The following is a 51324-nucleotide window of genomic DNA, read 5'->3' as shown; positions in this document are numbered from 1 at the left end:
TCCAGGTTTACTGCCGGAAAGTTCGACCGTAAATCTGCACATAATAGAGCAGATGTAATACTCGAAAAAAAACATGAACTTTTAATCTCACTGAAAGTTAACAAAATACCGAGAAACTCGTTATACATAATCGATGGATAGGTGTTGAACTTGCGAAAAGGAATAATCCTAAACTTAGGCTGACAACAATCTAAATATTTCATCTATGTGTAAATAACGCAAAAATGACAGCAGTAGCCTAGAAAACAAAGACAAGCATTACACTTACGAGATGTGGCACATCGATCCTATTCATCAGTTCGATTGGTCGTTAACAATTGACTGTTACATTGAAACAACATCAAGTTTACGCACGTCTGGACAGAAAGAAGATGGAGACTCGGTTACACGATAATGGCCGACAATAATTAAAACAAAGAAAAGTCCAAAAAACTACTATTGCATTTCACAATGGGCATACCAGGTTTATCAAGATCAAATAAGCACTAATACAAGACACAGTGAAACAAAGACTTGATATGGACAATGAATGAACTGGATTTCTAGGCAATGAATTAGCTACACATCTTATGCTAATGCAGGAGTTCGTCACCACTAAATGAGACGCCGCATGCTGCACGCTAGCGGGCGGAAGTAGAGCTCGGCGGATGGTTCTGAGAGAAGGCAGAGCGCTGTGAACCCTAAACTCCAATAGTTCAACTCGCGCGACGCGACACTACTAGTCGGTGTTGTTTGGTCGTTTGAGGTTTGTTTGGTTATCATTCAGTTTATGTTTAGTATTGGTTTATTGGTCTGAATTAAATTGGAACAGTGCAGTCAGTCACTCAGTCACTACTAGTCGGTGTGTATAGAGGGTAGAGTCTGGTAGATTTATAGGACATGAAACTAGTAGATCTATTGATAGTGCTGTGCACTGTGCTATCAGCTACCTAACTGTTATGTGTCTCTTTAATGTTTAGAAGATCTGCATTCCTGGAGAGTTTTTGTATATTGAAGCCAGTTGAATGGTCAATATTTAGCTCATTACCTTGCTCCATATAGACTTTACAAAGCTAATGAATAGACTTATCAATAATTGTTTACCCAAAAATCCCTAAGTGGTAAAACACCATCTTGGCCTGTTGGCCATTATTGAAGGCAATAAGTGCCCCTTTTAGCTATCCATTATGATCCATATAATGCTATTGTTAGTAGGCTGATTGCAACATAAAAAATAACCTTTCAAAAAGACAAAAAGCTGAAAAAAATCAGAAAAATCAAATAAATAAAAATAAATAATGAAAAAAATAAAAAAATCCTTTATTTTTCATCAAAAAAAAAAAGTAAAAAAAAAATCACCAACCCTGATATTGAAAAAAGAGGGGGAAATTGAGGGAAATCAAAAAATGTTTGAAAATTTTACAAAAAATGCTCCCCCACCCACAAAAATTTGAATTTCAAAAAAGCTATGATAAAAAGCTACGATATGGTATTTACGCACCAAATGATATGTGTCTCAATGTTGTAGCTTCAAAATTGTAGGAGGAGATAGATTTCTACAGTACCCCCCTTTTTTGGCCATTTTCTAAGAATTCTATGTTTTCTTTCATTTTTTCGAAAAATTTACACGAATAAAAGCTGTCTATTTTTTAGTTTTACACACGTGTACCAAATTTCAAAGTGATCCGTCTGTAAATAGCCGAGATAAAATTTTGGCCAGACACTCCTCTTGAGTAACTTGGGACAAATGAGTTTTGTTGCATATGTTAAAATTGAAGCCTATTCATGAGCCTTGATTGCACTTTACAATTCCCTGTATCCCTCCAGTGTTACCACCATTGCAGTCAACACTAAAGATTAAAAACAACCTCAACCTCAGTGATTTATAACTAGCATCACATTTGATGATGGCGCCCATTACCAAGAAATACCGTGTTGTGTTGCACCAACTCTCCGGTGCTGCAGTCAGGAGTGACAGATGTCCTGAGCAGAGCCTCACGCAAGCGTCTCCTGGTGGCGGCAAAGTAAAGTCTGAAGGTAAGCCAGATTCCATGTGCCTCACTAATAGATAGTAGCAAAGTAGAGACTTTTTTTCTGAGTGAATTATGGCCTATTAGTAGAATAGTAAAGTATCATGGATGCCAGCATTATCATACATAGCTAATGAAAAAATTTAAAGTAGATCAGGGAATTATAAACGAAATAATTTCTAAAAAATCTCATTTGTCACCATGATTTTTGATCAATTGTTATTAAACACGGGAGGAACTATGTCAAATTATCTTTTAATTCTCAGTCATATTAATTTCTTATAAGTTTTAGCACAATATGTGATAACAATGTGTGGGAATATGCCACCTCATGAGTCTCACTCATCAGAGTGGTATTAATTTTTAACTAAAGCTCACATGACTCATTTATTTAACAAGCATTATATTTATTATAAGATATCTCGCTCCATAGCCCTGTGGTATCAGTGCATCAATGTATATATTTTCCAGCCTTAGAAAAGGTTGATCCTCCACCAGTCCTCAAAGTTCCTACTATCTACATTAAGGAGGAACCTGAGGATGAAACTGAAGAAGTATCCATCAAAGAGGAACCATTCTTATATGGAAATGAGGTAGGTAGAGCTGATGTGCAAATTGATGTTTAGCAAAGCATTTGAAATGACTGCACAGAATTTCAAGAGAAAAAATTGCAGAGTGCTATTTCCATAATCAAATCTTCAAGTTGGGCTGCAGGACATAAATCTTAACCTAGTTTTCAGTCTGAAATATTATGCACATATAACTTGGTATGAAGCATCCTCATTCCTGTCTCTTATACACATCTAGATGTGTATAAGAGACAGGATCTAATGACTTCGGAAACCTCAAACATTATAGCCTCTAAGGCCTAAGCCTAATAGGATATCATGTAGGTAGCTAATAGCCTACCATATTATCATATACACTATATCACAATCCTAAACATCTTCACCACCAGGATATCTGCGTGAATATTGCCATCATAAATGTCATCATAACAGCATTAAAAACACTCACTCTATCAATAAAATTCAGCATCCAACTCAAAAATAATATATTTTAGAACAAATTACTTGTTTTTCTGCCATGATTAAGTCTTTAAGATTAATGAGTAATGATGTTAAGCCATCATCATCTTGTCTGACAGCAAGCATGGAAAATATCTACCTTTACTTTAGGGGCCACGACTAAAGCTTTCCCACCATTTCCAGAACCATCAGATTTGCGCCAGAATGCGGCCAGATGAATTACTTCTTATCTAATTGTTAACAATATTNTCCGGTAACTGTTTACCCTGTCTCTTATACACATCTAGATGTGTATAAGAGACAGGCTCTCCAGTGGCCATAAGAAACTGCTTCAGTCACCCAGGTGTGAGGATGCATGTGAATGTAGGAAGCTTGACACAGGAATCAAGTGCAGAACATTTGATCTTCTGAGCCAACAGGACCAAGCTGTGTAGAGCACCTAACCCAAAGCACCCACTGCCACCAAGGAAGAGGGGCGTAGCTGTTCAATGTCCCTTGAAAGTGGCAGTCTCTTTGGATGGCGTGGATATAAAAGAGAACGCTAAAGGCTCATGCTTGTTTGGGTCTAACTGCTTCTTCAATGGAATCTCAGCAACCATTTTTTGTAGAGGCTGCATGAGGGACTGGAAGCCGTTGTTGTAAAAGTGGCAGTCATGCTCCTGGAGGTAACTGTGTTGCAGTTACACCCTGGCTTCCTGACTGACGGTTACTTTCTTTACTGACTATTTCCATTCAGCTGACACTCTGGTATAGTTGTAAAATAGATTGACAGTACTAGTAGTTCAGTAACCTTGCAAGACTGGCAATCAATTTGTTTAATTTAATTTTATATCTTATGCTGATGTCAGCATTTTTTATGCTCTTGATGGCAGATTTTACTGAATATCATTAGGTGATGCTAAACTAGCCCTGACGTAATGATGCAAGTATTAGATAAGTGATTCTACTTCTATATTTTTAGTGCATTTTCTCATTTATGGAAAAAATGCCCTATTGTGCTCATCATGTCCATCCGTCCGTCTGTCCGTGACTTCACGTTTGTGTCAACAAGAAAATGCGCTCTGTCACTCACTGCATTGAGTACTGAGTTATATTTTTTTTTGTTTTATTTCTCTGCTTTTCAAATTTCACTGCTTTAGGACTTATTCCTTTATTTCATTATCTTGTAGTTGAAGCAAAATATTCCCTGTTTCTATGGCGGCTGTAATACTACCCCTTAAACTGGGCAGCACAATCGATCTCAGCCAACAGATGGTCAGGAATGAGATTGTATCCAACCCTTGTAGCCAAGCAGTAGTCCTTCTGTGCTCACAACCAATACATTTGTTGCTGTCTGGATGACTGCATTAACCCGTTGCTAAAACAGGGTCTTTGTTTCTTGATTGTATTTGACTGTTCAAATCTTGTTTTTGCAACAGCTTAACCCTGTGTGTTAGCAGCTTAATACAGTGTACGCAGAAACTTAACCCAGTGGATGTAGCAACTTAACCTGGCGTACGCAGCAGCTTGACAGTGTAGGAGCATGACCCAGACTATTGAGGAGCTTGATGCGGAGTATGTATCAGCTAAATCAAACATTGCTTGGCCCAGACATTCTTCAAAGTAAGAGAAAATTGCCATCCTGGATTCCATCACATCAAATCTTGTGAGTTCTGTTGCTAATGTCATCAAAAAGAGTGTTGTATGCAAATAACTGTGGTTGTACTATTTAATGAATGGAAATTGACACATAGATATTCAGGCACAAGGAGTGTCTGTGAACATGGCTTATGGTCAGTTATATCTACAGTTTACTTGGACATAAAAAACTTGATATAAATTAACAGATTATTTGTTGGAGTTTACTTTTCACTCGTAATATAGATCCTGCATTTCTTATAACTAATAAATTATTCCATATGTTGCCTCAAGAATTTGGGAAGCACAACATAGGTGATCTAATGAGATTAAATAACTTAAATTTATGGAAATTTAAGAAATTTAGAACGATTCATAAAAGTTTTTAATGTTTGACTGAATGTCTTTGATCCTCATGAGTGAAAAATTACAACAGATCTGCTGGAGAATGGCATTGAATTTAAATAATTAACCTATATAGCATTAACTATAGTGAACACAGTGGATCAAACCCCTATCTTCCTCCTCAAATTTAGGGAAACCAATGTAACCAACAAAATAATTTAGATTGATTAGTGCTGCCTCTCTGGTTTGTTAATAACAGATTCTCAGCAACACAAGGATATGATGGTGAGTTTGCATAGATGTGGGAAGCTCTCTTTTAATTGCTCTGCAAGGAAGTAGGTAATACCTACTAGGGGTCCTTGCAAACCCCCTTTCCTGAGGTGCAAACACATGTCAGCAGTTAATGTGGGAGTATAACTCAGAGTAGTAATTGTTGGTTCACAGCATAGAAATGACTTGTGGACCTATCCGTGTATTCTTGTAATGGTACTGAATTAAGGGCACTCCTTAGGTTCATTAGGATTGATTATATTAAGCCTTTCTGACTAGGTTGAAGCTAGCAAACTGGAGAGAGTCAGCTGCGTTCATCGAGTAAACATCTCTAGTGTCTATCGCCCTTGATTCCGTAAAGTTAACCGGTAAATAATCACCCTTCACCCCTTCACCAAGAGAGGTGTGTTATCGACCATCAACTCGATTTTTGACCCACTGGGATTTGAAAGTCCAATTGTTCTTACAGGACGACTAATCCAACGCGCCATCATCTCGACGAAACCATGCATCGAGCAACCTCCTTCGAACGACTGGGACAATCCATTGCCACCAGATCACCTGGAATCTTGGAAAAACTGGAAAATGAACCTGATCGCATCCTCTGGGTTCGCAGTACCTCGCGGTTACTGCCCCCCTGAATTCGGCGAAGTAAAGAAGCGCGAACTGCACGCCTTCTCCGACGCTTCGAAGGATGCAATTGGCTTCGTGGTGTACTTGCGATCGTGCAACGATTCGAACGAAGTGCACGTCGCCTTCGTGTGTGCGAGCTCCAAGGTTGCCCCTCGCACTGCATTAAATATTCCTCGGCTTGAGCTCTGTGCCGCAATGGACGTTTCCATCGCGGTAAAACAACTTACCACGGAGCTGAACATTGACGACCAGGACATGTATTTATACACCGACAGCAAGATCGTCATTGGCTACGTCACCAACGAAACCAAGAATTTTTCGATTTACATCACTAGGAGAGTCAACATGCTACTGAAATGCTACTCTGCTCAGCACTGGAGCTACATAACAACAGAAGAAAATCCTGCAGACATGAAAATTAGGTAGCGGGAGGACAGGCAGGGCGTTGAAGGAAAACGAGCTCAGAAGACGGACGTGTCCAATGTCGAGGAGCCCCCTTGACGTTCGGGCCCTGAGTGAGGCGCACTGTGACGGATCTCACCACGCCATCGTGACTGCGTTGAGTTTCTTCAACAATTCCGATAGGCCATGAAGACCTCCTGCAACGTTTTTCTCTAATCAGAACGATATCCCCAGACTGGAGACCTTTCACGGCGCATTGCCACTTCTTCCGCAGCTGTAGTTCGTGAAGATAAATCTTGTGCCAGGAGCTCCAGAAGTAGTTCGCGAGAGCTTGAACTCTCCGCCATCTGCGGCTCCCATAGGCCATGAGATCGTCGAGACTAGCTAGCCAGCGGGTCCAGATGCGACGCTGCTCCTCTGGGAGAGGGTCGTCCCAGGCAAGACGCCTGGAGTCTGGGAGCTCGTCTGACTCAGACGAGATTCGGCGAAGGATCAGTCGGCCCCCCATAGTGACTGGGCTGACAAAGCCGATCGGATCGTATATAGAATTAACGACCGAGAGAATGCCGCGCTTTGTATACGGTCGATCTTGATAACGAAGCAGTCGCTGGTAGTATTCCAGCTCACACCTAGCGTGCGGTGAGTGGGACTCGTGGTGAATTCCACGTCTTGCGACGTTGCCCTTTCGCTGACAGGAAAGGCGGCGGACACTTCCGGAGAATTCGACACGATCTTGTGCAGCCAGATCCTGTAGCGTGCCAACAACCTTCTAGCGGTCGACAGGATTCCGATAGCCTCTGTCGGAGTGGCAGCAGTGCCTAAACCATCGTCGCAGTAGATCCATCCTGGATTCCATCACATCAAATCTTGAGAATTCTGTTGCTAATGTCATCAAAAAGAGTGTTGTATGCAAGTAACATGCTGGTTATATTATTCAATGAATGGAAATTAATACAAAGATATTAAGGCACAAGGAGTGTCTGTGAACACAGCTTATGGTCAGTTATCTCTACAATTTGCTTGGACATAAAAAATTTGATATTAATTAACAGATTATTTGTTGGAGTTTACTTTTCACACATGATATAGATTCTACATTTCTTATAACTTATAAATTATTTCATATGTTGCACCAAGAAGTTGGGAAGCACAAATTAGGTGATCTAATGAGATTAAATAACTTAACTTTATGGAAATTGCAGAAATTTAGAAAAATTCATCAAACATTTTAAGGTTTGACTGGATGTCTTTGATCCTCATGAGTGAAAAATTACAACAGATCTGCTCAAGAATGGCATTGAATTTAAATAATTAACCTATATAGCAACAATTATAGTGTTTAGTAAATTTAGGGAAACCGATGGAAACAAAAAAATAATTTAGATTGATTTGTGCTGCCTCACTGGTTTGCTAGTAAGGGATTCTCATCAACACAAGGATATGATGGTGAGTTTGCATGGATGTAGGAAGCTCTCTTTTAATTGCTCTGCAAGGAAGTAGGTAATACCTACTAGGGGTCCTTGCAAACCCCCTTTCCTGAGGTGCAAATGCATGTCATCAGTTATTGTGGGAGTACATCTCAGAGTAGTAATTGTTAGTTCGCAGCTTAGAAATGATTCGTGGACCTAACCATGTATTCCTGTAATGGTAGTGGATTAAGTGCACTCCTTAGGTTCATTAGGTTTGATTACCTTTAGCCTTTCTGACTGGGTTAAAGTTAGCAAACTGATATATGAGTGATTCAAGGTTAAGGTGAACCCCATACCTTGGTTTTGCATGCATCTCTTTTTCTTGTATTTTTCCCCTGTACTTTATATGTTTTTTCTTGTTGCGATTGTTTTTGATATTTATGAATAGAAATACAGTAAGAGGTTTAATAGAAAGCTAGAAGGCGTCCAAAGGTTGTAGGGGAGGTGGAGACCATCAGTAAGCCAGACTGGCCTGCTGGGCCCAACCCAGCATCTAAAACCTGGGCCTGGACTGGTCTATTGTACCAGGATCACAAAAAATGTAAGGCTACATATCATTTGAAATCTTGAGAAAGTTTGAAATTTTGCATGTAAATTTACTTAGAAAAATCTTGTCTGAGAAGCACAAAAGGATGCTGGTCCACATTCTATTGAATAGTTTGATCTAAAATTATACTTTTCTGCAACCCAAATACAGGGATCTTGTACCATTTGACTGGTCTGGGGTTTGCCAGACCTGACGTGGAATTTTTTAAAGAAAATATACATAAATTCAGTTTACATAATTCATGTTTACTGGACATTTCAAACAATTCTCTATTGATAAGTTTGATCGAAAATGCACTATTCTAAAGTCCTAATGTGCTAATGGGATAAAAAAATTTAAAAATTGTTATTCCAAGTATAAAGTTTTTTTAAGGTTTCAGAAAATTTACAATATAACATTTTTTAGGTCTCGGACAAATTTACGGCCGGACCCGCGGCCGGTCTCGCGGCCGGAAATGTTTTCTTAGTGTTTTTTTGGGTTTTCTAGGTTTTTTGTGTTTTTAATGGAACCTGTTCCTAACTGGACCTAACCTGCAAGGTTTTCGTTGAGGGGCTAGGTTTTTTTCTATGTTTGGAGTCCTGCGGCCGCATATAATTTATTCTATTTTTGGAGTCAGGCCATAAATTTGTCCGAGATGTAATTTTTTTCTAGATCGTGGTAGGGGGACCCATCTGGGTCTTGGTTTTAGTCCCTTGGTCTGTGTTTGGTTTTTGTCAGTACCTGCAATCTTTAGGCTAATCATGTTTTTAATTGATGTGATTTTCCACTTTGTCAAAAAGATGGCAAATCATTAAAAGGAAGAGTAACTGAAATTTAATTGTTGGCTCCCATGCATTGGGTCTTGCCTGATGTATGACAAAACCTTACATAGGTAATTGTCCCTTACTTTAAGGGGACCGGCCGGGTCCCTGAAAAACTTCTACATTCATCAACCAATCTTTCAGAAATTTCACATACATAAGTAAATGGTAAAATATGAAATAATTTACTCATATGAATTTTTCAAAAAATGATAGAAAATGTAAAATTAATAGAAAATGGCAAAAAGGGTGTACTAAAGAAATCTATCTCCTTGTACGATTTTCAAGCTACAACATTGAGAGACATTTCATTTGATTCTTAACAAAATTATAAAGCGGCTCTAGAGTCCCGATTTTCAATTTTCCCCATCGTTTCTTTTTTTATGTGTGTTTTTCCATTTTTGCACAATCTTCCCTCCCTAACCCCCCCCCGCCTCCCTCCACATATAAGTCAAACCATGCACAAATCTAAAAAGGGGTTCCTAGAGTAGCTAGGTATGGTTTTTACAAATCAAATGATATGTCATTTATTACTGTAGCTTGAATACTGTAGGAGTTATAAAGTTTTTAATACGTGTTGTTTTGGATATTTAAATTGTTCTGGGGAGCCAAATAAAGTAAAATTTATTGAAAAAAATATGCCCAAAAATTCTTGATATTGTAGCTCAAGCTTTCCATTGCCAATTATTTGCATTTAGGTTACCAGCACGCATCTTCAGACTTATTCTTGTTGAGTTTAATGCGAATAATAAGCTATAAAGGAGACTTTATTATATTTATATATTGTAAAATATTCATTTTATATAAGTTCAAAACTGCATTACTCAATAATTATTGCATGTACATTTGTGATATTTGCTTTCTTGAACCCACATCGTTTGTAGATTTCAAACAAGTGTAAACACTTTGCAATTAACTCAAATAATGATCCACAAATAGCATTTTAAAATAAAATTTGTAAATATTGTTAGAAAATGGTCATTTATAGAAGTTAAAAACTGCATCACGCAGAAATTATTGCATGTACATCCATGGTAGCAGCTTTGTTGAACGTGTCTTGTTGTATCTTTCAAACAAATGGTAACTCTTTGAAATTAATCAGAGTAAGGATATATGTATATACAGATTTGTTTCAAAGAAATCTTTATACGTATTGTTTAAAAATGTTCATTTTATATATTTTTAAAATTGCTTTACACAAATACTAGAGCACGCACATGCATGCGGTTTGTTGTGTTAGATGCGCCTTTTCAGCAGCTATGAATGAGCCAAGAAAATGGAAAAGCCAAAATTTTGCATTTTTCACCTGGCCGGTCCCCTTAATTAATAAATGAAAATGTAAAAACATAACTGATTAAACTAAGCGCTTTTTGGATTGTCTTAGGGGAGGAGGGGACCATCAGTCAAACCATTGTTTTGAAAACCCTCATGCAGCAAACAACCTCAGCACACTAAGTTGCCAGCCTCATTATAATGCGACATTATTATGCGAGCTTCCATAACACTTGGCACTCAAACCAGGACCAATCTTTCTCCCATGAACCATTTGTAGAAACTTCCTACCTGTATTGCATTTTTTCCTTCAATTTCCCCTTAGTAGGTCATTAAGCAAACTAAGACATGTGGAGCAAATTTGGTTCAAGTCAGCTGTTGGCATGATACTTGCTTGATACCTCCTGCCTGTACTTAACCCAACTAAGCCATCCTCCATGGTTTAGAAAAAAACTTTGGAAATTCACTCTCCAATTATAATTTTTTATGTCGGGCAACCGCCTGACAGTGCATCCCATTGTACACATCTTACCCTAGCACTTTTATGTGTCCATATACCAGGGTTGGCATTGATTAAATCAAAATGATTAAATCATGTGATTAAATCATGCGATTAAATCACTTGATTTTTTATAAAAAATTATGATTTTTTTATTTTTTCGATTTTTTGATTTTTTCAATTTTTTATAATTTTTTTTTATTTTTTCATATATTTAAATATATTGAGTGTCAGTCTTTAATTTATTTTTAGGTATTGTTATTCATGGTTTAGTACAAATGTACTGTGAATGACAAATTGCTATATAAACTTGTTGCCTTTAATGTGTATTAGATTCTAATAAATTGAATGTTTTTGGTACAGAGGCATCAAGTGTTGCAATACATAGGTACATTGTACATAGCTAGCAGCTACTCTAATTCTTCTAAGGCTATAAGTAGTCTTACTCTATGTGACTATTTGTTATATATTGATTACAATATACAATTTGAATGTGTTAGCTAGCTTATACAGGGTGGGGCAGAACTGATAGAGCAGTTTTGAGGCTAAATAAAAGAGTAATGGAGGTACATATAGAAGAAAGTTTATTTTCCTCAAGATTAGCATAACATACCATTTAAAATACTTAGGTTTTGAAAACAATATCAGGAAGATGGTGTCTGTTAGCTGCAACAAATCGTAAGAGTCATTCTCAGAATTTTCCTACAGCACATTTTGTGTTGCTTTTCTTTTGCTTGCTGTCACGCTCAGCCATTGCGTCCACTGACTTTTCAAAAGCAAAAATAAGTGGTCTGACCTCCATGCCAAGAGTTCCAAAACTACACAAGCTCTCATGCCCAACGGTCATCCTTGCGGTTGTCCTGTGGCTTTAAGTCTACCCTGCGTGGACTTGATGTTTTTTCTTGTCGCAATTGTTTTTGATTATTTATGAATAAAAACACGGTAAAAGGTTGAATAGAAAGCTGGTGTACGAAGGTTGTAGTGGAGGTGGAGACCATCAGTAAGCCAGACCGGCCTGCTGGGCTCTACCAAGCAACTAAAACCTGGGCCTGGACTAGTCTTTTGTACCACGATCACAAAAAACATAAAGCTACATATAATCTGAAATCTTGAGAAAATGTGAAATTTTTCATGTAAATTTACTGAGAAAAATCTCATCTGAGAAGCACAAAAGAATGCTGGTCCACATTCGATTGAATAGTTTTATTTAAAATATACTTATCTGCAACCTAAATACGGTCAAATGATCTCTTGGACCGTTTGACTGGTCTGGGGTCCGCTGGACCTGACTTGAAATTTACATAAATTCAGATGATATATTTCATGTTTTCTGGACATTTCAGATAATTCTCTATTGATAAGTTTGATTGGAAATGCCCTATTCTGAAGTCCTGATGTGCTAATGGGATAAAAAAATTTAAAATTTGTTATTCAAAATTTTACGTTTTTTTAGGTTTCAAATAATTTACAATGTATACCTTTTTTCTAGATTGTGGTAGGAGGACCCATCTGGGCCTGGATTTTAGTCCCTTGGTCTGGGTCCAGATTTTTAGTCAGTACTTGCACTCTTTAGGATAATCATATTTCTAATTGATGTGTGATTTTCCACTTTGGCAAAAGATGGCAAATCATTAAAAGGAAGAGTAACTAAAATTTAAAAGTTGACTCTCATGCATAGGTCTTGCCTGATGCATGACAAAACCTTACACTGTAATTGTTTCTTGATTCAATTATTAAATGAAAATGTAAAAACACAACAGATTAAACTAAGCAGTGGTTTTGGATGGTTTTAGGACAGGAGGGGACCATCAGACAAAGCATTGTTTTGAAAACCCTCATGCAGCAAACAACCTCAGTCACACTAAGTTGACGGCCTCATTATAATGTGACTTTATCATGTGAGCTTCTGTAACATTTGGCGCTCAAACCGGGACCTATCTTTCTCCCACCAACCATTTGTAGAAACTTCCTTGTATTGCATTTTTCCTTCAATTTCCCCTTAGTAGGTCATTAAGTAAACTAAGACATGTGGAGCGAATTTGGTTCAAGTCAGCTGTTGGCATGATACTTGCTTGATACCTCCTGTCTGTACTGAACCCAACTAAGCCATCCTCTATAGTTTAGAAAAAACTTGGGAAATTCACTCTCCCATTATGATTTTTTTATGTTGGGTAACCGCCTGACAGTGCATTCCATTGTACACATCTTACCCTAGCACTTCTATTTGTCCATATACTGAAGGTGAGTTGAACTCACTAGACTCCTGCGTTTGGTATTTTTTTTATCCAAGACAAGACAAGTTGTGAACCTCTGTTCTGGTTCACAATAAAAACTGGGACAATTTTCAGCCTTCAGTAGGAATTCCGGGATGATACCGAGACAAGACGAGACATCCCAGTTAAAATAGGTAGCTTAAAATTTTCCGGAATTTATAGCCATTTTAACGAGAATCAATGAGACGAATCAATTATTGATGTGGTGTAAACTTTGACTTACCATCATACATTTACATAATAACTTTATACGTATCCTTTTACTATTCTGATTAGAGCTCGGCAATTGAAATGATTTTGCTTAATTGTCCCTTACTTTAATTAATAAATGAAAATGTAAAAACACAACAGATTAAACTAAGCAGTGGTTTTGGATGGTTTTAGGGGAGGAGGGGACCATCAGTCAAACCATTGTATTGAAAACCCTCATGCAGCAAACAACCTCAGTCACACTAAGTCTCCAGCCCCATTATCATGTGAGCTTCTGTAACATTTGGCACTCAAACCAGGACCTATCTTCCTCCCACCAACCATTTGTAGAAATTTCCTTGTATTGCATTTTTTCATTCAATTTCCCCTTGATAGGCCATTAAGCAAACTAAGACATGTGGAGCAAATTTGGTTCAAGTCAGCTGTTGGCATGATACTTGCTTGATACCTCCTGCCGGTTCTGAACCCAACTAAGCCCTCCTCCATGGTCTAGAAAAAAAAACCTTGGAATTTGGAAATTCACTTTCCAATTATTATTTTTTTATGGCGGGCAACCGCCTGATAGCCCATCCCATTGTACACATCTTACCTTAGCACTTCTATGTGTCCATATACTGAAGGTGAGTTTAACTCACCTTCAATAGATCCATATAAACTGTGAACATCAAGTAGTACTTTATTGTGGTTGGTAAAACTATGGATTAAGTGACAAATTTCAGATGCATGCATGAAAAAGCAAGTCCTATCATATTTAATTACATATGCAGTCACTTTTTTTTGTTGCATAGTTACTTCTAGGCTATTTTTTATGTGGGTGACTAATGACCTTCGTGGTAATGGCAACTTTGAAAGTTAGTGCATGATTGTATGCCTGATTTCTGATAGATAAGTTTCAGTATGGTATTTCTATTGCCATCAATAGATTGCTGATCCACCAGAACCATTTTATTACATTACGCAACTCCCTGTACAAGCCCGGTACTCGTTTATTAAAAATAATTGGATGAATGCTTGAGTTGGCCATGAGCTGAGCTTACTCAAAGAACCTGTCCTGCTTGGGACTCTAACCTGAGACACTTTCTGCGACTGCAGCTCCTCTTCCTTTATGCAAACAATGCTCCTGATATGTGTTCATGTAAATCAACAAGAATTTGTACTATCACAATTATTTCGAGATTTTCTATTTTTTTATAAATACCATCATCAATTGTAGCCAAGTTATCTGCATCAAAGATTGCTGATGCATCTAGCAAGCAATTGTGTGTTTAAGTAAATTGGGACAAATGAATTTTATTGCATATGTTAAAATGAAAGCCTACTTTTGAGCCTTGATTGCACTTTACAATTCCCTGTATCCTTCCAGTGTTACTGCCATTGCAGTCAACAATAAAGATTAAACAACCTCAACCTCAGTGATTTATAACTAGCATCACATTTGGTGATGGCATCCATTACCAAAGAATGCAGTGTTGTGCAGCACCAACTCTCCGATGCTGCAGTCAGGAGTGGCAGATGTCCTGAGCAGAGCCTCACTCAAGCATCTCCTGGGGGCAGCAAAGTAAACTCTGAAGGTAAGCCAGATTCCCTGTGCCGCTCTAATAAATAGTAGCAAAGTAGAGACTTTTTTTTCTGCAGGAATTATGAACTAGAAATTTAAAAGCGAAGAAAACACCACAAAAATTTAGCATATCTCTTTTGAAAACGTTTCGGAGACCAGCTCCATCGTCAGTTCGATAAATCTAGAACACAGATAAATGCAGAAAATTAGTTTGGAGTTAATAAAAAAAACACAAACATCCCTGAGCAGAGCCTCACTCAAGCATCTCCTGGTGGCAGCAAAGTAAACTCTGAAGGTAAGCCAGATTCCCTGTGCCTCACTAATAAATAGTAGCAAAGTAGAGACTTTTTTTTCTGCGTGAATTAAGAACTATTAGTAGAATAGTAAAGTATCATGGATACCAGCATTATCATACATAGCTAATGGAAAAAATTTAAAGTAGATCAGGGAATTACAAACGAAATTATTTCTAAAAAATTTTATTTGTCACCATGATTTTTGATCAATTGTTATATTAAACAGGGGAGTGACTGAGGCTATGTCAAATTATCATATTTAATTCTCAGTCATATTAATTTCTTATAAGTTTTAGCACAATATGTGATAACATTGTGTGGGAATATGCCACCTCATGAGTCTCACTCATCAGAGTGGTATTAATTTTTAACTAAAGCTCACATGACTCATTTATTTAGCAAGCATTATATTTATTATAAGATATCTCGCTCCATAGCCCTGTGGTACCAGTGCACTAATGTACATATTTCCCAGCCTTAGAAAAGGTTGATCCTCCACCAGTCCTCAAAGTTCCTGCTATCTACATTAAGGAGGAACCTGAGGATGAAACTGAAGATGTATCCATGGTTCATCCTCCATCAGTCCTCAAAGTTCCTGGTATCTACATGAAGGAGGAACCTGAGGATGAAACTGAAGAAGTATCCATCAAAGAGGAACCATTCTTATATGGAAATGAGGCAGGTGGAGTTTATGTGCAAATTAATGTTAAGCAAACATATAAAATTCCTGCAGGGAATTTCATGAAAAAAATTTGCAGAGTGCTATTCCCATAATCAAATCTTCAATTTATGGATCAGGACATTAAACTTAACCTAGTATTGAGTCTGAAAATATTATGCAAGTATAACTTGGTATGAAGCACCCTCATCCTGATTCAATAATTGGTAAGCAGTTAAGGAAATTTTGATTCTTAATTACTCACTCTTTTTAAATTTGCTTCTCTGAATGCAAATCTGCTTTTTTTCTCATAGGTGTCTTCTTTCTTGCTTGTTAACAAATAAATAAGTATAGAGCAGAGAATTATAAAGAATAGTACAGGAGAACATTCATGTCAATTGATTACGTTCTTAACTCAAGCCATGCAAATATAAAAGTTTGTAACCCATTTATGAATGCCAATTTGGTCCAACATAACCTCATTGAAAGTGTGCACTTTCGTCCTAAATTTCCAATTGTGTTTGTATTTCCATTTTAATATGAAAGCTGGCATATGGAATATTTGCATTGTGAGGCATTGATAAGAAAAGTCATTTTACAGCCAGTAATAGCAGATTATAGCCATTAATTTGTGAAGCTGTTGAGAAATTAGGAGAATTATATGAGTAGTGCTATATTATATCCTTTTTTAAAAATGCCAGCGACATCAATATTGTCCTCGACTTCTCCCAGATAGTCACATGAGTCACACACTATATCTTTCCTTGTATAATGCACACATCACTGCCAGCCACATCAACATTATTCTCCACATCCCCTCAGGCTTGTTCAACTGTACATCTCAGCCCTGCACCTGCACTCTCCTCTTGTGAGCTGTGCAAGATGGAAGCTCAAGTCGAGGCTCATGACAACCTCCCAAACTCCTCTTGGAACATTTCTGCTCTGTTGTCAAATCAGGTAAATTTTCACAATGTTTGCTTTCCCCAAATTACACCACAAAACAATATTTGGAAAGATTTTCTTGATTCCAACACTGACCTGAGAAGGCCAGCATGTTCTTGTATAGTAAACATTTGACAATCAGAGTGGAGATGTTGATAGCTGTTGTGTTGTTGCAAATAGTTATTGTACAAAAAGTGCAGCATTTTGAGCCATTTGTAGTTGTGTAAGGTTGGAGGAATGGGCATCAAGTTCTGACTGGCGTTATCAATTATTGGACGACAGATGGTTTTGTAGGATTGTAGTAAAGTTTCCTAGTCTTGTCCATATTATGTTTCCAAGAGGACTTTCATCACGTTTTGCTTTTTGAGGATTTTGTTGTTGTGGTCTTGTGTTGGGCAGTGAAAATAAGCACGACATCAAAGTTTAGGCCAAGAATTTTGGGTTGTGTTCAATGAGAAGGAGTTATGTACACGGCTGTGTGTGGTGCTGTGAGGGTGATTGTCGATTTGGTGGTTGAGAACACAGGTTTCAATTCAAAAATGAATAATGAAAAATTGTGAAATTAATGTATCTAATTTTACAAGAGTACAAACTTGAATTGAATTTTTATTTGTGTTTAAATTTGCCAAGCAAAAATCTATGCCCTAAGTTCAGATCAGGAAATATTAACTCACCTATTTGCTCTGATCAACTATTAGTGCTGAGGAATCTTTGCATGAACCAGAACAGACTTTTGCAACATTTTTAGTATTTTACTGAGGATCAAACTTGAAAGTCAACTATTTACTGTGGCTCTTATTTATAAGAGAGATTGTTTACTCTGCATTTTTATCATTAGTTTGGCAAAGGTGGGTCAGCACAAGCATCAGGATATGCCGCTGGTGGTGCTGGCGGTGCTGGCGTCTCTGGGGCGTCCTGCTCCAAGCAACTCATAGAAAAATCATTCAAGTCCCGAGACTGTGAACAATTGGGTACCACAAGAAAATCAATGCAAGAGCATATTGATTTGAAAAATTTATGCAGAAGTAAACACCAATGCCAGTTCTGTTTGCATTCATGTGCTACTGAAGCTGATCTCAAACAACATATTCTCCTACATCATCCTCAGAGAAATGCACAGAAATGCTCTCAAAGTAAATATGCTGATTGTTGCAAAGAAATCTTGCACAAGCATTGCCTTTCTAAACGTTCATCAATGAAGAAGTTTTGCTCCGAGTGTGATTACGCTTGCACCTCAAAATGGAGCTTGAAAATTCATTTCCTTTCCAAACATTCAACAGAAAAACCTTTTCAGTGCTCCATTCGTGATAATGCTTTCACTTCGAAGAATAACTTGAAAAGAAATCTTTCCAAACATTCAACAGAAAAACCTTTTCAGTGCTCCATGTGTGATAATGCTTTCACTTCGAAGAATAACTTGAAAAGAAATCTTTCCAAACATTCAACAGAAAAACCTTTTCAGTGCACTGAGTGTGATTATGCTTGCACCAAAAAATGTGACTTGAAAAGACATTTTCTTTGCAAACATTCAACAGAAAAACCTTTTCAGTGTGCCGAGTGTGATTATGTTTGCGCCATAAGAGAAAACTTGAAAAAACATTTCCTCCGCAAACATTCAACAGAAAAACCTTTTCAGTGCTCCAAGTGTGATTATGCTTGCATCACAAAATCAAACTTGAAAATTCATTTTCTTCACAAACATTCAACAGAAAAACCTTTTCAGTGCTCCGAGTGTGATTATGCTTGCACAACGAAACTGCACTTGGAAACTCATTTTCTTTCCAAACATTCAACAGAAAAACCTTTTCAGTGCTCAGAATGTGATTATGCTTGTGCCACAAAAGGGAACTTGAAAAGTCATTTGCTTTTCAAACATTCAACAGAAAAACCTTTTCAGTGTTCTAAGTGTGATTATGCTTGCACCTTAAAACAAAGCTTAAAAAGACATTTTCTTTCCAAACATTCAACAGAAAAACCTTTTCAGTGCACTGAGTGTGATTATGCTTGTGCTATTAAAGAAACCTTGAAAAATCATGTTCTTAACAAACATTCAACAGAAAAACCTATTCAGTTCTCTTAGTGTGATTGTGCTTGCCCCACAAAATGGGACTTTAATGAACATTTTTTCTGAGAGCATTCAACAGAAAAACCTGTACAATGCTCTGAATGATTATGCTTACACCCCAAAATGGAACTTGAAAAAGAATTTTCTACTCAGACATTCAACAGAAAAAGACCCATTTATTTGTACTCTAAGTGTGATGATATGTGTCGAAAATGCATGTTTGAACAGCATCTGCTCTCCAGTGGCCTTCTGAAACTGCTTCAGTGACCCAAGTACGAGGATGCATGTGAATGTAGGAAGCTTGACACAGGAATCAAGTGCAGAACATTTGATCTTCTGAGACAACAGGACCAAGCTGTATAGAGCACCTAACCCAAAGCACCCACTGCCACCAAGGAAGAGGGGCATAGCTGATCAATGTCCCTTGAAGGTGGCAGTCTCTTTGGATGGCGTGGATATAAAAGAGAATGATAAAGGCTCATCCTTGTTTGGGTCTAACTGCTTTTTCAATGGAATATTAGCAACCATTTTTTGTAGAGGCTGGAAGCCATTGTTGTTGTAAAAGTGGCAGTCATGCTCCTGGAGGTATCTGTGTTGCAGTTACACCCTGGCTTCCTGACTGACGGTTACTTTCTTTACTGACGATTACCTTTTAGCAGAATACACTCATGTATAGTTGTAAAATAGATTGACTGTTCTGAAAGCATTCAACAGAAAAACCTGTACAATGCTCTGAATGATTATGCTTACACCCCAAAATGGAACTTGAAAAAGAATTTTCTACTCAGACATACAACAGAAAAAGACCCATTTATTTGTACTCTAAGTGTGATGATATGTGTTGAAAATGCATGTTTGAACAGCATCTGCTCTCCAGTGGCCATAAGAAACTGCTTCAGTCACCCAGGTGTGAGGATGCATGTGAATGTAGGAAGCTTGACACAGGAATCAAGTGCAGAACATTTGATCTTCTGAGCCAACAGGACCAAGCTGTGTAGAGCACCTAATCCAAAGCACCCACTGCCACCAAGGAAGAGGGGCGTAGCTGTTCAATGTCCCTTGAAAGTGGCAGTCTCTTTGGATGGCGTGGATATGAAAGAGAACGCTAAAGGCTCATGCTTGTTTGGGTCTAACTGCTTTTTCAATGGAATCTCAGCAACCATTTTTTGTAGAGGCTGCATGAGGGACTGGAAGCCGTTGTTGTAAAAGTGGCAGTCATGCTCCTGGAGGTAACTGTGTTGCAGTTACACCCTGGCTTCCTGACTGACGGTTACTTTCTTTACTGATGATTTCCTTTTAGCAGAATACACTCTGGTATAGTTGTAAAATAGATTGCCTGTACTAGTAGTTCAGTAACCTTGCAAGACTGGCAATCAATTTGTTTGATTTAATTTCATATCTTTTGCTGATGTCAGCATTTTGTTGTGCTCTTGGTGGCAGATTTTACTGAATATCATTTGTTGAAGCTAAACTAGCCCTGACGTAATGATGCAAGTTTTAAGATAAGCGATTCTACTTATATATTCTTTTATTTATCTGCTTTTTTGAATTTCACTGCTTTAGGACTTATTCCTTCATTTCATTATTTTGCAGTTGAAGGAAAATATACCCTGTTTCTATGGCGTCTGTTATACTACCCCTTAAACTGGGCAGCACAATCGATCTCAGCCAACAGATGTCAGGAACGAGATTGTGTCCAACCCTTGTAACCAAGCAGTATTCATCCTGCACTCGCAACCAATACATTTCCTGCTGTCTGGATGACTGCATTGACCTGTTGCTAAAACAGGGTCTTTGTTTCTTGATTATATTTGACTGTTCAAATCTTGTTTTTGTAGCAGCTTAACCCTGCGAGCATAGCAGCTTAACACAGCGTACGGAGCAGCTTAATCCAGTGGAGGTAACAGCTTAATCTGGCGTACCCAGCTGCTTGACAGTGTAGGAGCATGACCCAGACTATGGAGGAGCTTGATGCGGATTATGTATTAGCTAAATCAGACATTGCCTGGCCCAGACATTCTTCAATGTTAGAGAAAATTGCCATCCTGGATTCCATCACATCAAATCTAGATAATTCTGTTGCTAATGTCATCAAAAAGAGTGTTGTATGCAAGTAACATGCTGGTTATATTATTCAATGAATGGAAATTAATACAAAGATATTAATGCACAAGGAGTGTCTGTGAACATAGCTTATGGTCAGTTATCTCTACATTTTGCTTGGACATAAAAAATTTGATATTAATTAACAGATTATTTGTTGGAATTTACTTTTCACACATAATATAGATTCTACATTTCTTATAACTTATAAATTATTTCATATGTTGCACCAAGATGTTAGGAAGCACAACATAGGTGATCTAATGAGATTAAATAACTTACCTTTATGGAAATTGCAGAAATTTAGAAAAATTCATAAAACATTTTAAGGTTTGACTGGATGTCTTTGATCCTCATGAATGAAAAAATTACAACAGATCTGCTCAAGAATGGCATTGAATTTAAATAATTAACCTATATAGCAACAATTATAGTGTTTAGTAAATTTAGGGAACCCAATGGAAATAAAAAAATAATTTAGATTGATTTGTGCTGCCTCACTGGTTTGCTAGTAAGGGATTCTCATCAACACAAGGATATGATGGTGAGTTTGCATGGATGTAGGAAGCTCTCTTTTAGTTGCTCTGCAAGGAAGTAGGTAATACCTACTAGGGGTCCTTGCAAACCCCCTTTCCTGAGGTGCAAATGCATGTCATCAGTTATTTTGGGAGTATATCTCAGAGTAGTAATTGTTAGTTAACAGCTTAGAAATGATTCGTGGACCTAACCATGTATTCCTGTAATGGTAGTGGATTAAGTGCACTCCTTAGGTTCATTAGGTTTGATTACCTTCAGCCTCTCTGACTAGGTTAAAGTTAGCAAACTGATATATGAGTGATTCAAGGTTAAGGTGAACCCCATACCTTGGTTTTGCATGCATCTCTTTTTCTTGTATCTTTCCCCTGTACTTTATATATTTTTTCTTGTTGCGATTGTTTTTGATATTTATGAATAGAAATACAGTAAGAGGTTTAATAGAAAGCTAGAAGGCGTCCAAAGGTTGTAGGGGAGGTGGAGACCATCAGTAAGCCAGACTGGCCTGCTGGGCCCAACCCAGCGTCTAAAACCTGGGCCTGGACTGGTCTATTGTACCAGGATCACAAAAAATATAAGGCTACATATCATTTGAAATCTTGAGAAAGTTTGAAATTTTGCATGTAAATTTACTTAGAAAAATCTTGTCTGAGAAGCACAAAAGGATGCTTCAGCTTAGAAATGATTCGTGGACCTAACCATGTATTCCTGTAATGGTAGTGGATTAAGTGCACTCCTTAGGTTCATTAGGTTTGACTACCTTCAGCCTTTCTGACTGGGTTAAAGTTAGCAAACTGATATATGAGTGATTCAAGGTTAAGGTGAACCCCATACCTTGGTTTTGCATGCATCTCATTTTCTTGTATTGTCCCCCTGTACATTATATGTTTTTTCTTGTTGCGATTGTTTTTGATATTTATGAATAGAAACACAGTAAGAGGTTTAATAGAAAGCTAGAAGGCTTACAAAGGTTGTAGGGGAGGTGGAGACCTTCAGTAAGCCAGACTGGCCTGCTGGGCCCAACCCAGCATCTAAAACCTGGGCCTGGACTGGTCTATTGTACCAGGATCACAAAAAATATAAGGCTACATATCATCTTAAACCTTGAGAAAATTTGAAATTTTGCATGTAAATTTACTTAGAAAAATCTTGTCTGAGAAGCGCGAAAGGATGCTGGTCCACATTCTATTGTATAGTTTGATCTAAAAATATACTTTTCTGTAACTCCAATACAGGGATCTTGTACCGTTTGACTGGTCTGGGGTCTGCTGGACCTGACTTGGAATTTTTAAAAGAAAATTTACATCAATTCAGTTCACTTATTTCATGTTTTCTAGACATTTCAGACAATTCTCTATTGATAAGTTTGATTGAAAATGCACTATTCTGAAGTCCTGATGTGCTAATGGGATAAAAAACTTTAAAATTTGTTATTCCAAATATAAAGTTTTCTTAAGGTTTCAAACAATTTACAATATATAATTTTTTTCTAGATCGTGGTGGGGGGACCCATCTGTGTCTGGGTTTTAGTCCCTTGGTCTGGGTCCAGTTTTTAGTCAGTACTTGCACTCTTTAGGCTAATCATGTTTCTAATTGATGTGTGAATTTCCACTTTGGCAAAAAGCTGGCAAATCATTAAAGTAGATAAGTTTTTGTATGGTATTTCCATTGCCATCAATAGATTGCTGATCCACCAGAACCATTCTATTGCAATATGCAACTCTCTGTACAAGCCAGGTACTCATTTATCAAAATAATTGGATGAATGCTTGAGTTGGCCATGAGCTGAGCTTACTCAAAGAACCTGTCCTGCTTGGACTCAAACCTGAAAAACTTTCTGTGACTGTGCAGCTCCTCTTCCTATATGCAAACAATGCTCCTGATATGTGTTCTTTTAAATCAACAAGAATTTGGACTATCACAATTATTTCGAGACTTTCTATTTTTTAATGCCATAATCAAATGTAGCCATGTTGTGTTCATCAAAGATTGCTGATGCATCAAGCAAGCAATTGTGTGCTTAAGTAACTTAGGATGGGTTAATTTTGTTGGAAATGCCAAAATTGAGTCCTTCTTTTAGGTTACATTGTGCTTTGTACAATTTCCTGAATCCCTCCAGTGTTACTGCCATTGCAATCAACACTAAAGATTAAAAACAACCTTAACCTCAGTGTTTTATAACTAGCACCACATTTGGTGATGGCATCCATTACCAAAGAATGCAGTGTTGTGCTGCACCAACTCTCTGATGCTGCAGTCAGGAGTGACAGATGCCCTGAGCAGAGCCTCACTCAAGCATCTCCTGGTGGCTGCAAAGTAAAGTCTGAAGGTAAGCCAGATTCCCTGTGCCTCACTAATAAATAGTAGCAAAGTAGAGACTTTTTTCTGAGTGAATTACAACCTATTAGTAGAATAGTAAAGTATCATGGATACCAACATTATCATACATAGATATTGGAAAAAAAATTGAAGTAGAGCAGGGAATTATAAATAAAATAATTTCTAAAAAATCTCATTTGTCACTATGCTGACTGATCAATTGTTATTATGCAGGGGAGGAACTGAGGTCATGTCAAATTATCTTATTTATTCATATTCATTTCTTATAAGTTTTAGCACTATATTTGCTAACATTGTGTAGGAATAGGCCACCTCACGAGTCTCACTCATCAGAGTGGTATTAAATTTTTTCAAAAGCTCACAAGACTCATTAATTTAGTGAGCATTATATTAACTGAGATATATTGCTCAATAGCCCAGAGGTACCAGTATGCCAATGTACATATTTTCCAGCCTTAGAAAAGGTTGACCCTCCACCAGTCCTCAAAGTTCCTGCTATCTCCATCAAGGAGGAACCTGAGGATGAAACTGAAGATGTATCCATCAAAGAGGAACCATTCTTTTATGGAAATGAGGTAGGTGGAGTTGATGTGCAAATTAATGTTTAGCAAAGCATATAAAATTCCTGCATGGATTTTCATGAAATAAAATTTGCAGAATGCTATTTCCATAATCAAATCTTCAAGTTAGGGATCAAGACACAAATCTTAACCTAGTATTGATTCTGAAATATTATGCAAGTATTAATTGGTATGAAGCACCCTCTTCCTGATTCAATAATTGGTTAGCAGTTATGGGAATTTTGATTCTCAATTATTCAATTTAGGTTTGCTTTTCTGAATAAAATTCCACTTTTTTGGCTCATAGTTGTCTTCTTTCTTGCTTGGTAATGAATAAATAAGTATGGGGGCAGGCAATTACAAAGAATAGTACATGAGAACATTCATGTCAATTGATAAAAGTTCTTAACTCAAACCATATTAATATAAAAGTTCTTAACCCATTTATGAATGCCAATTTTGTCCAATATAACCTTATTAAAAGTGTACACTTTCGTCTTAAATTTCCAATTGTGTTTGTATGTTCATTTCATTGAGAAAGCTGGCATATGGAATATTTGCATTGTAAGGCATTGATATGAAAAGACATTTTATAGCCAGTAATTTGTGATGCTGTTGAGAAATTAGGAACTTGCAAAGAATTATAAGAGAAGTCTTATATTATATCCTTTTTAAAAAATGCACACATCACTGCCAGCCATTACAGTGACTCTAAGGTGACACAAATAAGGCTCTTGATTATTATTCTGTTCTTGTGAATGGTAATATAATGCTTGCATTATTTAATTCTCCATTTCTTTAATTCAGGATGCCTGTTATCATTTGGGCTTAAGAAAGTTTGATTGTGTACACTTGATAAGTTTTACTTATATGAAAGAGTACCAATGCATCTGGTACAAGCCCATAAATACCTATAGACCATTCTACAAATATGAGTTCTTATACTCTGTTCCATATCCTATGCACTTGCCATACATTTACATACCCAGAAACCATGCTCCTTATATATGTATACTCCAAGCTCAGTAATGCTCTCTATACATACCTATACACCTTGTTCCATAATATTCTATATTTTTCCATATACTTTGTAACACATAAATCTCCATATATATAAGTATACAATGCGTCTCATTTACATATAACTATTAGCCATATATTGCTGATCATTTCATGCCAAGAGGTCTATAACTACACAAGCTTTCAGGCCCAACAATTATCCTTGGGTTGGTCCTAAGTCAGGACTCCTGAGTTCTGACTACTGTGGCTTGAAGTCTATCCAACATTGGCAAACCTGAAGATAAAAAGAAGTTGTGTTTTGTGAATAGCTGCGAGTGCCATGTCACATGAGTTGATAACCAATTATTTCATAATTGAGTGTATGACAGCTGTTATCCTTCAAAGGCCGCTCAAGCCTGCATTTGCCATTAAAACTGATCATAGTGTCAGAGCATCAACATTTTTAGACACTTCCTCAAGTTCATTTTTGAGTCCTCAGTTCTATAAGTAGACCAGTATAATATAATAGTTACCAGCATTATCATACAGAAGAAATTGATTCAAATTTTGAGTAGATGAGGATATTAAAAATGAACTGATTCTAAAAAATTTCTGGTTTGTCCCTATGGTGCAGATTTTGCCAGTTTCATTGATCCACAGGGTGCAGAAAATAGGTGAATATTTCAGAATCGGCGGTGATGCATCAGAGGCAAAATTTACACCTTCAAGAGATCTTGCCAACACATTTGAATTGAAATAATTGCATTTTCAAAATTTGCAAATCTTGGGCAATGCAAACTGCATAAGTCTGAGAATGCCTGAACAGGAGGTACACCAGTGGCACCAGTTCTGCCTATTTGCCTTCACTGATTTACTCTCAAGGCTTAAGTGTCATTGTGGAAGTTAGTTCAAGTTCACCTGTTTAAATTGAAGCTCCCATGCTGGGAAGAAAGATAGGATGGTTGTAAACTAAATGGCAATAAACAATGTTGTTGACAGGTATCTCACATGCCGTAGTCGGAAATATTTATGTTTTGCAAAATTTTTTAGTACAGATTTCCCTACCATCATCATAGTATCATGGTGGATTTTTACGAAAGGGAGATTACATAGCTCCAGCATAGGCATTGAAGTTGTGGAAAGAGAATGGCTAAATGAGTAGAGAGTGGATTTTGGAGTTACAAATGGCCATCCTTCTTCTAATAATTTTATTATTCAGAAATTAGATCCATATTATTCACGCTTGAAAATTGATAATTGTAGTTTTTATTTAAGACTCTACAATTGAATAATATTAGTGTAGTTAGGCAGAAGTTCTTCATTTATATGGGTTTGATGGAAGACCAGAGCATACTTTTTATTATAAATTTCTTATTTTTTTCAATGAGCTGAACGAAATTTCTTACAGGTGTTTGGAGATAAAAAAGCAGATTACCAAATGACATTTTATTGAAATGCGACGTTTCAAATATATCAATATTCATTATCAAGCAAGTGAAGAGTTATTACAACGCTTAAAATTGAAATTTGGACATGACATAAGTTCATACAGAAAGTATCATAGATACGGTTCAAAATAAAAAATCAAATTAATCTCTGAGAATAATATCAACATCCTGACGAATCTGGCGCTTTGCAAATTGATAGCGGGCGACTCGTTTCTGATAATGCAGCCTCCACTATCGACAGTCTCGTAGTGTCGGAGCACCGCATGACGATGCTGGTGCAGGCCTCCAACGTGGCACGGGTGATGGTTTGGTTGTGGGCCTCCCGCATTTGATTCTTTGGTCCTCCAGCTTGCAGATGGCATGTGAGTCTGCGGCTCAATGTTGTGCTTGTCAAACCGATGTAATTTACATTTTGGAGAAGTCTACAACCTTCTTTCAAGCTGGAAAATTTGTAAATAACATTGGTTTCTTGTAGCTGTCCGAACTTTGCTTCATGATGTGAATGATGATTGCTTTTCATGATGTCGATGACGATGACGAAGATGTCGTTGACATATCGACAGTAAAGGTCAGGTTTAATTTGTGCATCCAACAATACATGGTTTTGGAGTTCGCACATGAAGAATTCAGCAAATGTTGGACCAAGAGGACTGCCCATTGCTACACCATTAATTTGCTGGTATATTTTGTTATCTGGGGTCAGAAAAGGCGATTCTGAAGTACAGAGGTGGAGGAGATCAAGTAGAATATTTTTAGGGATTGGTGGGGCCGGCAAAGTTTCATTAGAGTAGACATATTTGACTATTATTTCTAAAGTTTGTTCAGTCGGGACGTTGGTAAATATAATAGGCTATTGACATCAAGTGAAGCAAGCTGACCAGATGGGCGCTGATTGTGAAGGATCTCCAAGAAGTCTCCAGATCTGAGTGAAAATTTCTTCCGTAGGTATGGTGTTATTATAGCATCCAATTCCTGGGCTGTTTGGTAGATTGGAGAGGTAACTTGAGCGATTAAGGGCCTGAGCGGATTGTTCTCCTTGTGATTTTTAACATTTCCATAGAGGTAACCTGGCAAAAACTCCCAAAAATCGGGGTTAGCTCTCTTGAGCCGACAACTGAGTTCACTCTATTTATTAATTTGTTGGCTTTTCTTTGAAGTTGTTCTGTAGGGTCTCGTCCAACGCGACGGAATTTTGACTCGTCCAAAATGATGTCACTTATTTTTGAAATATAGTCCGTTTTATCCAAAATGACGAAGATGTTGCTCTTATCAGCTTTTCAGATTACAATTTTGTTGTTATCGCGTAATTGCTTTGCTGCCAGGCGTAGAGCTGGGGTTAGGACTTTTTAGGTCAATGAGCCACGCTGTTTGGTGGCTTCGGTGCTTAATTGGTCTTTTAGGTCAGGGTTGATGTTAATTTTACCTTCATTTTTTAGTTTCAAAAGAGAATCATATAGCATTTCGAGTTCAATTTTCTTCTTAGTTTTGCTGAACTTGGACATCAAATGACAATTCAATCTGAGGTTTAGGAGTTCCTTTTGCTCCTTGCTCAGAGTGTGGGAGAAGAGGTTGATGAATCCTTTGGTAGTATTCGGAAGACAGATGTCCCCTCTGTAGAGGCCGTTGAGTTTTCGAAGGGTTCAGAGTTTCACACTTTTGTCGTACGAGTCTCGGAGCTTGTTTAATTCATTGGTGATATTAAGAGGAAGTTCGGGTTTTGGACGTATTGAGGTAGATGTTGAATAATGACAAAGCTTAAATAATGCAGGTTTTGTTGAAGACCAGAGAGTATTTCTTATTGACAATTTTCTTATTGTTTTTCTCTATTTGGCAAATTAGGCTCTTGATAGGAACTGAAAAGTCAAATATCAGGTTTCCAAGGGACATTTTATCATAATTTTAATTTTACAACGTTTTGAATGCAACTTCATTCATTATCGAGTATAAGAGGAAGAGTTTTACAACACTAGAAATTGAAATTTTGAAATGACATTAGTACAAACATAGGTATTATGGATACAGATTGAAATCAAAGCTTAAATTACAAGAACAGTTTCAATGTCCTGACAAATCCAGTAGTTTGTAAATTAATAGCTGGAGACTCCTGCTTGATGATGAGAGCCTCAGCTATGGCCAGTCTTGTGGTGTCTGGGCATCTCATGATGATTCTGGTGTGTGTCTCCAACGTCGCGCGAGTGAGGGTCTCATTATGAGCCTCTCTCATGTGGTTCTTCTGTCCTCCAGTCTGGAGGTGGCATGTTAGGCGGCGGCTTAAAGTCGTGCTGGTCAAACCAATGTAATTTACGTTCTGGAAAAGTCTACAACCTTCTTTGTGGCAGGAATATTTGTAAATAACATTAGTTTCTTGTAATGGGCCTGACTTTTTGCATGGATTATTTTTCATTATTAAATTCTTGACTTTCATGTTTTTATAGTAAATTTGAGTTTGATTTGGTCGGCTGCGGTTGTGCATATGATGTTATTTAGCACAATTGATTTGAGGACTCTTTTGTTGGTCTTGTGGCTTTCAGTCATCTGATTTTGGTAATAAATTGTTACAATATGTTTGTTGGATGTTGATTCATTGTCTGTTTGGTTTTGATATGCTCGATAGTTTGAGATTTTGCTGTCAATGGTACAATAGAAAAAACAATAAGAAAATTGTTAATAAAAAGTACGCTCTTGTCTTCAATCAAACCTGTATAATTGAATAATAGTGAACATTGAAGCAAAGAGTGGAATTTTTTCAAATAAGGTTACATGAAGCTATTGAAAAATTGGTGCTCAGCAGTCAGCCGTGTCGAATTTTGGATAGGTAATATATTATCATGTTTATATAAGAAAATGGATCAAAAAGCCCATCACATTACACCTTCCACTGCACATTGCAATGACAATTGATACACTGAGCTAATCAGAAACTACCGTGGTTATGAATCTTATACTGGGTCAGAGGTGCAATAGTTGATTACATATACTAATTCTTTCTCCGTAACTGACAAATTTTTGTAATTAATATGTTCTAAAAAAATTATTTCAACTTTTGCAAAAATTCTCACAATTTCACTAATATAGTTTTCAAAACCACACAAAAGGATGAGATAAACTGCAAATCTTTCACGGTGAATGACACATTGTGCTGTGATGTAAACATATGATGAGCGGTGTCCCACACCAGTGTGGTATTCTAGAGGGATATTAAATTAACCAATACAGATAGCATATTGGCAAGCAGGACATGAAAGCTTGGAAAGGCCAGAAACTTTCCAAATATGGTCCATTATATACATATCCTATCCCTTTCCAGCTGTGACTGTTGATAAGATGGTGATGTCATCCCCTTTCCAGCTGTGATTGGTTAATGGAATTGTAATGTCCTCCCCTTTCCAGCTGTGATTGGTTGTGCCCAAAAGCCCCACCTCCAAATATGGTATATGTACTACAGTACTGTTTAACTTAATACTTGAACTAACTTGACTTAATACTCAACTTAAACTTAATCATTATTCTGTACAAACAAAGGGCCTGGTAAATTAAAAAAAATCCAGTAAATAAAAAATAAAAAATTTCAAGCAAGATAACTAAACAATTCTATAACAAATCTGTGGTACTATATAATTGCAACAGTTTGCCCACTTTTGTTCCTGCTTTTCCTTTATAGCCAGTCACCTGGCAGGACACTGTATCTAAGGAAACCTTTCCACCTTGGTGGAAAGCTTTTTTATAAGTTAACTTCTATTTTTGAATTTTGCACTGTCCCACACCTTGTTTTGGTAATGTCAAATTTGATTTCACAATAAATAGATTTGTTCCACACTGAGATTTAAATGATGGAGAGTTGTTTCAAACTTTAAACACCTCTGAATATGGGTCCAGATATGAATTTTTTAGGTTTTTGCTCTATTTTGTTGATATTGTCTAAATAATTTTGCTCCAGATTCTGAATGATTTCATGTCCCATAAAGAGTTTTTGACCGTCTTGTGTCTTAGAAAATGTTCATTGTTTAAAAGCAGCAATTATTGTATTAAATAAATCATTGGGTGCTTCAGCACGTGCCATTTGGTCCATTATAATTTGATAGTGGTGACATCAGTATTTCAATCTAAAAAAATTGAGTATGAATATTTTATTTAAAATTCATAATTTTTGTGTGAACATATTTGACAGATAATGTGCTTTATAGATAGATAAATATGTTACAAAAATAAATGAAAGGCTAATAATATAAAAAACATTTAAAATGGTTTCACTATTTATAGGACCAACATCTAAAGAAGTAAGCAAGAGGTATTTTTGATTTGAATGCTTGACATTTGGCTCATTTGCTTAGGTTATTTTAACCAATCAGTGGGAGAACAGTGCGACACTTATGCAGCTACCCAATACATGTGTCGATTTAACAGCCTAGACACTGCAGACAGTAGAAATGAGCATCATGGGAACAGAGGTAAAATTATTGAATACACTTGTAAAAACTACCATAATACTTATGGTTACTACTGTACTACAATAACCATACCAAAATAGTAACATACTTAAGTACCATAATGTTACGGTTGACAATGCCATACTACTGGCATTGGCATTGCCAACTGCAATCCAGAACAAACTCAGGTGCGCATTTGTGTAAACATGTATGAGATTTTGCTCCCTTAAATAGCTTTTGTGGTGTGCTTCATGTTAAACTCATATTGGTGACTTGATTTGTTATTGATTCATAAATGTTAATTTGTTATGTTTGACTTAGAGGCAAATTGCTAATGAATTATTATTTAGTCTAATTGAAATCTAGAAGTGTTGCAACCTTCATTCTTGATTCTTTCAAGTGCAACTTCAATCCCTCCTACTTTTATCCTTTATCCGTAAGTCACTACAAAGCTTTCTGCCAATACAATGGCTAATGGCAGGGTTGGGAGCTTCATTTTACATTATTAGTTGGATTCATTTTGCAGAGGTACTGTATAATTTACTATTTAGGAGCAGACTTAACATTATGTATAACTCAATTTCCTACCATTCTAAAATTACTTTGCAAAAATATGCTTAAATTACCACGAGCCACGGTGTTTAATATACCACAATACAACACATAAAACATTCATCACTTGTATTTCCAACCCAATGGTAATTTAGTGTTTAATATACCACAATAGAACACATAAAACATTCATCACTTGTATTCCCAACCCAATGGTAATTTAGTGTTTAATATATCACAATAGAACACATAAAACATTCATCACATGTATTCCCAACCCAATGGTAATTTAGTGTTTAATATACCACAATAGAACACATAAAACATTCATCACTTATTTCCAACCCGATGGTAAATTATTGTTTTATAGACCACAATACAACACATAAAACATTCATCACTTGTATTTCCAACCCAATGGTTATTTATTGAAATTTCTAATAAAATCTTGTTCAGAAATCACATGGTGATGCCAGTCACTTTTTATGTGAACATACATATATTTCTTTCACAAACATCACAGAATACATATTGCACATGCCTGTTTATGATAGATTGTGTAATCCAATAACTTATTTATTCACCAAATTCACTATATGCTTTATTTTTAAGTACCATCAAACGGGGTAATAAGGGACGGACATGGTAAATAGGGATAGTTGTCCCACATTTCGTATAAATGTTGTAGCAGCTAAACTAATCAAAATATTGCAAAAGTAAAAATAATGGCATAAAGCTCAACATTTTTACTGTCTATATAGCATAAAGTTAGTTAAGAAATCATACATTTACTACCAATTAAAATCTATGAAAAAAATGTGAAAAGTGAGATTTTGGAAACATTTTTATATGCAAAAAAATATTTGGCATATAAAAAAATTTTACTTACATAAAATTTACCCACAGGTGTTGGCTTAAAAGCATGATTGACGGAATTCGCAAATCTCATTCCAAAAAAATTACAGTAATTTCTGCAGGACGGGGAAATTACAAGCCATACTGTAAACTTACAGATACAGAGAAGTGCTATATATCTGCTGATATGAAGCTTGCAGTTGATGTCTACATCTAATTGCCAATTTTATGTGTTCCATCATTCCAATAAAAAGTTTTATGTTTGGAATTGATATAATATATAATATGGCTGTTTATTACCAATCCATTGAGCAGCATATAGTCATTTATTTCTCCTCGGGTTTTTCAGTTTGTAAATAATCCTTGTAGCCAGAAGGTGATAGAAATGGATTAGGCTTGAAGTCAAAGCATATTGTCAATTTCCAAATGAAAGGTGGTTAACTGTATTGGAAACGAGTTACAATTTTTCAATATACTGCAGGCATGAGATAGTTATTCTGTTTTAAATAAAATTTAAAATTATATTTTCACTCAACATCTATAATAATGAGGTAATACTAATTTGTTTAGTTTCAATTGCATTTGAAGCAAAGGCCACGAGAAAAAAAATCATTGTCATCAAAACAACACATTGATGGCCTGTAACCTTCAACAAATGTCATATTTGTTCAGAACCTCTGCCTAATTTTAGTTAAAATCAAGTTAGGCTAATTTTGCCGAAACTTTTCTGCAAAAGGTGGGACTCTCCTCCCTGCCATCATGAAGATTATTTTTTTATAGGTATTAATATTTTTTAAAATATAAAATATTAATATTTTTAACCCAACCTAGAGAATCTGCCATTCCAGTTAGGGTTAAATTGTGAAAAGAGTTATTACCACACTAAACAATATCTACTTAAGACTAGTACACAAGAAATGGAGAATGGCGCAAATGCCAGCTGTGAATGAGCCTCTACAGCCAATGCTTCTGGTCAGGTTACCAGGCTCATAGACTCCTGTGCCTGCAACATTTCCTCATTTCAATTGAGGTTATTGAGTAACTGGCTAATTTTCAACTGCAATTTATGAAGACAAACACTGAAACCTATTAATTTACCTGCAATATTTGGTAAAATTTGGCTGCCATATTATGTTCTAATTTGATTTTTTTTATTTACATTTTTTGTTTGTGAAAATTTTTAGCATTTTATATATATCAGCAATTTTATAGTTTTTAGGTAACTGCTTGCATTGCAAGCTTGTTCTGAATTCTTTTTATGGTGCTCATTTATGTATCAAACAGTTTTACATTTATTTCAGTGCTTGTTTTTTTATTGTTGTTTTGCAAACCTAAGAGATACTAGTAATTGTCTTCAATAGCCCTAGGCTGAAGTCCAAGATATTAGTTATTGTCAATCGCTTCATTTGGCCATGGCAAATAATATAAGAAAATGCAGTGTTTTCTTGCATAAACTTTCCGAGGGCTGGTGTGCTGAGAAATGCCCTACCCAAGCACCTCCGGGTCTCAGAAGGTGTGTGCTTAAGTCTTGTTTTGTGTAAACTGTAGGCCTACTAGCTCTGTTCATTTTTATATTCAAGGGTAAATAATTTGAAAAGAAATTAGACAAGTTCTTTTGCATATTTTATTGAGATTGAATATAGTTCACAATATAATGATGATCATTTAAGATGAAGAAAGTTGTGACATGAGACATTGACTAGTCAAGAATGACATTGACATTGTCTCACACAACACAGCGCCATTATGAATTAATGCTTCACCACCAAATCTTAAAGAAATTATTTTATTGTGCAGTCCTGGACGAATGTTCCATATCTCCTGTTCTTGATGTTCCACTCAACTGCATCAAGGAGGAGGTCAAAATTGAGATAGATGAACCAGTTCTGGTTGAAGAACCAACCTCCAATGATGATTTTCCTGGGTTCAGTATGGACGCGCAAGGTAAATTTTCTTCTGGTTCCTGAAAATATATATTTCAAGTAGAAATACTTTTATTAATTGCTAGTTTCTTTCACTCATCTGATGCAGGGTTGGTGATTTTTTTTATTTTTTGTAAAAATATCAATGATTTTTTTTATTTTTTTCATGATTTTTTTTTATTTATTTGATTTTTTTGATTTTTCCAACTTTTTGTCTTTTTGAAGTGTTATTTTTATGTTGCAATTAGCCTACTAACAATAACAGTATATGGATCATAATGGATTGCTAAAAAGGGCACTTATTGACTTCAATAATGGCCAACAGGCCAAAGTGGTGTTCACCACTTAGGGATTTTTGGGTAAACAATTATTGGTAAGTCTATTCATTAGCTTTGTAAAGTTTGTATGAAGCAAGGTAATGAGCTAAATATTGACCATTCAACTGGCTTCAATATACAAAAACACTTCAGGAATGCAGATTTTCTAAACATTGAAGAGTCACACAACAGATAGGTAGCTGATAGCACAGTGCACAGCACTATCAATAGATCTACTAGTTTTATGTCCTATAAATTCAGATCCAAAATTAATTATTGCTTCACTGCCAATTATTGGGAAAATTATTTTGTTGTGCAGTCCTGGACGAGTGTTCCTTACCTCCTGTTCATGATGTTCCACTCAACTGCATCAAGGAGGAGGTCAAAATTGAGGTAGAAGAACGGGTTCTTTTTGAAGAACTGACCTCCAATGATGATTTTCCTGGGTTCAGTATGGACACACAAGGTAAATTTCCTCCTGGTTCCTGAAAATAAATATCATTTAAAGTAGAAATACTTTTATCAATTGCTAGTTCCTTTCACTCATCTGATGTAAACAAGCTTGCTTGTTTGAGATGCATCAGAATTATTCAAAGCTGAGAAAATAATTAATGACCTTCTATATATAGTGATTAGCAAAGTTTATTTTCAGGTAAACAACTTCCTATTACCTATATACTTATTTCTTCATGAGAACCACTTTCGGCATTATTTGCATTACAATTTCATAAATTTTCAAGTTCATCTGATAGTTTTTTCATAATTGTAACCAATGTCTCTGTGTGTTCTGAATTTTTTTTCCATTTCATATGGGCACCTCCCCTAATTTTTAATTAATAAAAGAGTTTAGTGCTCTAAATTATTATACTTTTTTAGACAATATATAAAGGATAGACATACAAATTTTTTTGTTATTGCAGGTACATGGCCTGCCAGCCCTGCTAGCAGTGACCAGCCTGTTCCACCTCCCCCGCCTTCTGCGTCTTGCTCAAGGGCGGCTCAAGTGACGAGCTGTGATGCTGCTGATGTCTCTGGTGCTGCTGCTGATGTCCCTGATGCTGATGTTCGTGCTGCAGCTGCTGATGTCTGTGCTGCAGCCGCTGATGTCCGTGCTGAAGCTGCTGATGACCCTGGCCAAGCTAGTGTTGCTCAACTCTCTTCAATCATGGCGGATGAAACTGGTGAACAGGTTGGTGGTATTTATAATGTAAAGATTAATCTATAAAATTATTTACACTGGCATTCTTGGCCATGGTGAATGGGATAGAATTATTTCTAGTAATAGTTGGACAAAGCCGGTCCATGCTCTACTCGTCTTCTTGAAAATAAGTTAATTTGTTGCATACGAAAATATACATTCACATTTATTATTTTTTTGAAGTCTGCTTCCATTAACGCGATAAATCAAAATTGTGATTATGTTATTAGTTATGTTCCAATTGATTGTTATGTTATCATTGGAAGGAGGGGTCATGTTAGATCATGGAGAACTGAGCAGTGTTTGTCTCTAACAGACAAGCACAGGAACAAAGTGACCACAATTATTCACTAGTGTACCACTGTACTAATCCATTCATTGATGACAAGCACCTGCTTTGACATAACTTGTTGCTGTGTCAACAGTGCAGCAGTGGTAAGTCGTTCACTGCTGGAGGAGCTGCAGCCGGTGGCAGTGGCTGTCATTCTAAACCGTCCAGCTCCAAGCAACACAAGAAGCCTCAGCAGAATATTGAACGCTCAAACAAGAGGCAGTTTCAGTGCGAGCATTGTGAATATTTTAGTTCATATAAGCACTGCATGAGGGACCATATTCTTGCAAAACATTTATCAGAGAAACCTTTACATTGCTCAAAATGTATATATACATGCGTGACAGAACAACAACTAAACCTACACATTCTTTCTAAGCACTCTAAAAATAAACCCTTCTCATGCTCAAACTGTAAATATACAATGCATTACACAACAACGTCTAAATAAACACCTTCTTTCTAAGCATCCATCAAATGAACCTTAGAATCATACGCTATTAATCATGGCGTTATAACCTATCAAAAATTTTTGTAACTTAATTTACGTTCTATCTTATACCTTGAGTTCCTGCTCCATGTAAATGGAGTTCATGTCTCAAAGATTTGTGAGAAGTATAATGATGCCGCGGGTACAAGCTGCTGCCACAACTCCGAGTGTTTCCTAGTGTGGGGGAATTCTAGGCTGGTGAAATTGACTGAGAAATATTTTCTGTTTACTTTTTCAGCTTTAATTTGCTGTTGAAATCCAACCTAATTCGTTGTAACTTTGGCTCTCTCACTGCATTTAAAACGGAGAACTATTATTAATGTGTGGGACTGAACACGCAAAAGGAAATGCTATTACCGGAATTACATTACTAGGCTCTTGATTGATTATGTTGCTTTAGCCTTTTTTTATAAATGTGCTGTTGCCCCCAATGTTGTGATTTATTTGCTTTACTTTATTATTGCGTTAACTGATGAAAGGAGCTGCGATTGTCTTTTTATTATTTGATAATGGATGTCCTGCATTATTTTGCTACTTTTTCTAATTTCCTGTATCTGCGTAGCTGCTAATACTACTCTTGCCTGATTAAATTGCATTTTTTGGTATAGCCATCTTCTTCAGGCTGCTGCAGCCTCCTATGTGGTCTTTCCATCTTTTTCCTAGAATTGATAAGGAGAGTGACGACTGTTTTTTCTAGATTAATAAATAATAAATGGAACGGTGTTCTGAGATTATCTCCTGCTTTGCTTCTCTATTGCTTCATATAACGGATTTTTAATCAATTTTATATATCATTCTGCTCTCGAAAAGTGCGTATTAATCACGAAAAACTTGCTAATAGTTCCAAAATAATGTATCAGCGGCCTAAAAAATGTCCTGTGAATGCGTGCGGTTCCCCGAGCTCGCTGGGGGATGCACAAGGTGAGGCCTGCGGGAAAATTAGCTGGCGGTAACGAAGTTGGTAAACGCCCACCGCCGCATTCCTGCAGGACCTTTCAATGCTGAGCCGCAAGCGCGGGCTCGGTCACATAAGGACATGAAATTTATCATATGCATTGAGGTCGTAGCTGACGTTGAGTAGATTTAATTCGCCAGTTATCATAAGCACTTCATTGATCCGACATTATTAATAAGCTAATTAATGTATCAATTCTAAACAATCGCATGCACAGGTGAAAGGGACCAGTGGGTCTGAAAGTGTGCATTTTAAATCACAGAAAGAAGAAGAAACTGAGATCCGTCGAGGCAGAGTTACGACCATATAGTAAATACTTGCAAACAGAAACAAATGCATTGAATTTTCCATGTGTTCCGTTATGACGGTAAATTCTAGTTTTTAATGGAAGCTTTCCTCAGTGCGCATCTCTCTCCATAGATTACATCAAATTCCAGATTTCGGGCCTTGGTCTTGAGACCTGTTCCTTACCGCTGAGTGAAGGTATGTTAAAGGGCTTTGTTTGCGCGCCTTCGGTGTTCTCTTCCAGTGCGCACACAGCAAAGCTCACGCTGGTCTCCAGCTGTGGCTGGAGGGGAGTGTCTGTAGCAACAATATCAGAAAAGGTCTTATAAGCTAATTAATGTATCAACTCTAAACAATCGCATGCACAGGTGAAATTAATGTCAATGAGACTTAGCGCTTGAATCTTGGAGTTGAGTGGGTCTGAAAGGATGCATTTTAAATCACGGAAAGAAGAAGAACTGAGATCCGTCGAGGCAGAGTTTAGACCATAGAGTAAATACTTGCAAACAGAAACAAATGCCTTGAATTTTCCATGTGTTTCCGTTATGACGTTAAATTCTAGTTTTTCATGGAAGCTTTCCACAGTGCGCATCTCTCTCCATAGATTACATCAAATTCCACATTTCGGGCCCTGGTCTTGAGACCTGTTCCTTACCGCTGAGTGAAGGTATGTTAAAGGGCTTTGTTTGCGCGCCTTCGGTGTTCTCTTCCAGTGCGCACACAGCAAAGCTCCTCATGCTGGTCCCCAGCTGTGGCTGGAGAGGAGTGTCTGTAGCAACAATATCAGAACAGGTCTTATGAACACCAAGAAGCAAAAATGTTAGCGCTATGCGTGACTTCCCGACTGATATTCATTCAGTTCATAAGATGGATCGCACAACCCCAAGATGACAGGTTAATTCAATGCTTAAAGATTGATGGAAGAGTTTAGCCTTCGGTAGGATCACTTTAGTTTTTCCATATATTAACTAAGTATTATCATGACCATTGCATCAATTCTGAGGGAACATCGATGTCTCTACGACTGACTACCAAGACTGATTATTGGTTCATACATAGGAAGTTTATGTAAATGAAAAATTGCTAGTATGATTGTCTAAAAAGGTATTTGAAGTAATTTTTCCCTCCACTGAAGAAGATAAATCCAATCAACTCGAAACTCACGTTGATGCGGACATCATCGTTTGGGCCTCTTAATTGACATAAGCCGTTCGGGTCGCCTGCCGAAGACCACCACTGCCCTGGATGTAATGGACCATCATGATTTATGCCTTCCGGAACATAGCCTTCAACACTTCTGGACAATCATATCTAGGCCGTGCGTCGAACTATGCTATCTGAAACCTAACCTCAGATGAGGTGAACGTAAAATTACGTAATTTAACGATGCCCGGAAGTCATATTCGATCCGCGGCCTGGTGGTGCACGGCAGGTTTTATGCAAGGCCTGAGGAGGACAAAGCCGAGTGGTTCACGGCTGATTGGTGGATGTCCGGAGAGATCCAAGGCGTTCGATTCAGGGCTTATTGGTGCACAAAATTGGTGGTGCACGGCTGCGCTCCCTGCCGTTTGGCTGCCAAAATAGTGAATTGAATTCAGTGTGGGGACTAGCACCCGACCACATTTAATTATTGTAACTTTGACTGCGTCTCAAGTGTTTCTTAAGGCCAGGGTAACAAGAGTTATGCCAATAGAAATAGATTGNGAGCGTCATTGCACACACACGTGATGAGTCGTTACACAGACACGAGATGAGCGTCGTTGTACAGACACGAGATGTTGAGTTTACGCGTTGCAGGGGCAGGAATGATTCCTGATCGCCGATTTGAGATCACAGGAGGTGTTAGCAGCACGGCGGCAGGAAAAGAATGAGCTCTAAGCGTGGAAGGAAGCTAGAGAGAGAGGGGCTTAGCGGAAGTGAAATGTTGCCTGCCAACGGAAGTGAGTTTTCTCCGGACTATTCTTATAGATATAGTTAATATGATAAACATAAAATTAGTTCAATGTAGCGAGATCCGCTACAGTATTACTTCGAGCTCACTACCGTGGCACTACGGTCGAGAAGGTACATTGTCGTGCCGCCGATGATAAATGTGACCACCTATACTGCGACCGTATCGTGTTGAAGTGGGGACAGCGACCGTGTCGTTTTGATGACTGGACCGTGCCGCTTCTTCTGATAAGAGTTTTGACCGTACTGGGCTGTTGACCGTATCAATGAAAATTGTTGTTGCGCAGTGCTTGAACCTTGAATCTTCTGATTGCTGGCACTATAATCGTTGGATGTCTCGCGGCCTCTATCTTTGTCTTTACACAATCGGGTAGACCACGCGGTCGATCTGTCGAGTAGCACAACTGCCGCAAAATCTCGTCTTCTGCGTCTAAAAGACACCACTGAAAACCAAAACACACCACACTATGCCTTTGGTTTTTTACCCTGTCCTTTTTCATTTAATTCGTTTGGCATCTCAGTGGGTGGTACGAGGTACGTGCGGGCCCTTTTGTTCTCATCAGAAAACCTTATTGCTGAAATTACGCTTGACAAAATGATCACAAAATTTTATCCTGTGTGTTTTTCTAATACAAGTTTTCTACGGGATAATCGAAAACATCCATGCAGTCATCGTTTTTTCTTGGGATGGTCGAATGAGAATGATTGAAGTAATAAATTGTTTTATTGTGACCCACGGCTAGCTCATAAAATTTTGCATTGTGTTGAATCAGCGACATGGCGTAATCTTTAGAACAGGCTAGACTATATACAATTTTATATTATCACTTTAGTTTGTTAGGAATCGATATTATGACAGCATTCTCTGAGCCGTTGCGTGTGCGCCACTTGCAACAAGAATGAATTTCACGTGTCCGCTATGGAGACAACCAGGAAACGAGGGCTAGCGATAAATATTCACTGAATTTTAATTATCGTATTAACTCGTACTGAGATTTATTAACTTGCAATAATCTGAAGCACAGCAGAAATGACCGTAAACGAGTTGTCGCTCATGAATCTTGGTGGGGATTCGGTCGGTTTTGTAAGAATTTTGATGACAAGTATGTTTGAAATGCAATTTGAAGACAGCCAGCAAAGCAGCAATACATCTTGAATACTGTCCGCAACATGGCAACGCATTTTGGGTACTTTGGGCAACATTTTTGTTCTACAAATGCAAAAATTGGCAATACATTTACCAAACTCTGCACTCTGACCATCATGGACAACAGGATGCAGAGCACTGTGCACCAATGTCATTGTATCCTCTCAAAAAACTGCTGCACAGCAATGCCTGAAGCATATTAATTACCAAAGATAGTTTAATGCCTGCTGCAGCAGCTGTGTCATGGCTTGTTAACATCTTCTCAAAACACCACCATGCAGATATGCCCGTATTGCACTAATGACTGTACACAGTTTGCCGCTTGCTGCTGCTGGCAGCTGCAGCTGGGTGATGGCACAATCAAATTTTCTCACAAGGCTGCCACGCATTTATTATTTACCGGGCATACTGCATAGTTTGATGCCTGCTGCTGCCAACAGCTGCAGATGTTTGACAAGGCAACTGCATCCCTGTGCCTCACATATGCATATTCATATTTGTGACCGCATTCAATGCCAGCATCCCCCATCTCCCTAATGCTTGCTGTCATGATGCCACCAATTGCATTGCACATACATCTGGGCTAATTGATCAGATTGAGATTTTCCTGTGCAAACTGCATGGACCATTGCTTCCAGGAAGCTCATTTTGAATAGGAAAAAAATGTATTGACAAATTTTCACTTTGGAGCTGCAAGATTTCATTATTAGGAAAATTCAATCTTACTGCAAGTCAAGCGCAGTAAAGCAAAATCCAATTTGAGGAATGATACAATTTGAATTATTTTTAGACATTCTCACAGTTCATTTTATGACTTGTTAATGCATGAGCATGGTGAGCTTTGACAGCTATTCTCAACCAGCAAATTCTTTGGGTATTTATCACTAAACTAATTTCTTTGGAAATTTTTTTTAATTTTTTGGAAATAAGATTCTATTACTAGCTTACCTGCATAAAAAATATACTTTGTATGCTTTTGAATTGTCTAAGTTGAAGTACATATATTTAGGATAGAATCTCTTTCATGGAACTGGATTTGCAGTTAAGGGGCTAAAGAAAATGAAATTTTCAACATATCTAATTGCAATTATGTATGCACCAATTTTCCAATCCAGTATATTACTAATCCATCTAGCAATATTTATTTATTTATAGTCATTTATTATCCCCTCAGTTTATGCAGTTTTTTCTTAATTCTTGTAGCCAGCAGGAGATTGAAATTAATTATGCTTGAAGTCAGAAGTGTATTGTCAAATTTTCTAACAAAAGGTGGTTGCCCATATTGGAAATGAAAGATAATTTCCCAATATACCGAGACATTTATCCTATTTTGAACAATATATTCATGAAATTATATTGTCAGTCAATATCTATATCGTAATGAAGTAATTATTTTTTATTTATTTTAAGTTGCTTTTACAAGAAAAGCCTCAGAAAAAAATCATTGTCATCAAAACAATGCATTAATGCTTGAGCCTTTAACAATTCCATATTTGTTCAGAGCCTCTGACTAATTTTCATAGTTAAAATCAAGTTTGGCTAATTTTACCAAAACTTTTTGCAAAATGTGGGACTCTCCCTGCAGCCATCATGAATATTTATTTCAAAAGAGCATTTTCTGATTCTGCCTATTTGCCTTCACTGGTTTACTCTTAAGGCTTAAGTGAATTTGTGGCAGTTTGTTCAAGTTCAACTGTTTGAATTGAAACTCCTATGCTGCGAAGAAAGATTTTTACTAATTGGCAATAAACAAGGTTGGTGGCAGGTATCACACATGCCGTGGTCGTGAAGATTTATGTTTTTGCAAAATTTTTTAGTACAGATTTAGCCCTACCATCATCATAGTATCATGGTGGACTTTTAGGAAAGGGAGATTACGTAGCTCCAGCATGGGCATTGATGCTGTAGAAAGAGAATGGCTAAAGTAGTAGAGAAAGGATTTAGGAGATACAAATAGCCATCCCTCTCCTAGTTAATTTTATGATTCAGAAACAGGATGTATTTTATTCATGCTTGAAAATTTATAATATTTCTATTAAATACTGTACAATTTACAATTGAATAATAGTGAACACTAGAGTCAAGAGTTAAATTTTAGCTCATAAAGTTACATGTAGCTACAAATTAAAAGATGTTCATTGGAGTGCAAAATTTAATAAAAATAATTATGAAGTTTACAAGAAATGAAAGTGCATGTTATGAATTTGAGTCACTATAAAGCTTTCTGCCCATGCACTGGCTACTAGCAGGATTGGGAGAGCTTCATTTTACATTATTAGTTTGATTTATTTGGAGAGGTACTATATAATTTACTATGTAGTATCAGACTTAACATTTAATGTAACTAAATTTCTGCCCATGCAAAAATTATCATACAAAAATATGTTTACATCACCCGGAATCACCCATCACCGTTTTAATATACCACAATGAAACACATACAACATTCATAGCTTGTCTTTCTGGCCCAATGGGAATTTATTACAATTTCTAATAAAACCTTGTTCAGAAATCACATGGTGATGCCAGTCACTTCTTAATCAATATGTGAACATACATATATTTCTTTCACAAACATTACAGAATATTGCACATGCCTGTTTATGATAGATTATGTAATCCAATAACTCATTTATTTACCAAATTCACTATATGCATTGTTTTAAGTAGCTTATTTGAATGACTTCTCTAGTGTTCCCTCAACAGTATCATGTAAAAAATAGATGCTACAGTTCACATGTATATAAATTTAAAGTGAAACCCAATTTCAAATTAGATTATGATTTTCTATTGAAGAACAATGTAATTTGAATTTATTTTCTATCAATTTATCACTATAATCATTTATGAGAGAAGTTTATCAAGTTTTTGGGAATAAGATTCTATTACTAGCATACCTGCTTAATAAAATATACTATGTATGCTTTTGAATTGTCTAAGTTGAAGCATATTTAGGATAGAATCTATCATGGAACTAGATGTGCAGTTATGGGGCTAAAAATGATAATGTCTACATCTAATTGCCAATTTTATGTTTTCCAACATTCCAATAAAAAGTTTTATGTTTGGAATTGATATAATATATAATATGGCTGTTTATTACCAATCCATTGAGCAGCATAAAGTCATTTATTTCTCCTCAGGTTTTGCAGTTTGTTCATAATCCTTGTAGCCAGAAGGTGATAGAAATTAATTAGGCTTGAAGTTGAAGCATATTGTAAATTTCCTAATGAAAGGTTGTTAAGTACCCGTATTTGAAATGATTTGAAATTTTTCAATATACTGCAGGCATGAGATAGTTATCCTATTTTAAAAAATATCTGAAATTATATTTTCACTCAACATCTATAATAATGAGGTAATACTAATTTTTTAACTTTCAATTACTTTTGAAGCAAAGGCCACTGTAAAAATTCAAAATACTTGTCATCAAAGCAATGCATTAATGCCTGTGACCTTCAACAAATTCCATATTTGTTCAGAACCTCTGCCTAGTTTTCATAGTTAAAATCGTTTGGCTAATTTCACTAAAACTTTTCTGCAAAAGGCGGGACTCTCCTGCCATCATGAATATTATTTTTCATATTATTATTTTGGTAAATATAATATATTAATTGCCTCTAAAGCCAATGCTCCAGGTCAGTTTACCAGGGCTCATAGACTCCCATATCTGCAAAATTTCCTCATTTCAATTGAGGTTATTGAGTAACTGGCTAATTTTCAACTACCGTCAAATGGGTAATAAGGGACAGTTATGAGCATTTTTTGTTAATAACTTCTTTCCATGAAACATTTCATAAACAAGTTTAGGCTCATTTTATGGCTCTTTGCGAGGGCCATCAAATAGCACCTTAAAAAATTCCATATGCTATCCAGAAGGTGCCAGACGCAAAATAAAACCATCCCAAATTACTCCTGAGAACGGGGTAATCCGGGACGCTTGAAATAAAACTCAATTTGAAATGTTTGAAGCATGAAGAGTGTACTCATAAATTACTAACAGTACTATGAAGTTCTCCTCTTTCATTGTAGATGATGTAGATGTAGAATAAATTACATTTTCTGTGTTTTTTACTTGTTTATCCTTTATTGATATGATATTACCATATTCATTCATTACCATATTATTGATGTGATATTACCAAATCTATAAACATGCCATTGAGCATTTACAACGACCTTGTCCACTGCAAGCTTCATATCAGCAGCCATTTAGCATTTCTTCTGTAACTGTAAGCTTACAGGATGGCTTGTAATTACACACCATTTTAATTGGGTTAAGTGAATTCACTATATAAAGATCGTAAAAAACATACCTGAAACAGAAAGGAATGTTTTAGAAACAACCATCATATGTTTTGGAGAAATACATCATAGTTTAGGTTAATTACTTTTCATTCTATGATGCCCAGTGCACAATTCTATATATGACATTCTGTGCACAATTTTGTTATTACCAATGATGCATTAATTTTTTGATAAGTGAAATTTTTTTCGCTGAGCGAGGTAAATGTAATCAAAATTCTTTGTTGTTAATCTATTTTCTTGTTAACTGGAGCCTTTGCTAACTGAGGTTTAACTGTAAATGCCTTTTTAACTATGTCCCTTATTTCCCCAGGGTGGTGTCCCTTATTACCCCATTGTGTGGAAATGGCTGCCATTTTTTTGGGATGAGATAGGCAAATTCCGTCAATTGCGCTTTCAAGCCAACACCTGTGTGCAACTTTTATGTAAGTAAAATTTTTTAATACTGCAAATATTTTATTTGCTCCAGACCTTAGTAGAGGTACCTTTCCAAAATCGCACTTTTCACACTTTTTTAAGTAATTTTTTAGAGATAGTAAATGTATAATTTCTTAATTAGCTTCATACATAATAGATAGTAAAAATGTTGAAGTTAACACCACTATTTTCAGTTTTGCAATATTTTGCTTTGTTTTGCTGCTACAACATTTCTACAAAATGTGGGACATGGGTCCTGATTTAACCCGCCCGTCTCTTATTACTCGTTTGATGGTACAATTTATGAAGACAAACACTGAAACCTATTAATTTACCTGCAATATTTGGTAAAATTTGGCCGCTATATTATGTTCCGATTTGATTTTTTTATTCACATTTTTTATTGTGAAAATTTTTAGCATTTTATATTTCATCAATTTTATAGTTCTTAGGTAACTGCTTTCATTGCAAACTTATTCTGGATTCTTTTTATGGCGCTCATTTATGTACTAAACAGTTTTATATTCATTTCAGTGCTTGGTTTTTTTTTAATTACTGTTGTTTTGCAAACCTAAGAGATATTACCAGTAATTATCTTCAATAGCCTAATTTGGCCATGGCAAATAATATAAGAAAATGCAGTATTGTCCTGCATAAACTATCCGAGGCTGAAGTCAGGAGGGGTTGGTGTGCTGAGAAATGCCCCACCCAAGCACCTCCTGGTCCTGTCACAGTGAAGTCTGAAGGTGAGTTTGTTATGTGTAAACTGAAGGCTTACTAGCTCTGTTCATTTATAGATTCAAGGGTAAATGATTTGAAAAGGAAATTAGACAAGTTATTTTAAATATTTTATTGATATTGAATATAGTTAACAAAATCATGATGATCATTTAAGATTAAGAAAGTTGTGACATGAGACATTGACTAGTCAAGAATAACATTGACATTGTCTCACATGACACAGATCCATAATTAATTATTGCTTCACCACTAATTCTTGAAGAAATTCTTTTATTGTGCAGTCCTGGACAAATGTTCCTTACCTCCTGTTCTTGATGTTCCACTCAACTGCATCAAGGAGGAGGTCAAAATTGAGATAGAAGAACGGGTTCTTTTTGAAGAGCCAACCTCCAATGATGATTTTCCTGGGTTCAATATGGACACGCAAGGTAAATTTCCTCCCGGTTCTGAAAATAAATATCATTTGAAGTAGAAATACTTGTTGTCAATTGCTGATTTCCTTCACTCATCTGATGCAAACAAGCTTGCATGTTCAGGAAGCATCAAAATAATTCAAAGCTGAGAAAATAACTAATGACCTCCTATAAATATTGATTAGCAAAGTTAATTTTCAGGTAAACAACTTCCTATTTCCTATATACCTATTACTCCATGAGAACCACTTCCGGCAATATTTGCATTACAATTTCATAAATTTTCAAGTTCATCTGATAGTTTTTCTCATAATTGTAACCTATGTCTCTGTGTGCTCTGAATTTTTTTCTATTTCATATGAGCACCTTCCTTAATTATTAATCAAAAAAATTGTTCAATGTTTTAAATTATTATAGTTTTTTTAGACAATATATAAAGTAAATACATACAAATTTTTTTTGTTATTGCAGGTACATGTCCTGCCAGCCCTGGTAGCAGTGGCCAGTCTGTTCCACCTCCCACATCTTCCATGTCTTGCTTGAGTGTGGCTCAAATGAAGACCGCTGATGCTGCTGAGGTCCCTGATGCTGCTGCTGTTGTCTCTGATGCTGCTGATGTCCCTGCTGCTGCTGATGTCCCTGCTGCTGCTGCTGAGGTCTCGGATGCTGCTGAGGTCACTGATGCTGCTGATGTCCCTGCTACTGCTGCTGCTGAAGTCCCTGCTGCTGATGTCCCTGCTGCAGCTGCTGATGCCCCTGGCCCTGCTAGTGTTGCTCAACGCTCTTCAATCATGGCAGATGAAACTGGTGAACAGGTTGGTGGTATTTATAATGTAAAGATTAATCTATAAAATTATTTACACTGGCATTCTTGGCCATGGTGAATGGGATAGAATTATTTCTAGCAACAGTTGGACAAAGCCGGTCCATGCTCTACCTGTTTTCTTGAAAATAAGTTAATTTATTGCATTTGAATTATGCATTCACTTATATTATTTTTCTGAAGCCGGCTTTCATTAACGCGATAAATCAAAATTGTTATTGTTGTGTTATTATGTTATGTTCCAATTAATTGTTATGTTATTATTGGAAGAAGNCTCTACCTGTTTTCTTGAAAATAAGTTAATTTGTTGCATTTGAATTATGCATTCAATTATATTATTTTTCTGAAGCCGGCTTTCATTAACGCGATAAATCAAAATTGTTATTATTGTGTTATTAAGTTATGTTTCAATTAATTGTTACATTATTATTGGAAGGAGGGGTCATGTTAGATCATGGGGAGCTGAGCAGTGTTGGTCTACAACAGACAACCACAGGTACAAAGTGACCACAATTACTCACTAGTGTACCACTGTACTAATCCTTTCATTGGTGACAAGCACCTGCTTTGACATAACTTGTTGCTGTGTCAACAGTGCAGCAGCGGTAAGTCGTTCACTGCTGGAGGAGCTGCAGCTGGTGGCAGTGGTGGTCCTTCTAAACCGTCCTGCTCCAATAATATTGAACACTCAAACAAGAGGAAGTTTCAGTGCGAGCATTGTAAATATTTTAGTTTATATAAGTGGCGCTTGAGGGACCATATGCGGGCAATACATTTATCAGAGAAACCCTTACATTGCTTGGAATGTGAATATACATGCGTACAAAAACAACAACTAAATCAACACATTCTTTCTAAGCACTCTCAAAATAAACCGTACTCATGCACAAAATGCAAATATACTTGCGTCAGACAAGAACATCTAAATAAACACATTCTTTCTAAGCACTCTGGAAATAAACCGTACAAATGCACAAAATGTAAATATACTTGCGTCAGACAAGAACATCTAAATCAACACATTCTTTATAAGCATTCTAGAAATAAACCGTACTCTTGCTCAAAATGTGCATATACTTGCGTGACAAAACATAATCTTAATCGACACGTTCTTTATAAACACTCAACAAGTAAACCCTTCTCCTGCTGCAAATGCACATATGCTTGCATCACAAAACAAAATCTAAATAAACACATTCTTTATAAGCACTCTGGAAATAAATCATACTCTTGCTCAAAATGTGGATATATTTGCGTGACAAAACATAATCTTAATCAACACGTTCTTCATAAACACTCAACAAGTAAACCCTTCTCCTGCTCCATATGCAAATTTGCTTGCATCACAAAACAACGTCTAAATAAACACCTTCTTTCTAAGCATCCATCAAATGAACCTTAGAATCATACGCTATTAGTCATGGCGTTATAACCCTATCACAAAATTTTGTAACTAAATTTACGTTCTATCTTATACCTTGAGTTTCTGCTCCTTGTAAATGGAGTTCATGTCTCAAAGATTTGTGAGATGTATAATGATACCTCGGGTGCAAGCTGCTGCCACAACTCCGAGTGCTTCCTAGTGTGGGGGAACTCTAGGCCGGTGAAATTGACTGAGAAATATTTTCTGCCTACTTTTTCAGCTTTAATTTGCTGTTGAAAACCAACCTAATTCGTTGTAACTTTGGCTCTCTCACTGCATTTAAAACGGAGAACTATTATTAATGTGTGGGACTGAACACGCAAAAAGAAATGCTATTACCGGAATTACATTACTAGGCTCTTCTGATGCTGCTGAGGTCACTGATGCTGCTGAGGTCACTGATGCTGCTGAGGTCACTGATGCTGCTGAGGTCTCGGATGCTGCTGATGCCCCTGGCCCTGTTGGTGCTGCTCAACGCTCTTCAATCATGGCGGATGAAACTGGTGAACAGGTTGGTGGTATTTATAATGTAAAGATTAGTCTATAAAATTATTTACACTGGCATTCATGGCCATGGTGAATGGGATAGAATTATTTCCAGTAATAGTTGGACAATGCCAGTCCATGCTATACTCATCTTCTTGAAAATAGGTTGCTTTGTTACATTTGAATTATTATTCAAATTTATTTATTATTCGTTCTTTATTTATTATTTTTTGGAAGCCTGCTTCCATTGACGCGATAGATCAAAATTGTTTACATCCTTATTATTGGAGGGATGGTTCATGTTAGATCATGGAGAACTGAGCAGTGTTGGTCTCAAACAGACAAAGTGACCAAAAGTACTCACTAGTGTACCACTGTACTAATCCTTTCATTGATGACAAGCACCTGCTTTGACATAACTTGTTGCTGTGTCAACAGTGCAGCAGAGGTAAGTCGTTCACCACTGAAGGAGCTGCAGACGGTGGCAGTGGCTGTCCTTCTAAACCGTCCAGCTCCAAGCAACTCCATAAGAAGCCTCAGCAGAATATTGAACACTCGAACAAGAGGAAGTTTCAGTGCGAGCATTGTGAATATTTTAGTTTTTATAAGCGCTGCTTGAGGGACCATTGCTTGAGGGACCATATCCTTTCAAAACATTTATCAGAGAAACCATTACATTGCTCAAAGTGTGAATATACATGTATGACGAAACAACAACTAAATCGACACGTTCTTTATAAACACTCAACAAATAAACCATACACATGTTCAAAATGTGAATATTCATGCGTCACACAACAACGTCTAAATGAACACATTCTTTCTAAACACTCTAGGAGGAATAAACCCTTCTCATGCTCCAACTGTATATATACATGCATGACAAAACAACATTTAAATCGACACATTCTTTCTAAGCACTCTAGAAATAAACCGTACTCATGCACAAAATGTATATATACATGCGTGACACAGCAAGATCTAAATCGACACAATCTTTTTAAACACTCAACAAATAAACCCTTCTCCTGCTGCAAATGCACATATGTTTGCGTCACAAAACAACGTCTAAATGAACACATTCTTTCTAAACACTCTAGAAATAAACCCTTCTCATGCTCAAACTGTCTATATACAGGCGTTACAAAACAAAAGCTAAATCAACACATTCTTTCTAAGCACTCAAGAAATAAACCGTACTCATGCACAAAATGTGAATATACATGCGTCAGACAACATCTAAATCAACACGTTCTTTCTAAGCACTCTAGAAATAAACCCTTCTCATGCTCAAAATGTATATATACATGCATCACACAGCAACATCTAAATCGACACAATCTTTATAAGCACTCATCAAATAAACAACTTTCATGCTCAAAATGTATATATACATGCGTGACAAAACAA

General features: G+C 36.7%; 2 protein-coding genes across 2 annotated transcripts; both read left to right on the top strand.

Annotated features, from left to right (window-relative positions):
* Positions 1 to 1992: 1992 nt before the first annotated feature.
* On the top strand, positions 1993 to 49018 carry LOC108670545 (zinc finger and BTB domain-containing protein 41-like). Its single transcript, XM_047884166.1, has 9 exons — positions 1993 to 2016; positions 2481 to 2602; positions 16709 to 16843; positions 17667 to 18324; positions 34509 to 34655; positions 35270 to 35416; positions 35871 to 36139; positions 48601 to 48724; positions 49005 to 49018. The coding sequence occupies exons 3-9, from the start codon at positions 16769 to 16771 to the stop codon at positions 49016 to 49018; spliced, it is 1434 nt and encodes a 477-aa protein (XP_047740122.1). The 5' UTR covers positions 1993 to 2016; positions 2481 to 2602; positions 16709 to 16768.
* Positions 49019 to 50547: 1529 nt separating this feature from the next.
* LOC108670542 (gastrula zinc finger protein XlCGF7.1-like) lies at positions 50548 to 51318 on the top strand (the record flags this gene model as incomplete). Its single annotated transcript, XM_018158008.2, has 1 exon — positions 50548 to 51318. A coding segment is annotated over one exon (771 nt), but the record flags the coding sequence as incomplete, so codon positions are not given.
* Positions 51319 to 51324: the final 6 nt, after the last annotated feature.

This window comes from Hyalella azteca, unplaced genomic scaffold (genome assembly GCF_000764305.2).
Source record: "Hyalella azteca isolate HAZT.00-mixed unplaced genomic scaffold, Hazt_2.0.2 contig14778, whole genome shotgun sequence".
Taxonomy (NCBI): Eukaryota; Metazoa; Arthropoda; class Malacostraca; order Amphipoda; family Hyalellidae; genus Hyalella; species Hyalella azteca.
Note: the sequence above shows the minus strand (reverse complement) of the source record. Positions and strands in the feature narration are given on the sequence as shown.

Coding starts and splice junctions, on each gene's coding strand:
- LOC108670545 (XM_047884166.1), top strand. CDS start 16,769: ATGGAAGCTCAAGTCGAGGCTCATGACAACCTCCCAAACTCCTCTTGG. Junction 35,417..35,870: donor GTTCAGTATGGACACACAAG/GTAAATTTCCTC, acceptor TTGTTATTGCAG/GTACATGGCCTGCCAGCCCT. Junction 36,140..48,600: donor CGGATGAAACTGGTGAACAG/GTTGGTGGTATT, acceptor CTGTGTCAACAG/TGCAGCAGCGGTAAGTCGTT.